The 72,089-nt window shown below is 35.9% G+C and overlaps 3 protein-coding genes across 3 annotated transcripts; 2 read left to right on the plus strand and 1 right to left on the minus strand.

The window, feature by feature from the left end:
• The first annotated feature begins 18,239 nt into the window (after window positions 1-18,239).
• Window positions 18,240-19,439, plus strand: LOC132565684 (isonocardicin synthase-like). The gene has a single exon (XM_060230380.1). It carries the CDS (start codon window positions 18,240-18,242, stop codon window positions 19,437-19,439), a length of 1,200 nt encoding a protein of 399 aa, XP_060086363.1.
• A 6,308-nt stretch (window positions 19,440-25,747) lies between these two features.
• On the plus strand, window positions 25,748-27,622 carry LOC132565732 (flavin-containing monooxygenase 5-like). The gene is made up of 2 exons (XM_060230470.1): window positions 25,748-26,374; window positions 26,612-27,622. Exons 1-2 carry the CDS (start codon window positions 25,748-25,750, stop codon window positions 27,620-27,622), a joined length of 1,638 nt encoding a protein of 545 aa, XP_060086453.1.
• A 12,467-nt stretch (window positions 27,623-40,089) lies between these two features.
• Window positions 40,090-46,217, minus strand: LOC132565641 (uncharacterized). The gene is made up of 2 exons (XM_060230335.1): window positions 44,522-46,217; window positions 40,090-41,144 (listed from the first exon to the last, which is right to left on the minus strand). Exons 1-2 carry the CDS (start codon window positions 46,215-46,217, stop codon window positions 40,090-40,092), a joined length of 2,751 nt encoding a protein of 916 aa, XP_060086318.1.
• Between the last annotated feature and the right edge of the window lie 25,872 nt (window positions 46,218-72,089).

Here is a 72,089-nt window from a genome sequence, read left to right on the forward strand (position 1 = left end):
AAAACAACACATGCCCAATCATAGAAATTAACAGAAACAACACATGCCCAATAACAGCAATTAACAAAAACAACACATGCCCAATCACAGAAATTAACAGAAACAACACATGCCCAATCATAGAAATTAACAGAAACAACACATGCCCAATCATAGAAATGAACGGAAACAACACATGCCCAATTATAGAAATTAACAGAAACAACACATGCCCCATCACAGAAATTAACAGAAACAACACATGCCCAATCATAGAAATTAACAGAAACAACACATGCCCAATAACAGCAATTAACAAAAACAACACATGCCCAATCACAGCAATTAACAGAAACAACACATGCCCAATCATAGAAATTAACAAAAACAACACATGCCCAATCACAGCAATTAACAGAAACAACACATGCCCAATCATAGAAATTAACAGAAACAACACATGCCCAATCATAGAAATTAACAGAAACAACACATGCCCAATTATAGAAATTAACAGAAACAGCACATGCCCAATAACAGCAATTAACAAAAACAACACATGCCCAATCACAGCAATTAACAGAAACAACACATGCCCAATCATAGAAATTAACAAAAACAACACATGCCCAATCACAGCAATTAACAGAAACAACACATGCCCAATCATAGAAATTAACAGAAACAACACATGCCCAATCATAGAAATTAACAGAAACAACACATGCCCAATCACAGCAATTAACAGAAACAACACATGCCTAATCACAGAAATTAACAGAAACAACACATGCCCAATCATAGAAATTAACAGAAACAAAACATGCCCAATCATAGAAATTAACAGAAACAACACATGCCCAATCATAGAAATTAACAGAAACAACACATGCCCAATCATAGAAATTAACAGAAACAACACATGCCCAATCATAGAAATTAACAGAAACAACACATGCCCAATCATAGAAATTAACAGAAACAACACATGCCCAATCACAGAAATTAACAGAAACAACACATGCTCAATCATAGAAATTAACAGAAACAACACATGCCCAATAACAGCAATTAACAAAAACAACACATGCCCAATCACAGAAATTAACAGAAACAACACATGCCCAATCATAGAAATTAACAGAAACAACACATGCCCAATCATAGAAATTAACAGAAACAACACATGCCCAATCATAGAAATTAACAGAAACAACACATGCCCAATCATGCGGAAACAACACATGCCCAATTATAGAAATTAACAGAAACAACACATGCCCAATCACAGAAATTAACAGAAACAACACATGCCCAATCATAGAAATTAACAGAAACAACACATACCCAATAACAGCAATTAACAAAAACAACACATGCCCAATCACAGCAATTAACAGAAACAACACATGCCCAATCATAACAAAACAACACATGCCCAATCACAGCAATTAACAGAAACAACACATGCCCAATCATAGAAATTAACAGAAACAACACATGCCCAATCATAGAAATTAACAGAAACAACACATGCCCAATCACAGCAATTAACAGAAACAACACATGCCCAATCACAGAAATTAACAGAAACAACACATGCCCAATCATAGAAATTAACAGAAACAACACATGCCCAATCATAGAAATTAACAGAAACAACACATGCCCAATCATAGAAATTAACAGAAACAACACATGCCCAATCATAGAAATTAACAGAAACAACACATGCCTAATCACAGAAATTAACAGAAACAACACATGCCCAATCATAGAAATTAACAGAAACACACGCCCAGTCATAGACCTTAACAGAAATAAACATATTAAGTACCCTAGAGATCTTTGACTATAGAATCCATGTCCAATACTTGACAAAAACTGAAATAAACACTCAATTATACAGATATCGACGTGACATCTGGTTGGTAGTTTGTGTACGCAAAATATAGTCTTGTCCAATATACAGCCTCGTTCAACCTGGTGAAATTTTTATCTCATACATTAATGAATTACTTATTAGTTACTGATACGTGACGCTCTAAACATATCCATTTCCTTGACCATGTTATCACCACTTCTTTGACGAGCCCTAGAAAGACCAGCATTTGACCCCAATATTTCTAAGTTTGTATTAAAGGGCACTCTTTCCTTGTGTGTTTCCTCATCTGGACAGACTTGTTAACGGAAATTGCAGTAAGATATGTTCTCTTATTCTTTGTGTGGCTTTACTGCATCCAACTTTAAATTTATATTAAAAGGTGTTAATCACTCGAGGCTGTTGTACAATCTATGAGATTGCAGATGGAAGGTATATGGTTTCTCAATAAAACTTCTGACGAGTTTGTTAAAACAGAAGGTGAAAAGACCAGTTGTCGATTGAGTTTCTTTCGTATTATTTAAAAAAAATCAAATAACACTACTTACAATTACATGGCATAGTAATATATTACCTACGTTTGTTAACTACGGGAAAACAAAAATTATATAATTATACTTCTTCTGTGATATATACATCTAGTCATTTATTGTTATTTTTTTAGATATTTTATTTTATTCACTAAATACATATGATAAAATTCCTACCTTCTACCGCTCTTGTCTAGCACGTATCCTGTAACATGCACTGCGAACTGGTGTCACGACATATTTACCAAATATGAACACCATATCAAATATTTAAATTCTGGTGCAGCCTTCACATTTGTAAATATGTTTTAAATTGATCCCCTAAATATACATATAAACACAAGGAGACGGTGTTCTATTTGGAGAAATCTTGAATTAGTGATTGTTGAATTCTGAGTCATGTGAGATACATCATCATCAGGAAACGTGTGAGTATACATGTGTATAATTCAGAGAACATCTTTCTATTTGGACATGAGAGTATGGAGTATGTATTGTAATAAGTATAATTGTTGTCAGTATCATACAAATCTTAATGGTCAATGTACGCATAGCTACACTTTTGTGTATAGTGGATTCCGTGTGATACGAACGTGATCACCAGATGTAAAAACATCAATGTGATGTAGTATAAATATCGGACACCTTATTATGATATAACATCAATGTGATGTAGTATAAATATCGGACACCTTATTATGATATAACATCAATGTGATGTAGTATAAATATCGGACACCTTATTATGATATAACATCAATGTGATGTACTATTAATATCGGACACCTTATTATGATATAACATCAATGTGATGTACTATAAATATCGGACACCTTATTATGATATAACATCAATGTGATGTAGTATAAATATCGGACACCTTATTATGATATAACATCAATGTGATGTAGTATAAATATCGGACACCTTATTATGATATAACATCAATGTGATGTAGTATAAATATCGGACACCTTATTATGATATAACATCAATGTGATGTGATGATATAACATCAATGTGATGTAGTATAAATATCGGACACCTTATTATGATATAACATCAATGTGATGTAGTATAAATATCGGACACTTATTATGATATAACATCTTATTATTATGATATAACATCAATGTGATGTAGTATAAATATCGGACACCTTATTATGATATAACATCAATGTGATGTAGTATAAATATCGGACACCTTATTATGATATAACATCAATGTGATGTAGTATAAATATCGGACACCTTATTATGATATAACATCAATGTGATGTAGTATAAATATCGGACACCTTATTATGATATAACATCAATGTGATGTAGTATAAATATCGGACACCTTATTATGATATAACATCAATGTGATGTAGTATAAATATCGGACACCTTATTATTATATAACATCAATGTGATGTAGTGTAACAGTTGATATGAAATATAGTAGTTACACATTCCGAATACAGCCAACATCTTCCCAGCATACTACGTAATAGTTTTTATCGTTGTCTTATGTTATGAAGATTATTGTCTTTGCCTCAAGTACCAATTCATTCTGTAATGGCATTAGAAAATGACAATTTAAGACTAAGGTTAACAACGGTAATAAGAAAATATCAGATAAGGCAAGCAGAGGCGGTTACCATAGCACTCAATTGTATCTCGCATAACGGAGGGTGTTACCATAGCACTCAATTGTATCTCGCAAAACGGAGGGTGTTACCATAGCACTCACCTGTATTTCACAGAACGGAGGGGGTTACCATAGCACTCACCTGTATTTCACAGAACGGAGGGGGTTACCATAGCACTCACCTGTATTTCACAGAACGGAGGGGGTTACCATAGCACTCAATTGTATCTCGCAGGATGAGATATCAGAGCTGGATGAAATACATGATGTTGATATCCTGTTACGAAAACAAGCAGCCATAGTATATTAGTTAACGTGGTTGTCACACATACCGTTTCACGATAGTTTTTCTCACGATCATCTTCGTTAACTAGTTTTCCGGCATACGAGGTCTGATTGACAAGTTGTAAGCGTTTTACTTTTGGCGGACATATTGCTTATTTTTCAACATAATCCCCTTCAGTATCAAAATACTTCACCTTTTCTTGACCATTCAGAAAGCCCTCCACTACATATATGACGTCATCATCTGTCCGAAAGTGGGTTCCAGAAATGACCTTTTTTCAAATTTGGGAATAGATGAAATATTAATGGAGCGAGCTTAGGCGAAAAAGGCGGATGCTCTAACAAAGGTCGCAATGCTTTTACTGACGAGTCCTGCAGTTCTAAAGGACAGACTGTCCTTTACTGATGAGTCCTAACTGTTGAGTCCTAAAGGAAGAAAGGACTTTACTGATGAGTCCCAAAGGGTGTAAGGCCTTTACTGATGAGTCCTAGAGAGTCCTAGAGGAAGAAAGGACTTTACTGATGAGTCCTGCAGTTCTAAAGGACGGACTTTACTGATGAGTCCTAAATGACAAAATGCCCTTACTGTGAGTCCCAAAGGGCGGAAGTCCTTTATTGATGAATCCCAAAGGGCGGAATTCCTTTACTGATGAGACCCAAAAGGTGTAAGGCCTTTACTTATGAGTTCCAAAGGGCGTAAGGCCTTTACTGATGAGTTCCAAAGGGCGTAACGCCTTTACTGATGAGTCCTAAAGGACGGGAGGTCCTTAGCGATGAGTCCTAGAATTCTAAAGGACTTTTAACAAATATGTTCAACAAGTCATCATTTCTCTTTATTGAGTCAGTTTTTGTGTTTGAGCGCTTCGGTTCACTGAGTAAATGTCTTTAATTATTTCGATTCAATGAGTCAGTGTCTATATTTTGTGTGTTAGCCCCCTCAGCTGTCCAAGTCAATTTTGGGAGTTAGGTCCACCATTCCCTGTGTGAAAGCTTCTTGTGCATATTTTTGTCTTAATATTATATTATTATCATATTAGACAAATTAAACGCTATATAATGCATGTCACTACAAGAAAGAACTTGTGATACCGGACCCTGAATTCTGCAACATTGATATACACCATGGGTATCTACAGTACTTACATATAATACATATCTGATGTATATGAAGACATCCCATTACAACACAAGTCCTACAGGGTTCTATAAAAAGTAAACCGTTTGCATGCTGTTCCATAAAGTATATGTCTTTCTCATTATACACAACAAAAACAGTATTCTTTTGTTATAATATGACATACCGAAACAGAGGATTGGGAATGAAACAAGAGTGTTGTGTATCTATTAAAATTTCACTTGTGAATAAAGTAAATAAAAAGTAGGTGTCAAGCCGTATTGATAACAATTCAAATTTGATTTAAGTATTGATTGGTTTTATGTCATATTTTCGTCTGTGTTACTAGCTTTCTGTAATACCGAACCTAGATCATACAAAACCAGCCTTAGCGATTGTACCTGAGCATCTGGTCCAGTATAATACCAACGGAACTATGTGGCTCCTATCTTCAGTGCTTGAATTCACCTCTGACTTTTTCTCCATTGATAAACGTTCACTTTGGAGACCAAGTTATGAAGGGTCTATCTTTTACCTGTACGTTCCCCTGTTCACGTTTAATGTCTGGCCTGATCCTCTGTAAACACAATAACGTATCTCTCTAACATTCACTGTCTAGCTCCATCAGTGGAGGTCTTATTGCGTGGCCATTCTTACACTCTTTGTACATGTCTCGACAGCGCAGCAGATAATTAGTCACAAAGTCATTGTAGTTATCTCGTCACTTGTCATTGTGATTTACTCAAAATTATAGTCACAGAGAATACTAGTCACACAGAGAATACTTGTCATACAGAATACTAGTCACACAGAATACTAGTCACAGTTATTCAAAGATATCCAGTAACTAGTCACTGTGCCTTACAGATATTCAGTAACTAGTCACTGTGCCTTACATATATCCAGTAACTAGTCACTGTGCCTTACAGATATCCAGTAACTAGTCACTGTGCCACACAGATATCCAGTAACTAGTCACTGTGCCACACAGATATCCAGTAACTAGTCACTGTGCCACACAGATATCCAGTAACTAGTCACTATGCCACACAGATATCCAGTAACTTATCACTGTGCCACACAGATATCCAGTAACTTATCACTGTGCCACACAGATATCCAGTAACTAGTCACTGTACCACACAGATATCTAGTAACTAGTCACTGTACCTCACAGATATCCAGTAACTAGTCACTGTTCCTCACAGATATCCAGTAACTTATCACTGTGCCACACAGATATCCAGTAACTAGTCACTGTACCACACAGATATCTAGTTACTACCCACTGTGCCACACAGATATCCAGTAACTAGTCACTGTACCATACAGATATCCAGTAACTAGTCACTGTGCCACACAGATATTAAGTAACTAGTCACTGTGCCTCACAGATATTAAGTAACTAGTCAGTGTAATTAACACAAATTATCTAGAGTCAGCATTATCATCAAGATATCTAACCAACTATAGGGTCATTTTAGTCACCAAAGTTTACCCTAACTTTCAGGCCATCTTTTAATTCGTTCTTTCTTGATGTTCTGTGATTGATAATTATGAAATTTCTTTGGTTTTAGGCAACCTTTATTTTGATATTTGATTTTGATCATTTCTGATGGTCGTCTCCTAGATTTCAAGTCCTTAGGCCCAAGCATTACGGTCTACTTTCGGAGGAAACCACTCTATGGTGCTTTTTAATACTTTGACTGCTGTTACTCTAAAATTTGTATTGCACAGGGTTCTAACTTGTGCACCGTAGAACAGATATCCTTCTGTAGTATTCAGTGTACTTGTATCTATCTATCTATCTATCTATTTATCTTTCTAGTCATTGTAACCAGTTAACTTTCGTCAATATACTTTCACATGTACTCATACAGTGTTACAACACACACTGTAATTTTGTCTACAAGTATGTGGATTACACGTGAGAAACAGGACGTCTATATGTAGCTTTTATTTGATGTGTTTTATCTTCCCTTCATCCCGCTCAAACAGCTTGTCCAAGATGAAAGTCTCATTTAATGCAGTCCACGGTTTAAAGTAATCCGAGCGTAAAATATCTCGAGTGAAATGTAAACGACAATTTAATATCATCACCGTTTTAGATTTATTGAACAAACGGCACAGACATACGGGTCATGTGCGACATATCAGAATAAAAGTTATCAGTCAAAGTTTGGAGTGACAATATTAATTGTTTAGATTCTGTAGCGAAAGGCACACGAAATTCCAAGTACGCGTACCTATCGGGTTTTATGGCAGTGTAGCAGTCTCGAAAATGATAAAAGAAAAAAATTTAGACCCTAAAGTGTGTTTGCATGCCTGTAATTTGAATTGAATAAATCCTATCAGCTAATGCAAGGGTTTGTAGACACTTTAATAGGCTATGAAGACATTCTTTGATCGTCAATGTCCCAGAAACTGTCGACCATGACATTCAACCGTATCACCTTCTTCTGGCCAGGAAAACCATGGCGGCGGTCAAATGATAACCTGAAAATATCTGTGTGGGTAATCTTTGACAAGGTTTCTGTTGCCAGGGTGATACAAGGAACATCTTCAGGAGTTATCTAACCTGAAGATAAATACTCTGGCAGTGTGAATATTTCTTGATCACATCCACGTTCAACTTTTCCTGTTTCTACTGGATTTCTCTTACTATCGACTTAGTGATTATGGATACAGTCGTTGTGTATAACTATTTATCACAGACTTGTCATTTTCTACAAGACACATAAATAATAACAATAAAAACAAAGACAAGAATGCTGAATGTTTCACTATGCCAATGAAACACAGATAGGATGTGGACAGAGTCGGCGGAACAAAAACGATGTCAGTTCTTCTTCAGTTCTCAAGTTCATATGATATTTAAAACCCTAAAAAACAAAAGAACATATACACAACCAGTGACATACATTAGCATAGTAACACATATCAACAAAACAGTTAACGGACATCACGATATAAACTTAATATCATATTATTTAGAAAAACATTACATTATACTTGATACAATGTGAATCGTACATAAAGCTGATATTGGCAACATCATCTCGAGGCGTATTACATTTCATGTCACATACAAACTACATCATACAGTGGCGTATTACATTTCATGTCACATATAAACTACATCATCTCGAGGCGTATTACATTTCATGTCACATACAAACTACATCATACAGAGGCGTTTTACATTTCATGTCACATACAAACTACATCATACAGTGGCGTTTTACATTTCATGTCACATACAAACTACATCATACAGTGGCGTATTACATTTCATGTCACATACAAACTACATCATACAGTGGCGTTTTACATTTCATGTCACATACAAACTACATCATACAGTGGCGTTTTACATTTCATGTCACATACAAACTACATCATCTCGAGGCGTATTACATTTCATGTCACATACAAACTACATCATACAGTGGCGTATTACATTTCATGTCACATACAAACTACATCATACAGTGGCGTTTTACATTTCATGTCACATACAAACTACATCATACAGTGGCGTTTTACATTTCATGTCACATACAAACTACATCATCTCGAGGCGTATTATATTTCATGTCACATACAAACTACATCATACAGTGGCGTATTACATTTCATGTCACATACAAACTACATCATCTCGAGGCGTTTTACATTTCATGTCACATATAAACTACATCATCTCGAGGCGTTTTACATTTCATGGCACATATAAACTACATCATCTCGAGGCGTATTACATTTCATGTCACATACAAACTACATCATCTCGAGGCGTATCACATTTCATGTCACATACAAACTACATCATCTCGAGGCGTATTATATTTCATGTCACATACAAACTACATCATCTCGAGGCGAATTACATTTCATGTCACATACAAACTACATCATCTCGAGGCGTATTATATTTCATGTCACATACAAACTACATCATATCGAGGCGTATTACATTTCAGGTCACATACAAACTACATCATCTCGAGGCGTATTATATTTCATGTCACATACAAACTACATCATCTCGAGGCGTATTACATTTCATGTCACATACAAACTACATCATCTCGAGGCGTATTATATTTCATGTCACATACAAACTACATCATCTCGAGGCGAATTACATTTCATGTCACATACAAACTACATCATATCGAGGCGTATTACATTTCATGTCACATACAAACTACATCATATCGAGGCGTATTACATTTCATGTCACATACAAACTACATCATCTCGAGGCGAATTACATTTCATGTCACATACAAACTACATCATATCGAGGCGTTTTACATTTCATGTCACACATAAACTACATCATCTCGAGGCGAATTACATTTCATGTCACATACAAACTACATCATCTCGAGGCGTATTACATTTCAGGTCACATACAAACTACATCATATCGAGGCGTTTTACATTTCATGTCACACATAAACTACATCATCTCGAGGCGTTTTACATTTCATGGCCCTCACAAACTACATCATCTCGAGGCGTATTACATTTCATGTCACATACAAACTACATCATCTCGAGGCGTATTACATTTCAGGTCACATTACATTTCATGTCACATGTCACACATAAACTACATCATCTCGAGGCGTATTACATTTCATGTCACACATAAACTACATCATCTCGAGGCGTTTTACATTTCATGTCACATACAAACTACATCATATCGAGGCGTATTACATTTCATGTCACATACAAACTACATCATCTCGAGGCGTATTACATTTCATGTCACATACAAACTACATCATCTCGAGGCGTATTACATTTCATGTCACATACAAACTACATCATCTCGAGGCGTATTACATTTCATGTCACATACAAACTACATCATCTCGAGGCGTATTACATTTCATGTCACATACAAACTACATCATATCGAGGTGTATTACATTTCATGTCACATACAAACTACATCATATCGAGGCGTATTACATTTCATGTCACATACAAACTACATCATCTAGAGGCGTATTACATTTCATGTCACATACAAACTACATCATCCAGATAGTTTATGTAACTTTGATATTAACGGAGGAACCGGAATAAATGAAGAAGACGCAATTATATGTACTCTTAATTACGATAAAATAAAGCCACAATTATTTCACCACAAGGTTGATATACAGTACCTGCAGGTCAAAATGTCCTGAACCTACTTACCTGCAGTGACAGCTCTGGCCCAGCCCTGTGTGTACAGGTTGTAAGATATGGGGCAGCATGAGGAGAGGTCACATGACCTCTGTACAAGTGAAAGTGCTTGGGTTAGAGGCTACAAAACCAAACATAACCACTTGAATACAGAACTACACACACCGAGACATCATCTAAACCCTGTCACCAACCAACCAACTACACACCTGACACAACGGACAGTATTTGAAATTGCATTTACTTACTATACATATCTCTCTCAGAATTGAGTAATAGAAGTTATAATGGACAATTACACATACTTATGAATAGAGGACATACGTTACCATCAATTATGATTTTATATTTCCAAGAACCAAGCAAAATAAAACACAAAAAAAATCTGCTTTAGTTTAATTATTCTGACAAAGATCTTTTCCAAGAAATATTATGGTTAACAAAAGATCGGTTCTTTTCGTGAAAAACACTAAAATAAAGCTAATACTGAAGATGGTTTTGATAATTTCTTTATTACGGTTTGTGATTTTCGAGGATTATGTTGTGAAAACGATTTAAAAGACCAAACAGTAAAGATGGTTGTGAGAATCCTACTTGACAAAACCTTTATGAAGGTCTGTAGTAGATTTCTAGTGTAACCGTCCGATGAAAAGTAAAAAGGCCTGAAATAAAACGATGGCCGTAAAAAGAACGTAAAACCTGTTAAATACATATTTCAATTGGACAGTTGATATGCCCAAATGTTACCTCCCTTTAACAGAGGAGGGAGCCGTCACCTGTTACCTCCCTTTGATGTAGGGACGAGAAGTCCGCTGTTACCTCCCTTTAACAGAGAAGGGAGGAGTTAGCTGTTACCTCCATTTAACAGAGGAAGGAGGAGTTCGTTGTTACCTCTCGTTAACAGAGGAAGGGGAAGGAGGAGTTCGCTGTTACCTCTTGTTAACAGAGGAATGAGGAGTTCGCTGTTACCTCCCGTTAACAGAGGAAGGAGGAGTCCGCTGTTGCCTCCCTTTAACAGATGGAGGAGTCCGCTGTTACCTCCCTTTAAATGAGGAGGGAGGAATCCGCTGATACCTCCCTTTAACAGATGGAGGAGTCCGCTGTTACCTCCCTTTAACGAAGGAGGGAGAAATCCGTTGTTACTTTCCTTAATAATGATGGAAAGAGTCAGCTATGATTTCCATTTAACAGAGTTGTAAAGGAATCTGCTGTTATCTCCCTTGAGTAGTTTAGGAAGGTGTCCACTGTTACCTCCCTTTATAAGAGATAGAAGGTGACAGTTGTAACCTCCCTTTAATAGAAATGGGAGGTGTCCGTTGTATCTCCCATTAACAGAGATGGGAGAGTCTACAGTGACGCCCACTCCCTTTACACTATTATAAAACTACCTAGTTCTCAATTGTGTAGACATTTTAGGAAGAGCTGAAAATTTCATTACATAAATCACGAGAGAGGTTCTCTCGTCAACAAGTAATCATTCTAGAAAAAAGGTTACCCTATGTAGGTCAATAGAAATGGAGAAAAACGGTTGAGTTGATATTCTGTACCCTGTGGGGACACTTATCGTCGCAATCCCTTTTCTACTGGTGTTAATACAGTAAAACTGGAACCTATTCAGTAACTATCTAATATGTATGTAAAGGTATATCAATACTTTTATACTGAATTATAAAATCTAGTTTAATTAATTCTGGTATACTTCTGGTATGACAATGGATAGCACCGAAGGTGACACCATGTATTACCAATGAATTAAGAAAATAACATCTTTGCCAAATCATGACACATAGGATTTACATTATATACGGAATTGTACTAAAACCAGCTTAGATGTGCATCTCTCAATACAAATTTAGAATTAGATACAGTAGAACAAACCAACGCATTATACTGCATCATACAGCTGTTTCTATCTCGGATAAACAATGATTTACAACAATCGAATGAAGTAGACTAGGAACAAATATTTAAATAATAAAAACAGACCCATTATTTTATGGACTATGTGATACAGTACTTACAAGTTGTGCTCTCAGTGTTTCTATATTAAACATGTCCCCCTTTATTATAACCAGATGTCGCTGTATAATAAAAAGTACAGGTCATTGATGGTTATCACACTGAGAACTGTTAAAAATATATCTAACAAAATAATTTATAGACGTCCAGACAGACAAGAGGAATAGTGGGGTTGACTGCGTATATGGCCTTATATCTAAGGTAAGATTTTTGTGGAACAAAGAATCTTATTTCATTCCTACATATAGTAGATATAGTGGTAACTCATTAAGCATTTATCGTTGATTATAAAGGGCGATTTTAATTCGACAGTGATTGAGATACTTAAGTCAACTAATCTTTAGTGTAGCGATGGGAAAGTCAGTACATATTTAGTGTAGCGATGAGAAAGTCAGCACATATTTTGTATAGCGATGAGAAAGTCAGTACATATTTTGTATAGCGATGAGAAAGTCAGCACATATTTTGTATAGCGATGAGAAAGTCAGTACATATTTTGTATAGCGATGAGAAAGTTAACTATGATTTAAAACAGCAATGGAAAAAGTTAACTCGCATGTAGTAAAACAATAGAAAACTCAAATTTGTAGCAGTTGAGAGTATGTGATTAGTTATGATAAAATACATATGATTCACAACCAATGTCATTACACAGCCTCGATTTCAATACATTTCAAACAGTCGTCAGTATTATTTTAAAATTTCCTTTTCATGAAAATGTCAACCATTTTTTTTTTTTTTTTTAGAAAATAATGCTGTACTGAAAATACCTCGTGTATAAAACGATTATAGTATCCTGAGTCTTAAAACAATGGTAATCCTGACCAGAATGTACAAGTTACTGTTGTTTTTTCCAGAACATATTTCCCCCTTGTATCCTTCTCTGATGCTGACCATTAACCAGGATCTATATTTTTTCATTCTCTTGAAATATTTTGTGTTGAAATATCAATGATATCTATATAAAAGTTTATTTGCTGATTTTAAGTTTTAAAAAATCCACAAATCATCTTCATAGGAAGATAATCCCTGTGTCTATTATATTGTAAGGGGATGACAAGGTGATCTGTTATCGGGTCCTCGTTTTATTTGTTCGATGTGAGAAGTATGCTGTAAGTCAGTTATCGCATCATTTCTCGTGTCTCGAGACTTATCAACACGACAGATAGCCAGGTGTACGAAAGCCTTTTAGGGTCATTTTCGTAGGGGAAAATATTTTTAAAATCGCGTTAGTTTCGCGAAACCATACTATATATATATGGGGTGTCGGCTAGTTTTAAATACAGATGTAGTATCATTATGAAGCACGACAACTTATTGGGATTTTACTTAGAACTTGGTCTATCCCAAGCTGATTTTCCGTCTTGTCACTATTCGTCGTCATGCTTGGTCTGTATGAAGAATATCTTTATACATTACGTATGTTGATATCTGATAATTGGTAAGTGTACCTACATTTGGTGATAATAAATAATGCCATTGATCAATTTTGTACCTTGTTTTTTCCTCTGGTGAAAGTGAAGGCAGTCGCGCAAGCCAAAAATATACTGTACGTCTTAACCGCTTTAGGCCTCCACTACTGGGTCGCGAGTTTGAGAGCCACATGGGACAGTTGCCATGTACTGACTGCAGGTTGGTGGTTCATATCCGGGTACTTCGGCTTACCTCCGCCGTCCAACCATGACACGTCCTAAATGACCCTGGCTGTTAACAGGACGTAAAACGAAAATAAACTGAACTAAAGCGCAAGACCCTCCCTACAAATATCTGTTAAATGCATAGAATGGATTTTTTTAAGGCCAAAAAAGAAATAAGATATTTTAAATTTACTCATTAACAAGTTTAGCTAACTCTGACTTAACCTACTCAAGAATCCAAGCACAATTAGAAAGAAATGTGACAGCCATGTTTTAGTTCATTTATCCATCGTACAACTGTGTTAAAAACTTGTTGTAAGTTCGATGGCAAACTTGATATAACAATTTTAAAAAATATATAGGCATAACCTGTAGTCACTACATTTCACGTAACATCATTCTTTTGTAATATTTGAGGATTATATTTGGAACAAACATTTGAGAAATAGCTAGCTTGAACACCTTTTGACAAATCAAAGAATAGCGTTGGAGATATTAATCGTTCCCCTTAGTTTAAAAAGACAATTTATAGGCAATCAAACCTAATTGCCAAATTAAAAGATGTTCATAACATAATTAAAATTGCATGCATTGCAATTGATTACCCGGAAAACCTCTCGATATTTTAACTGGAACCTTGTGTGAAACAATAGAAAGAGCATACAATGGAACAAGATGTGAATCAAATCCTCTTGGGGATAAAATTATCGTTTAGTTGTCTTATCGCTACTATGATAAAAATATAACGACAACATTGTTGTTTAAACTACCCCGACATTACCAATCATATGAAAAATGTATGTTTGATTATTATAACGAAACGTACAGTATGCTTAAAATCTATATATTCCACGATACTTTTTCAAGATGTTCTGGAACTTAGAACTATCACGTTTCCCGGTATCTACCTGATACATGTTTAGTTCACATTGGCATTAGCCTTACACCTATATGATATCCATTACCCAGATGTTGGCATTCAAACCTGAGGTAAACTCCCGCCAGAAATTGCCAAAAATCTTCACTGTCACCCTCCAATTTTAGTCAGTATCTGATACTCTGAAGCACTTACGCCGTATTATATAGCCAATAATTTCACGTAATAACCCCAATAGGCTTTCGTACAGGTGCAATTAATCACGTGTTACTCAAAATCATGCAATAATCTATACGTACAGCGATGGAAAAGTTGGTTAAATGGCTTATAGGATAGCTAAGATATGATCACCAAACGTGACAGATTGGACCACAATGAATCTTATATCATAGTCTTTGTCTATTTCTATAGATTTTTTCTGTAGTCATTTTGTTCTGTTGTCCTGCTTTGGTATAAACATTGAATTACATGAAATAGAAAGAAACCATCATTTCTGACCCATCTAAGATTTTTACCTTTTAGTTTGTTTGATGTTATTTCCTTTTTGTTTTTGTTTTACCGTTTGATGGCCCTAATGACCTTTTATGTGTTGACGGGCCGTTTAGAATGAAATAATAATAATAAACACTTCGCGCTACAGACCCGCATCGTCGCCTTTCTTATACCATGTAAATTCCTATCTGAAAGCCATGATTTTGACTGATATCTGGCATGGTCGGTTATATATGCAGGTCCACTGTAAACATTACTTTGTCTTGCCTCGTCAATTACAATGAATTTTATCCACAAATGTCGAAAGCGTTACTTAAAGTCAATCCATTATTCATTGTCTCTGTGAATAATAATCTTTTTGTGCTCCGACAGAGAAGGTATCAATTTAAATGCCATTTTTCAGAACTTGTCTTAGATATACAGATGAAGGGCAATGGTACTTTTGAACGTTATGGATTATCCTGCGGAAGATTAATTTTGAATAAACAGTCATTAACCGCCTTGTTTACATTTTGTACTTTCACTTTTCGACCACCGACGTGTTCTCTAGATACGAGATCATATAATGCGATATCAGTGATAACTGATGGTAAAATGGTGTGACAATGGTGTTTTTATGCTGGTCGATGACATGCAGAACAGTCTATAGCTGTATCATTCGTTGATATTGTCAAGATTACCGCCATAGTTTGCCAGTGGTCAAATTTTGACCTTGACTTCGAGGTCAACAAATCGTAGTCCCTGAGTCGTTTACAGATGTGAATTGTGAGTGTAACCCGACACTCCAAACGCATCATCTTATGTATCATCAACTCAGGATATCAACATCTCAAGGTCAGAGAATTCCAACCTTCCTCATGATATCTCCTGCAATGGAGGAACCACAACCCTCCACAAGACATGTCCTGCAATGGAGTAACCACAACCCTCCACAAGACATGTCCTGCAATGGAGTAACCACAACCTTCCACAAGATATCTCCTGCAATGGAGTAACCACAACCCTCCACAAGATATCTCCTGCAATGGAGGAAACACAACCCTCCACAAGATATCTCCTGCAATGGAGGAACCACAGCCCTCCACAAGACATCTCCTGCAATGGAGGAACCACAACCCTCCACAAGACATCTCCTGCAATGGAGGAAACACAACCCTCCACAAGACATGTCCTGCAATGGAGGAAACACAACCCTCCACAAGACATGTCCTGCAATGGAGGAAACACAACCCTCCACAAGACATGTCCTGCAATGGAGGAAACACAACCCTCCACAAGACATGTCCTACAATGGAGGAACCACAACCCTCCACAAGACATCTCCTGCAATGGAGGAAACACAACCCTCCACAAGACATTTCCTGTGATTGAAGTATCTTAATCAAGAGATAGTAGAATTATATCTTTTGAGATAACTTTCTAGAAATGTTCAGACTGAGAGGTCTGACCGTTCTCTATCGCATATTATTCTCTCTCTGGCAGCCATCAAGAACGATGCATCATGGGAGGAAAAATAGACATGAAAGTCTTCACATCTGACACTATTTTTCTGTTATTGAGTGGTAATTACGAAAAGACGCAGTTAATACACCGACAGTTCAGACAGGTGTGCTTTTACTCTTAAAATACAATAAAACAACAAGGCACTAATTGTATGTTTGAATTATTTAACTTTTATATAATATTGCTACGTCTTTAATTCTTATTAATACAACAATAATGTTTCATTATCCATAATTACCATACTTCATTAAATGAATATATGGTATGCTATCTCTTTCTGGTGCCGTTAATATTCCTGGAAGGAGGTGAATGATAATGTATTCCTAATGGTAAGTAGGTGTTTCTTATGATCAAATGTTCCTTTCTCTGTTTAAAGTTATGTTCTAATTCAAATCAAAATTTCTCAAAAATTATACCATTCGTACTATCTTTCTGGATTTGATGCGAAGACCTTTTTAAGGTTATTTTATTTTAACTTTTGTGGCCAATCTTAAAAAAAATCATCGGAGTATGAACATTTTTTGTAAACTTTATGAACCTGGACTTTCATCAATCAAAGCTAAGGGTTTGCTTTGAAAATAAAGACAAATATTGCCCAATGAAATAGCAAACAGTCTCGATAAATACCACTGATTTCTACAATGTTATATGTATGTAATTAAATCAGGATAAAATAATACAAATTATACATAAACGTATCTTTCAATTCAAATCTATTGAAAAAAAAATATGTACAGCATGTTACATGTATGTGTAGGTTCTTTCATTATTACATAGTTTGATCATTTGCGTCCAATTCCATTGTATATCTAATACAAATATGATATGTTTAAACGAATGTTAAGGCTTTCATGCTATATAGAAAGTTTTAGATACACTGAACAATAAATTTCACCTTCATTTTATTATTATTATTTTTTTAAAATCATTGTCCTTTCCTTTTGATTATTTATGCCGTTGTATCTTAAGACGGTCGGCCCGGTCTGTGAGAACGTTCAGGTGTTCCACTCTGCCGTCAACGACACTAAGATAACCATTACTGCAGTACAGACACATTATTTTGTTCACCATCATCATGGCCGACGGCCCGGATCTCCGAACGAACGCCATTACAAGTTACGACGGTATCTTCAAGAGCATTCACGACCCAGAAATCCGGAAAGACTTTCTCAAAGTGAGGAAACTCCTATCATCTGGTAAATGGGGTGTTGGGAAAATTCTTCTCCAAGACACGTTGATTAAATCTTCATTCAAACCATTTGACAGGAAATGTCTGACTTTAATTCTAAACGAACTCCAAAGATACGAGGACAACAAAATTTCGCCCAATACTGCTCCAGCCAGGATGATTGCTTGGGACACTGTCGTGGAGAGAGACTTAACTCGTATCATAGAAAGGTTCTGTGAATTTCCTCAAAGTGTGTTTTTCCTTGACGTTGGGAGATCTGGTTTATCGAGTTCGCGGAGATTAGTTGGAAGGAAAATTCTGTCGGATTATTGGATTGCCGGGAAGATTCCAGAACTCCATTGCAGTTTGGTGACTGCAGATATGCTGCTAGGTCTATACTGTGATGAACGCATTACAGAAAACGAAGTACATGTTCATTATTACCCTTTAAATAATGCAGAGAAACTGAAACTGTTTTCTGATATCATGGCAGGCGATTCTTCTTATGTTGAGATAATCTGTCCATTTCCACTCCTCAGGGAATCCGATAGCAAGGAACTATGTTCTCCCGCAGAGGGATGGGAGGTTGATGACGCGTATGATGTCATGCTCAGCTGTGGGGAGGAACGACTCAAGCAGTACACTATTCAATTCCTAGAGACTATTGACATGACAACAGGAAGGTTCTATGACCCGGCATGCTCCACGGGGATGTTCCTTTCCACTCTGAAGGAAGCATTCCCGGAAAGTTATACAATTGGCCAGGATCTTAGTCAACAAATGGCTGACTTCTCTAAAGAAAGGGTTGATGAAGTGTATTGTGGAAACGCCATGCTCCCTAAAATACTAACCGGAACTGCTGATGCTTGTTTCATCCGTTTCCTGAACTCGGAAGTCGTCACTTCCGCTGAAGCAGAGGTCTTACTGTCCGCGTTACTTCCGACAGTACGTGAGAAAGGCTTCATCGTCATTTTTGGCCACACTCCTGTTCTCCTCTCATCGTCGAACTTTAGAAGGTTGTCGAACTTTAGATTGATACAGTCGGTAGGTGTCTCCACCGATAAAACAGGCATATTTCAGTATTACATCATTCAACGCGATATTTGAACTGATAAAGTTTAATAAATTGCGTAAATATATTTCAAGGACGATTATTGTTCTTCTGACGACTTTACTGCAGAATCCACGTTACATGTAATGTCCAAACTCTCATCTGCTGATGGCAGAATGGAAAATATTTCGTTCTATTTTGTGGATTGTGTCGTGGTATCTGATTTAAGTAATGTTTAGTTGGTCATAAAATATCTGTATTGGTCAATAGGTACAATGAACACGATGGCCATCATAGAATGAATTACGAATGTTGAAATCTGTGTACTTCTTGTCCCAGCTGTTTAAAGTTAGATGACAGTTACTGCCAAATACGTGGTATTATCAACGTGTATTTGATCAGAAAAAGACGAAACCAGTAAAAAGAATAAGAGAATGTTTGAGAGTATGTTGTTCAGGGATTCTTGTATGGAGATACATATTACAACAAAGATGAGGGCTTTTCAGCCAAAATTTGACCGTAATGTAGGCGTAATAAGTAAACTTGGTAAAAACATCGCTGATAATTGACCAAACGTGACAAGCTGACGTGCTTGTATATGGATGACATATAGGGGCTGTTGGAAATGAAATACTTTTGACCCTTTAATGTACGTGTCAATAACAGAAGCTTGCGGATACTGATGACTACATATCATATGACGGATCGATGTGGTACGAAGATAAATATTTTATCTGAATAAACACAGAAATTTCGATAGATAAATCTTTTTCACGACCAGTTTAGATTTTTCTTAGTCTAAGTTAGAATGGAACTGAACTGTCAGAGTGTTTCATCTGACCGTCTTTATTATTAGCCCTCTACCTATGGGTCGCGTGTCGGGTCGCTAGTCTGAGGCCTACGTTGGTCGATTTCATTTCTCCGGAAATTCCAGCTTTCCTCCACTTCCCAAACCTGACACACGTAAAACAACAACAAACAACAAACGCCCCTAGCCTTCAAAAGTTTGGTTTAAGTTTTACTAATTACCTCTCCATACTGATTCTAAGTTTTATTAAAGTGTACTATTAATATGTGTGTCTTTGTATTGTCTTCTGGTACTACATATTAAGTATTCTCTTGTATAACGTAGATCAAACAGACCTAGTCTGACCTTCTGATCTGATTGTTATGAAACAATGATATATAACTCAACACGATCTAAACATCATGTGCGTGATATCTTATCTATTTCGTTATGGACAGGTCAAGAGTGGTCAATATCAGATATATGGACACTAAATATAGAACATCACCCATGACCCCATTTGTACCATGTCCTAATACGTCTGTATACATGTTCACTTCCATCGCTTCCTCCTAACAACAATATATATATTAATTCAAACATGTTTAAGAAATATAAAACGAGAAAAAAAGACGGAGGTCGAAAGAATTAATTTCCTTCTAGCGAAATATAGGTCCAAGATCCCTTATGTGATACAGTTAACAGAGATAATGGCTGTGTACAGACTCCGATACAGTATGTTTACGGTAGGATAATGGCTGTGTAGAGCCTCAGATACAGTATGTTTACGGTAGGATAATGGCTGTGTAGAGCCTCAGATACAGCATGTTTACGGTAGGATAATGGTGGTGTACAGCCTCAGATACAGTATGTTTACGGTAGGATAATGGTTGTGTACAGCCTCAGATACAGCATGTTTATAGAGATACGGGCTGTATACAGCCTCAAATACAGCATGTTTACGGTAGGATAACGGCTGTGTACAGCCTCAGATACAGCATGTTTACGGTAGGATAATGGCTGTGTACAACCTCAGATACAGCATGTTTCCAATAGGATAATGGTTGTGTACAGCCTCCGATACAGCATGTTTACGGTAGGATATTGGTGGTGTACAGCCTCAGATACAGCATGTTTACGGTAGGATATTGGTGGTTAAGGCCTCAGATACAGCATGTTTACGGTAGGATATTGGCTGTGTACAGCCTCAGATACAGCATGTTTACGGTAGGATAATGGCTGTGTACAACCTCAGATACAGCAAGTTTACGGTAGGATAATGGTTTTGTACAGCCTCAGATACAGCATGTTTCCAATAGGATAATGGTTGTGTACAGCCTCCGATACAGCATGTTTACGGTAGGATATTGGTGGTGTACAGTCTCAGATACAGCATGTTTACGGTAGGATATTGGTGGTGTACAGTCTCAGATACAGCATGTTTACGGTAGGATAATGGCTGTGTACAGCCTCAGATACAGCATGTTTACGGTAGGATAATGGTTGTGTACAGCCTCAGATACAGCATGTTTATAGAGATACGGGCTGTGTACAGTCTCATATACAGCATGTTTACGGTAGGATATTGGTGGTGTACAGCCTCAGATACAGCATGTTTACGATAGGATATTGGTGGTTAAGGCCTCAGATACAGCATGTTTACGGTAGGATAACGGTTGTGTACAGCCTCAGATACAGCATGTTTACGGTAGGATAATGGCTGTGTACAGCCTCCGATACAGCATGTTTACGGTAGGATAATGGCTGTGTACAGCCTCAGATACAGTATGTTTCCAATAGGATAATGGTTGTGTACAGCCTCCGATACAACATGTTTCCAATAGGATAATGGTGGTGTACAGCCTCAGATACAGCATGTTTACGGTAGGATATTGGTGGTTAAGGCCTCAGATACAGCATGTTTACGATAGGATATTGGTGGTGTACAGCCTCAGATACAGCATGTTTACAGCAGGATATTGGTGGTGTACAGCCTCCGATACAGCATGTTTACGGTAGGATAATGGCTGTGTACAGCCTCAGATACAGTATGTTTACGGTAGGATAATGGCTGTGTACAGCCTCAGATACAGCATGTTTACGGTAGGATAATGGTTGTGTACAGCCTCAGATACAGCATGTTTACGGTAGGATAATGGTTGTGTACAGCCTCAGATACAGCATGTTTACGGTAGGATATTGGTGGTTTTACGATAGGATATTGGTGGTTAAGGCCTCAGATACAGCATGTTTACGGTAGGATAACGGTTGTGTACAGCGTCAGATACAGCATGTTTACGGTAGGATAATGGCTGTGTACAGCCTCAGATACAGCATGTTTATAGAGATAATGGCTGTGTACAGTCTCAGATACAGCAAGTTTACGGTAGGATAATGGTTTTGTACAGCCTCAGATACAGCATGTTTACGGTAGGATAATGGTTGTGTACAGTCTCAGATACAGCATGTTTACGGTAGGATAATGGCTGTGTACAGCCTCAGATACAGCATGTTTACGGTAGGATAATGGCTGTGTACAGCCTCAGATACAGCATGTTTACGGTAGGATAATGGCTGTGTACAGCCTCAGATACAGCATGTTTACGGTAGGATAATGGTTGTGTACAGCCTCAGATACAGCATGTTTACGGTAGGATATAGGTGGTGTACAGTCTCAGATACAGCATGTTTACGGTAGGATATTGGTGGTGTACAGTCTCAGATACAGCATGTTTACGGTAGGATAACGGTTGTGTACAGCCTCAGATACAGCATGTTTACGGTAGGATATTGGTGGTGTACAGTCTCAGATACAGCATGTTTACGGTAGGATAATGGTTGTGTACAGCCTCAGATACAGCATGTTTACGGTAGGATAATGGTGGTGTACAGTCTCAGATACAGCATGTTTACGGTAGGATAATGGTGGTGTACAGTCTCAGATACAGCATGTTTACGGTAGAATATTGGTGGTGTACAGTCTCATATACAGCATGTTTACGGTACGATAATGGTTTTGTACAGCCTCAGATACAGCATGTTTACGGTAGGATAATGGTTGTGTACAGCCTCAGATACAGCATGTTTACGGTAGGATAATGGTTGTGTACAGCCTCAGATACAGCATGTTTACGGTAGGATATAGGTGTGTACAGCCTCAGATACAGCATGTTTACGGTAGGATAATGGCTGTGTACAGCCTCAGATACAGCATGTTTACGGTAGGATAATGGTGGTGTACAGCCTCAGATACAGTATGTTTACGTTAGGATAATGGTTGTGTACAGCCTCAGATACAGCATGTTTACGGTAGGATAATGGCTGTGTACAGCCTCCGATACAGCATGTTTACGGTAGGATAATGGTTGTGTACAGCCTCAGATACAGCATGTTTACGGTAGGATAATGGCTGTGTACAGCCTCAGATACAGTATGTTTCCAATAGGATAATGGTTGTGTACAGCCTCCGATACAGCATGTTTACGGTAGGATAATGGCTGTGTACAGCCTCCGATACAGCATGTTTACGGAAGGATAATGGTTGTGTACAGCCTCAGATACAGCATGTTTATAGAGATACGGGCTGTGTACAGTCTCAGATACAGCATGTTTATAGAGATACGGGCTGTGTACAGTCTCAGATACAGCATGTTTACGGTAGGATAATGGTTGTGTACAGCCTCAGATACAGCATGTTTACAATAGGATAATGGTTGTGTACAGCCTCAGATACAGCATGTTTACGGTAGGATAATAGCGGCTTACAACCTCAGATACTGCATTAGAAATATGTTGTGTACTACAGAATGAACCGATGAAAATATGTTTTTGTTAGTCCTGTTTATGACAAAATTCTACAACATTTATACCATTTTGTAAGTAACCAGTAATTTCAACTTTGACCTCTGTGTTCGTATCAGGGTATATGAACGAGATAAAACCTGTTTGACCAGATGTTACCTGTATACAGGTACGTGACTGGCGTAAACACGGACCTAATACACGGATTGGAAGATATTTGAAGGTATGCATTTTAAACGTAATCCCGTACTTTTTTTTGATTTCTGCTAAATAATCATGCTTTATATCGATTCATGTTTGTATTTTAATAAGTTCTTTTTTTTAAGTTTCCAAACACGGGAGAGGAACATCAAAAAGGCAGTAAATCCAAGATATTAGTCAAAACATCATTTTTTTGTTATCGTCTGTTGTTCATAGCAACAACGAATTAAAGATTGCAGAGCTATGTTTTATGTTTCTTACTTTTTTTATAATTTAAAACTTTTGATGAAAACTACTAAATTTAGCATTTAGTGAAAACGTAAAAATCCGGTGTATTTATTGAGGAATGTCACTAACATTCCACTTAGCAACATGATTCCAACAACATGTCCGTGTTATTCGTGGTTAATTGAATGCCATATGAATTGTATTTAGTAGCTGTTAAGACATATTCTAGCCAGCAGGAAAACTGAATAGAGGACTAGAACTTGCCATTATGGTTGTTAAATGCATTTCGTTATGTACCTTGACATTCAAATCACAGGAAATTATGTTTGATCTCTCTGTTTTTATCGATGGAAACAGAAATGGACTATAACACTTTGGGAAACAAATACTCGGAACAGTGAAACGGGAAAATATTAAAAGTTCCGATTAATATGCCAAAATTCTTATTTTGTTAAGTATACGAGAGTGAAGGCAGATGCATCCCCTTCCACTTTAAATCTATAAATTTCGGTGATAAAGTACACACCCAGTCGATTTAATCAAGGAGTACCATCCGAATTCAAGCCAGTTAATATCAGTGTTCCACAGGGCCCAATACTTGTGTATATAATATATTTATCAATGCTGTAACTTGTTATAATTTCCGTGTATATATTGAAAAAAAAACCATATACATTTCTATGTACAACAATATTGTATATACTCATATATACAATATATATTCATGTCATGCAATTAGACAATTTGCCACAATGATCATATCGAGAAAATTAACATATAAATAAATAGGAAGGAACTTCTTCGTAGGCTTCATAAGTCCCAATGTACATAAAGAGGATAACCTTGGACAGCGTGCCGTACAATCCCTCGGTGTCAATGACATTGCTATATCACACACATCGCCTTCACCTAATTCCATGGCCATAGGGATCCAATATGTTAAAACACTTAAGAATCTCCTCGAAATTCAGAAGACCCGGGCATCTGATGTATTAGCAATCTAGTTCCTGACATAGTAATATAATGTAATAGCTCGGCTGTCTTGATATGGCAATTATAGCCAATATAATTGACAAAATCTCGGCTAATGTATTGCATCATCTTTACATCTCTTTCTGATAAGCAAATTATTACATCCATTTCCAGTTATCAATATGTTTATGAAACTCGACACATGTCTTCTTTCAGTTTAACTCGCAAAGTAAAGAGAGAGAAACACTGATTCCTTGAGTCATTATATTAAGATAGTCAATATATCAATTATCCCTTTTAATTTCATATTTCTTAAAAATTCAACTTACCAGTTGCCCAATAGGTAATGCTACGTTCGGGCTTATTTTTATTTAGATGACGAAGACGGTGCTTGTGATAGGGGCTGGTGTGTCTGGACTGGCATCTGTCAAACACTGCCTGGACGAAGGAATGGAACCGATATGCTTCGAAAAGGATACAGACATTGGCGGACTGTGGAATTATCACGACTGGTCCAAAGAGGGCGACCCAAGCCTCTACAACTCATGCAGCATCAACACCAGTAAGGAGATGACCTGTTATAGTGACTTCCCGATTCCTAAGGAGTTCCCAAACTTCATGGGACACAAACACTTCAAAAAATACCTCAATCTTTACGCAGACAATTTCAGTTTGAGGAAGTACATAAACTTTAACCATAGCGTAGAAAACGTTAAAAAAGCAGAAGATTTTGAAAACACTGGGAGCTGGATAACGTTAGTCAAGAACTTAAATACAGGAACGACTCGAAAAGTGAAGACCGACTTCGTTATCGTCTGTAATGGACATCTTCACACACCACACATGCCAACATTCGCCGGACTAGACAAGTTCAAGGGCAAGGTCATACACACCCACGACTACAAAGACTTCCGGGGTTATGAAGGAAAGCGAATCCTCGTGGTGGGGATTGGAAATTCTGGGTCGGACGTCGCCTGTGAGTTGAGTCGACATGCCGAACACGTAAGCATCGCAAAACGTCGTTATTGTAGTCGTTTATTGTAATTACAAACTCATTATCTTTATGTACATATTGAAAATTAAAAAAATAAAAATAAATATTCTTATGAAAGAAATATTACGTATGATTATGATTCAAAATGGACTTAATACGGTGAATACGTTGATGAATACAAATCTAGACATTCGGGTTGTTGAAATTGCCTATCTAAGATTTGAATTCCGGTTTGGTTTGCACAGGTTTACATGTCAAGTCGTCGCGGAACATACGTGATCCAGAGAGCTGCTGACCACGGAGTGCCATTTGACCATCTCGCCCTCAACCGGTTTTCCATGAAACTACCATGGAGCCTTATGCGGCCAATGTTTTTCAATCGCCTAAATCGGCGCTACAACCATGCAAACTACGGTCTCTCGCCTAACAAACGCTTCGACGGAAGCGTCTTGACTATCAGCGACGATCTCCCAAACAGGATCTTACTGGGTACTATTAACATCAAGTGTAATGTGAAGGAGTTCACACCAGATGGCGCCATATTTGAGGACGGTTCAGATCTAAAGAACATTGACGTAGTCGTCCTTGCTACCGGATTTATCTACGACTTTCCATTTCTGGATGATGGTATAATCAGAGTTGACGGTCATTTCCCGTACCTGTACGAACTTGTGTTCCCTACAAATCTAAGTCCATGCACACTTGCTGTTGTAGGTCTGGTTCAACCATTTGGTGCTCTACCACCAATATTAGAAATGCAGGCCAGATGTATTACAAGGGTATTTGCTGGGAAGTGTGATCTACCGAGTGCATCCAAGCGCCTTGAGGTTGTAGAGAAACGCAAAGCGTTCATCACCCGTAACTTCACCAACTCACCCAGATACAGTCTTCAGATATTTCCCATCCTTTACATGGACAGGCTTGCCACGATGATCGGCTGTAAACCAAATTTCTGGAAACATTTCTTCTCGGATCTAAGATTGTGGTACAAGATCTATTTTGGTCCAGCTACTCCCGTTCAGTGGCGCTTAAATGGCCCGGGCGCTTGGAAAGGCGCGAAAGGTGCTATTGAAAAGGTTCAAGAGCATACATACTTCCCGATGAAAACCAGAATGTCAGGCGAAGGGGAGAAAGACGGGCTGTACGAAGGCTGGATTCAGCTTTTCAAGAAAATTTGTTACATAATCCTCATTCTCCTTTTTGTTAGATACTTGGTTGTGAATGGATTCATGGCAAGTTTCGTGAAATCTGTGTAATCTTTTTTGGCGTCACGACTTGAAGGAAACAATCTTCCATTGTTAAAATATTCTCGACATAAGTAGGAACGAAAAAGCCCCCGGTAGAACAACTTGTGAAATATCCTTCACGACAACCTACCTTAAAATAAAAGGCCTAGCCTGACGATGTCATTGCCTCCCAAAAATTTGACCTGATTAAGCTAATCCAGACTGTTTTAATCATTTCAAGGAGACTTAAGGTTTCGCCAAATTGTTATTATTAAAAGAGGTAAAGCAATTGTGATGATGGAAGAAAATATCTCCTTGTGGCATTTTGACATCGATATGAATTTCATGTACAAGAGGATAATTGCAAGATTTCGTTCAAATGATGCCAGGAACTGATGCGGGCTATCTCCCACTCGAAAGAGACCAATGACAACGGAAGTGACGTCAGACAGGCTTTCCTTTATATTGATATAAAGTTCTGTACAGACATTTTCAACGATCATAAGTTATTAATTGCATAAGAATTATGCATTTCTTTTTTTTGTCGCGTACATTTCCAAATTTCCCCAAGTGGTTTTTCAGTTGTTTCAGTTTCAGGAAATGGCCAGTGCAGTACATCACAAAGAGGTAATGGGGTTATCACGAGATTTCTACTGTCTGAATTATTCAGTGTCAATGTGTGTACTTATTCAGAAATGTCATTGATATGAAGGATAAAAAGTCAGTTTGTCTGTTTATGTAATAATGAATGCAGGATTAAAGGGAAACCATCATCACTTTGTCATTAACAAGTGTACAATGGTATCCAGAATACCTTAGTTTCTGTTCCATTAACATCACAATTTCCGACACGACGTAGTATTTAGAGCCAAAACGCAAAGTTCTTATACCTCATGTGTTTTCTGTCCAATTAAAGATACTTCACGAGTTTTCTGTCTAATTAAAAGATACTTCATAATGTTTTGTCCAATCAAAGATACTTCAGGATTTTTCGGTCCAATTAAAGATATTTCATGATTTTTCCTGTCCAATTAAAGATATTTCATGATTTTTCTGTTCAATAAAAGATTCTTCGTGTTTTTTCAGTCCAATTGAAGATACTCCATTATTTTTCAGTCCAATCAGTGATACTACATGATTTTTCTGTCCAATCAGTGATACTACATGATTTTTCTGTCCAATCAGTGATACTACATGATTTTTCTGTCCAATCAGTGATACTACATGATTTTTCTGTCCAATCAGTGATACTATATGATTTTTCTGTCCAATCAGTGATACTGCATGATTTTCCTGTCCAATTAAACATACTTCATGTTTTTACAGTCCAACTGAAAATATTCTATTATTTTTCTGTCCAATCAGTGACATTGCACGATTTTTTTGTCCAATCAGAGATACTACATGATTTTTTGTCCAATTAAACATACTTAAGGTTTTTTCTGTCCAATTAAAGATACAATTACAGAGAAAGATTCAAATGACTGGTTTCTTACTTCATAACAAGATAATGTAGATCACACACAGATCTTTCTAAGCCAAACTTGAAGGGAAAATACTAAAATAACGCCAAATATCTTAATTATTGCTTTATTTTAGTTTGCTAGCTACAATAAGTAGACTTCTAAAACAATGGACATGCGCATTCATTTCGCAATAACATACAAAACCACAGTAAGCACTCTAATGACACAATATATCTAACACTACCAATGTTTACAGGACAAAAATACTTCGCTGGGCTGAGTCTTTTGTAGTGGACATGTACAAACTAGTCACTTTTTGTTTTGTAAGTGACCTGTTAGTTTTATAATATTGTAAAAAATAAAGAAATGCTGTTGAACACTATAAAAATGAAAACATAATTGAACTAAGGTAAGGCAGTAGCTTGGCAAAGTAGCTCGACTCTGCACATTTTACCTACCACATGCAACTGAGGTAGAAGCGACAACAAAAATTTGTTTTACACAAATTATATTTAAGTGAGCACAATAAACATAATAAACATAGAATATTTTGAAACAATATTTTGCATTTTTTTTTCTTTCTCTTAAAATGGAAGCTTTTCATTTTTCAAAAAATTATCTTTTCTCCTTCTGGAGCACACTTAGCACGAAGGGGGACAACTCCTACATTGTTTGGTAATAAGAAAAAAATAAATTAATAAAACTGGATAAACAGAATCTTGGTTTCAGTATGGAATCTTTGTTAAAATACGTTACAGAAAATGAATTGAACCCCCTTCTTTCTCATCAAATGAATATGGCACTTATTCCAAGCAACAGACTATGCCACCTTAGCAACAGTGGCTCTCCACTTAGCAACAGTGGCTCTCAACAGTACACGATATGTTACATCAACATATATAATCTGATAACAAATTCTCAAAAATACTATAACTTTATACATATGTATGGAATGTATTGGAGATGGACACAAGTTCCTCTTAGAGATAATAAATAGAACACCAATTATACGCCAAAACATGTATGGAAAGAGAGAATCATTCTAAGGCAATATAAGATTACTGTACTTTGGTCCCGTGGACTGCCACTAACAACACGTTTGCATATACTAAACATCCAGACAGGGGGTTCATCGCATAGTTCAATAAATCAGCTTTCTTATGCTAATAGTTCAGGCACCAAATACACAACATCACTTAAATTTTGCACATTCGAATCCTTATCATCTGTCCAACAAAACCAGCCATGATAATTTCTGTTTGTTAAACTTTTGGACAAAGTATAAATCAATATAAATTACTTCTAATGAAAATATATATATTTCTTTTGTTATTTTTACCTTGAATTAAATTTTTTAAATTTTCTTTCATTAAAAAAATTCTTAACAGTTTATGTAAAAATGTCTCAAGATGATTTCATGGCCAAATATCTGATAATTTTAATGTCAGATGTAGAATATACACATCAGTGTTTATTTCTGGTAACAGTTACTTACAATAAACTACCTAGTTTTATATGCATTTCATAAACAAACTGCAAGATTTGTTGCATAACAACAGAATTGCAAAACAAGTTGGAAGAACACAGGAATGCCAGAAAAAAAGGTTTCCTTGCTGGTAAGACAAGAACAGGATAAATATCCCAGAGTAAATTAAAAAAAAAAAAAGTTCTCATAAAAAAGCCAGCAGAAAGCAAAAAAAAAAAAAAATTGTATCTGGAGACTGAACACATACATAAATGGCAGTAAAATACATATTTGTGGCCAAAGTTTGGCCAAATTAAAAAAAAAAAGAAAAGCTCAGCAAATATATAGTAGCTGAACACATACATGGGCTGTCTAACAAAGTGTCACTACCCCACGACCGATAAAATGGCCGCTGCAATATAATAACAAGTTTTGTTGTCCTAAGTAAAGCAGGTAGCACGACACATAACATAAGTAGGAGACGGTGGGAAGACAATTTACAATTATAACTGGTACTAGGGTATAAATCCTAGTATTTCTTTGGTTTAAGTTCATCAATTTTAGTTTAAACACATATTTAAAAAGTATTTTAATAATAAATAGTTGGAATCAAGACATCATACCTATGTATACAAAATACACGGTCACTGGGAAGCTCTATATGCTACATACACAAAAGGCCAAGTGTCAGAGAACCTGTTTTTCTTCTCTCAAAATCTTGTAAGCTGGCAATCTCTTACATCAACTAACCACTGAAAGATGTTTTAACAAAATGTCATATGTTCTGTAGTTTATTGATCAATTTTCAGCATGTGAGCAAATTGAATTCCAAATTATTGATTCTAGATATGTCAATTATATTTATATAATTAAATGGATGAAATGGACACAGATTTTAATACCATTTTTTTTTCAAGAGCACTGTTGAGAAAAGAGAATCAAGTTCTTTAGTATGTTTGACACTCATGGATGTTTATATAAGGGCCATAATTACATACAGTCATACATAATATATATATTTATATATAATTAAAAAATATGCCATATTAGTAATAGCACTTATACCATATTAAGTATATACACAACACCATCTGTTTGCAATTAAATCACAAAACCATTTCATCATTTCATTCACACATCCAATTATATATACAAAGAGTACTCTCCCTTATTCAGTGTTACTAGCTGGGTAGAATGGCATTTTATACTAGGTCTGGAAGAACCTCAGAGACGCCATCAAGTATGTGTTTCTTTTGGCGACTGTTTGAGAAGTAAAAGAAGATGCAGAATTTCTTGACAATTTCTGCACATGAAAATTAATAGTGCTTTGCAGAATTTAATCGCCAGACTTACGAACGGGATATCCTTTTTTTCAAATCCATTTCTAATATTCTAGAACCAGGCTTGTCTTCAGGAGATATGTGTCAACCTTGAGTATAGAGCAGACAGAATGACTAGGCAGTTATAGTTGTAAGAATAGAGTAGGCCCATGCCTGTTGTACACTCTTTACAAGAGAATGAAATTTCCCATCTCTAATGAGATTCTGAACACAAAGAAAGCCTATATATTCAGAAGATCGGTAAAATAAATTTGTTCTGGATCCAACAGATCAACAAGATTTGATCTTAGCATTGTTCTGAATTCCTTGTCCTATTACAATTTTCATATTTTTATTTCTTAAATGTTATATCTATCATTCTACTAGTTCCAAGATCACTATCTATAAAAGAAAATTAAAAAATATATCTAGTATGGTAGGTGATCTGGATCGCAGAAGTATGTTTGGAGAGAGAGATTAGTATAAAGTATAAACCAGGACAGGGAAGTTTATAAAGAAGTCCTACAAACAATTCTACAAATTTGTCTACTAGACACTACAGCCTTTTGAAGGCAAAAGTTTAAAGAGTATTTCTATACAGGGACGGGAGAGAGTTGCTGCATGGTGTCGAGTTTTAATAGCTTAGTGAAAGTAAGCTAAGGGGACGATAAAGGAATAAACAGCACTTAGAAAATATAAAAAGATCTACAGCATACACATAATGCTGGTCATTAGTAAAACTCAAAACAGATTTTTTCTGTATTTGGAAACATTTTTTCTATCATAGAGAAGACACAACAACCAAATTGTCAATATCCACTGTGCATACGACATAACATACACGGCTGCCAAGAGTACCATCTGCACCTATTCGTGCAGGAAACTTTAAAAAAAGATTCCGTAAGAAATGAAAGAATAAGAATAGGAAAAACAAATATTTCACTATAAATAATAGCACTTTACATGTGTTAAATGTATGTGATTATATGGGTTACTTCCCTTAGAGTCCTAGTCCAAGCTTTAACGGTTGACTAGATAATGGCACCTCACACTACCATATATGGTAGGTGAGGAGATTACTATGGATACATGGAGACAGATACTGTCTTATAATTAATTAGTTGCCTTAGTGAAATGAATACTACAGCCACTGATGATATGATGGATGGTAATAAGGAGAAATAAAGATGTTACAGCTGGATATTCCAACATCATTTTGAATTAAAGTTTTAATGTATTAAGATGGGTTGATCTCAGGTCTGATATAGTTTCATGAAATGAATTAAATTTTCAAAAAGTATGATTTTGTTTAATGATGAAAGTGCAACACATACTTAAAATGAATATTTGATAAATGACAAGAAATCCAGTAAGTTATACTGAGCATCTTGAATCAGAAAGTTTGGAAACATCATAAGTAATAAATGAGATTAAATAACAAAAGTAGAACTAATATGTTCACAAGGACAATCTATCCCTACCTACATAACCTCTCTACATGGGGGCTCATAACTCTTGATTTGGTGGGAACATCTGATCTAATAATAGACTTTCAAAATGCAATGTCAATGGATCTTCTGATGTTATTTTTCAAAATATAGCAATATATAACACTTTCTATTTCAAACAGCGTTTCCTATAATATTAAATTTTTTATAGAAAAACTTCTCAAAAAATTTCCAACTTACTAAGCTGAAATAGAAATGAAATTACGACCCCTAAGCAGATATTAGAACACATGTATATCTCATTTTCAACCTTTTGAACACATTTGGTTATAGAATAACAAAAACAACTGACAAAGTATGTACACAGAACACAACCGGAGTAAAACAGAATCAAAAAAAAAAATTTGTTAAAAAAATTAAAAGTAACAAAATAGACATCAACAAGGATAAAAATGGTCACCCTCCACAACAAAACAACGGCAGTTGAAGATAAGATGTTCTTAATTATGGGACTAGAGAACATCGCTTATGAACACCTACAGAACACATTATTGAGAACACTGGGGGAAGTTGGGAACACATATCATTATCAAGTAGGATGATTACAATCTATATAGGAGGAGAAAATTGAAAATCTCCGTGGGAAAATGCACCTCAGACCAAGGTCGAAAATGCAAGTGGATAAAAAAAAAGATCTCGAAAAAGATCCATTAGATTGAGTGAACAAAGGGAGAGAAATGTTGATGATGAAACTCGCAAGCATCATAAAGTGAATTAATACTGTTTTGATACACATCATCAGCAGCTTACATACTAGAGTGCCTGAGGCACTGCCCCAAACACAGGTGGAACACACACAAAATAGTGCACAATATCATCAACAATCATAAATGCATATCATTTCTGGCAGGCTTTTTTCTCTTCATCATAGTAAAATATTTATACATATGTAAATGTATCCCTCACTACAAGTTTCCCTGACAACTAAAGATCAATATCTCAAAGACCTAGTTCATGTTTCAAGTAGAAAACATCGTAAAATCAATGAATAGAATTTTAAATATAATGTTGTTTAACATTGAAAATGAAATGTCTCTTCACAAGCAGACATTTTTCATCCTATTTATTATGAAAATTATCCAATACTTAAATTTTTTTATCAATGAGAACATTCATTATATATCATATCAAGTTGCATGCTGCCTTTTACTGAACAGGAGTCAGATACTGTGTAAATGTGACAAGGTCATCCAAATATATCAAGGTCATTCAGTCATCAGGGAAACTGAAAGGACAGCCTTCATTCACTAAAATAGTTGTACTAAAATCTAAAAGGTCTAATGACCTTCACAAATATGTAATATTATCTTAAAGAAAACTGTTAAAACTGATACAGATGTTACAACCCTATCAAGACATTGTATATCTTCAAAATAGCTGAAATCAGAATTTTAGAAGAAAAAACTCTTTGCTGAAAAATGTGGAAGGATAAAATCCTTATAGACACTGGATCTCATGTTAATTTGCGGTCTTTCATTTGCATAAAAACAGAAACTTACATATGTATAGCACCGTAAACAGGGAAAGGAATGTGTTTATGTTCTTAAGAAAAAACAAGGGGAAACAACTCTTTGTATAAAGCACCTAGATAATGGTCAGGATCCGCTTGCTGCCTATTCTTATGTTTGAAGATCAAATGTTAAATAACCAAAAAACATGTCACAAAATATACAGGTAACACAACGTCCAACACAGTAAAATATCTCCACACCCTTGAAATGGAATGATGATAATATTGTATATTAGTAGTAATAATAATAAGGCAAACATCTTATATCTGTCAAATACTTACATGAATTGGAGCAAAGAGTGCAAGATTGATCTTAAAAACAGAATCATCAGAAAGTCTTAACTGTTATTGCAAAACCTGTCTTTCTGGTTCACTGTTATACAGTGGATGGGTAGGAAAGGTTATGTTAACAAACACAGGGATTCATCAAAATGAAAAATTATATAATACTTTTTCTGGGACAATTTTTTTTATCCTCTTAAATTTTGATAAGCAACTGATTTTATCCAATGTGTAGACAATGAAACATTTTGTAAAATGTTGATGCCACGTTAATGCAGACGGAGGTACTTGCTGCAGTTAATACAAATCATTATCTATTGACAATCACACTCAATCTGGTGATTGCAAGAAAAAGGAACCAAGAATTTATACAATGAACATTTCATGCCTATTACGGATGCTTGGGAAAGAATATGGACAAATTCAAGTAATAATCAGATCATTCAATGAGAGCATTTTATGCAAGAAAGAAATCTGTGGTGAAATATGTAAGAAATTTGCATCTTTTAATCTAATTTCATTCGAGAGAAGGTTAGTCACTTGCAAAGTGTGTCAAGTGACAGTTGCTTGTTCAGGAGAAATGTCACTGTAGACAGTATCAGTCACCTGTAGACAGTATCAGTCACCTGTAGACAGTATCAGTCACCTGTAGACAGTATCAGTCACCTGTAGAGGATCAGTCACCTGTAGACAGTATCAGTCACCTGTAGAGGATCAGTCACCTGTAGACAGTATCAGTCACTTGTAGACAGTATCAGTCACCTGTAGACAGTATCAGTCACCTGTAGAGGATCAGTCACCTGTAGACAGTATCAGTCACCTGTAGACAGTATCAGTCACCTGTAGACAGTATCAGTCACCTGTAGACAGTATCAGTCACCTGTAGACAGTATCAGTCACCTGTAGAGGATCAGTCACCTGTAGACAGTATCAGTCACCTGTAGACAGTATCAGTCACCTGTAGACAGTATCAGTCACATGTAGAGGATCAGTCACATGTAGAGGATCAGTCACCTGTAGACAGTATCAGTCACCTGTAGACAGTATCAGTCACCTGTAGACAGTATCAGTCACCTGTAGACAGTATCAGTCACATGTAGAGGATCAGTCACCTGTAGACAGTATCAGTCACCTGTAGACAGTATCAGTCACCTGTAGACAGTATCAGTCACCTGTAGACAGTATCAGTCACATGTAGAGGATCAGTCACCTGTAGACAGTATCAGTCACCTGTAGACAGTATCAGTCACCTGTAGACAGTATCAGTCACATGTAGAGGATCAGTCACATGTAGAGGATCAGTCACCTGTAGACAGTATCAGTCACCTGTAGACAGTATCAGTCACCTGTAGACAGTATCAGTCACCTGTAGACAGTATCAGTCACATGTAGAGGATCAGTCACCTGTAGACAGTATCAGTCACCTGTAGACAGTATCAGTCACCTGTAGACAGTATCAGTCACCTGTAGACAGTATCAGTCACCTGTAGACAGTATCAGTCACCTGTAGACAGTATCAGTCACCTGTAGACAGTATCAGTCACTTGTAGACAGTATCAGTCACCTGTAGACAGTATCAGTCACCTGTAGACAGTATCAGTCACCTGTAGACAGTATCAGTCACATGTAGAGGATCAGTCACCTGTAGACAGTATCAGTCACCTGTAGACAGTATCAGTCACTTGTAGACAGTATCAGTCACCTGTAGACAGTATCAGTCACCTGTAGAGGATCAGTCACCTGTAGACAGTATCAGTCACCTGTAGACAGTATCAGTCACCTGTACAGAAGTTCAGTCACCTGCCCAGAAGTTCAGTCACCTGTACTGAAATTCAGTCACCTCTAGACATCATCTGTCACCTGTACAAAATGTCAGTGTCCTGTACATAGATTCAGTCACCTGTACAGAAGTTCAGTCACCTGTACAGAAGATCAGTCACATGGATACATTAAAAGGAAGTAAGATATGGCAAGTCCAAGTTTTGCAATAACAGATAGTGATTTGATATTAAATTATTTTGAAAATAAAGTCTAGAAAATGGATACAGCAGTATTATATTACTGATATCAATGATCAGCAGTGATAAGACATATGATACACTGTGGAACAGATGATCACTCTACAAAAAACATGTAATGCAGTTCTGCATGGAATGTATCATTTAAACATCAGTAACACATTTTAACATTTGATTATGTTAAACTTCAATACTTTTTTTTTTGGAATTTTTTTTCTATTTACCTCTCTCACTCCCTTTTCTCTTCTAACAAATACAAAAAATAACATATTTTTTGCATTTTTAACTTTTTTTTGTAAAATCTACATATATTTTGACAAGAGCTCAATTAATTTGTGTTAGTTTACAAAATATACATAGATGACACAGAGTAACCAATACACATATACAACACTGGAGATCTAAACATATGCCCTCAAAGGGGCCTAATACCTAACACAGACTCACAGGTATACAACTTATGAACAACATTAGCACTAGCAATCTTTTGGAAGCAAACAGATTTTGCACTTTGCAAAAAACATTCTTAAATAACAACAATCATTACATGTAAACTAAAAGTTCGCCATTTTATTCTACAGTTTGGCATGCGAGACATTTTTATTTTGATATGGTACAAAAATTAACAGATTAAAATATTTCTCATTTCTATTCTTTAACAAAAATGCTTGCACCGTCATCTAAAAAAAAAAAAAAAAAAAAGTGAGATCAAAAATGATATACATAGGACTCAATAAAATGGATTTGATCAAAGCAACACTGGAGTGTTGACTGTTTAGTGATAATTTGTTGTAGAACTCACAGGGAAGTAAATAATACAGCAATTTATCACAGCAAACAAATGGAAGGTAAGACAAAGTCTTGGTGGGATGCTACTCAACAAAATGGAAGAGTTATCTTTCTTGAATCATTCAAAACAACAAATATAACAATTTTCTATCAATAATAATATACTGTCAGTGCAGAAACCTTTATAATTCCTGAACAAAACACTTGAAAATTCTTCTAAAATTAGCCTTTGGCAATGTTATCCAGGAAATTTGAATCATCAATTACTTGGTAACCACCAGCCAAACATGATCCAGAGCAAGGCCGTGTCAAGTATGTAACCATATTTCCAATTATATTTCATAGGTTGGTAAAATCTTGTTTGAATTTTCCTGTATCAATTGACAATTTCATACTTCTTATTCTCTCTTTAGAAAATGAACAGGATTTAAGAATTAGTAGTTACTTGTTATGGGTACATCTTCAAAAAAATATTCTTACACTTTGATAGAATAGGCACGTTCTACAGACAAAACCTGAAATACTTGGCATGGCCCTGTGGACTTGTATCAGATAAAACAATTTCATCAAAGCTTGTAAATGTCTTTAACAGCATTCAATTTTCAATTTTAAGTGCAAAATCTGTTTTGTTCTCCAATAACCATGGCTATTTCAATTTTCCACCTTGTTGCTGAAAGGTATTAATAATCAAAACATGTTCAGAAAGTCCCTACCACAGAGATTCAACTTAATATTATAAGGATAAAAAAAAAGACATTTTAACATTAGTGTAAAATTTGCAGCACAAAGCTGCTGAGGACCCATTGTTCAATATATAGGTATATATGACGGGCCTTAAACACAGTGCTGAGAGCCATAGTATATAATATACATAGGGAGGGCCTTCTACACATTTAAATACATGCATAAACTACACTTATCACAACCAGGTAATGTGATGGAATTTTCCTCAAAAACAAAAAAATCCATTCCTTGTACAGAAGGTAACATTCCACTGGTGACCTCCAAGTGACCTCTGTGACATCAGATAAACTGCCATCAGAGAGGGTCGCAGCTCTGCACACAAACCTTACACACCATACGCAATGGTACAGCAAGTTTCCTTCATGGTAACGCTGCAATGCAAGTGTTTGTTACCATTGTCTGCATCAAAGTCGTCCAAGAATTGGTCCATATCAATTGTCATCATTATATGCCAACAAAAATAGAATCAACATCTGTGGTACCACGCACCAGCAATATATTGTATAATATATAAATGTTTATTTCACACAAAAAATGTGAAAAGTAGAATATAATGAATAGGAATGGTAGAGTGGTCTTGGACCAGATGCGAGTAGACAACAAACACAGAACGTCACTGCCGCAGTTCCTGCAGGCTGTTATGAGAAATGCTGGTGTCAGGTGGTTTGACAAAACATGATACTAGTAAAAAGTTGATTTGTGAACCATTTAAAGTCTTTGGAAAAGGCATATATTTGTTTTTGAACACTTTGTGCTCTTTGGGACAACATTGGCATTGTTTCAGTGACTGGATGTGAAATGATCTTTAATAAGGATAAATGATGAAATGAAACAGCTATTTAAGAGTTACGAAATCTAAGTAACATAAACCATGACATGCAGAAAAAAGTGCAATTTTGGCGATAATGTTTGTGACGTAAGAATCAAATATATATAGGATTCAAATAAAGGCTAGAAAATGCATGTGTTGGTTTTAATTCCCATAGAGAAAGTGTCAGTAAAACAACACCAGAGTTGACCCATTGCATTCTTGGTTTGTAATGAAGAGATGATAAGCTTTCAGGCAGGTTGATATGTTTGACATATGTAGATGATTCTGCCAATCATCATCATCATCATTTGATAATCACTTATTATATTTAATTGTGGTGTAATCAATTCGGCTTCAGAACACCTTTGCCTGTGACATTTTTAACCCCTCGCTATTTTTGTGACTTTAGTAATCATCCTATGATTGTTTTAAGTAGTTTACCATCCACGGGGTGGTCACATATTAAAGGTGCATGAGTAGTCCGATGGCACATCCACACTGAGACAGACTGATAAAACATCCTCCCAAAATGGCTGACAAGGACTTCAAATGTCCATTCGCTTCTTAATATTTGTGACCTTGACTTCACTCACTCATCTCCTCCTCTTGCATATTGCTTTCTATGACATCATGCAAGAGTTCATCCACCGAGTCCCCATCAGCGCTGATTCCCTTCTCTTCGAAATTCAGATTTGGAACCAGAATACTAAGCATACGGACCACATTCAGTCTTAGTGTACGGAGTTTGGACTCATGCACACAATTAGCACATTCTCCAGTGCCCTTCTCTGAGCACTTATGATCCTTTTCTGGGCGTTCTCCTAGTCCCGACATCTCTAGAGCCTTTAGAGCCTCAAGGTGACCGTTGTCACGGAGAGTGTGACTTGGCATGGCCTTCTTGCTCAGATCAATAGCACCATGGTTGTTGATGCCACTCTCCTCCATCTGATTGTTGCGAATTTCCTGTAGTGGCATCTGAGACTTGGTGGTACTGTTTGTGACCAGAGGCAGTGGCTGCTCCTCCACCGGGGCTGGTTGTTGATGCACCTTAAACTGTGGTGGGAAGTTACTCTGAACAAAATTGGGTGAAGGAAACCCATTGGCATAGTAGTTGGGACTAGATTTTTGCTGCATATTGTGAGGATGTGACTGTGGATTCCGTTCCCCTCCAATGTGGGTGGGGCGATTCTCCTGCTGAAGATGGCTTCCCATTTGCTGCTGCTGTTGTTGTTGCTGCTGCTGTTGTTGTTGTTGGGGAGACATCATCATCTTCTGCATGGGAGAAGTCATTGGTTGACCTTGACCCTGGTGATTTGGAGAGGTCATGACCTGTGGATGCATTGAAGTCATAGCATGTGGATGTGGTGGCATTGGAATATTGTGTTGTGGCATCAAGAGTGACTGTTGTTGATTTCCATGGTTATTGTGAACATTGTGTGGCATCATTGATTGCTGTGGTGAGATCTTGTACATGTCTGGTATGACCTGGGTCAAATAGCCCATGCCACGAGGAGAACGGTTTCGCTTCTCCTTGATGTAGTAGGACATGATACCATCGTGTTTGTTGATGATATGACTCTTTAGACTGTGACTTTGGCTGTACTGGACTCCGCAGGCACCACAGATATATGGTCGCTCCCCTGTAACAGAGAGGTACACAAAACTATCAAGTCTGAATGTATGAATGTCACTTATTAAAACTCATAGTAACAGGAACATCCAACATAGTGCTGTATTTGTCCTGAAATAAGTCCAGGAGGTCAAAATATTATCAACTCAAAGTAGAGGCCTATCATAGTCAACAAGAGGCTCAATGGACCTTGTATGTATATATACCAGCCAAATATCAAAACATTCGGGCCAGTGTGGGAAAAAAATACCTTTGGTTTACTATTGATTTCTTCATGCCCACTAAGTTTGATCAAGTTTGTGATAATATCCTTGATGTTCAAATCATGATTGGGACATACCATGATGACAAAACTTAAATATGAAAAAATCAGGAAATATTTGTAATAAAATTTTGAATGAAAAGCAACTTATACAAAAGCTCATCAACAATTCAAAGCAAAGAAAACAAAGTTTATTCCACTGAAATATTCTTTAACATATCCTCATTTTTCTAAAAACGTTTTAATTAGAGTATGCAAATATTTTAGATTTACATTTTAGCTTTAAACAACAATGGTACTTATAAGTATCTTTTGGACAGTGAGAAATACTACAGCGTAAACTCTCCATGGTAAAAAAGCATGAATTTAAAAAGTACAAACAAACCAATTTCAGGTCCCATACTCCTCCATTAAGGAAACAAAATGCTTTAAAATCTAACAAAAATGTGTTATCACATCAGTGTATTAGCACATTTCACTGTACTGTTTGGAGGCTCTGATGGGAAATAACAGTTCACAGAAAAAAGGAAGTGGATGTCAAATTACCTGACCCGATCCCCCAGTGGAAATTTAAAGGGTACTCGATTTTTCAGGACGCACTATCTCCGTAAGTGCAAATTAACCACCAGGAGATACAGAGGTTCTAAGAAGCCAACTTAAGATTGACATGTTTTAATGAAAACCTGCTAGTGATGCACACCGAGCTTGCAGTAACTGCAGCAGCAGAGTAAAAACAATAGAACAAGGCTGCAATCCGCTCTAGCTCCATTGTCAAACCTACAAACAATAGTTTCCCTGCACATAAACCCAGCAGAGGAGCACCAAGAGCATTAGGGTTACTAGGGGTGATGGATTCTTGGCTTTTAGTTAGGGTCTCTTCCTCGGGCACATAATCAATCTTAGTGACATCAAACACTGCAAGCAGTTTAATTACTTTACTTACTGAGGGTGTCTTAGCATGTCTAACAAATGAAATGGCCATATTTCAAGATCCCTGTTTCAATCAAAAGACATGGCGCTAAGACCATGAATACCATCCACCTCTAAACCTTCTTTGCTAAACACAACTCTTATCAAACACAGAGAAATGCACCATTGTAATTAAAATATTTTAGAGTAGCTGCAGAGTTTGAGAAAAACATGCTTGGCAATCTTCCAAACTCGAGAGCAATTAAAGTCTGTCACATTTCCCTTCGATTGAATTTCAGAATAGTGTAATTACTGAATAATAAGCCAAGAGATCTAACAAGCAAGAGTTGTCTTTCCTTACACTTGTACCAACAGTGATGAAACGTGCATCATGAAATAAAATGAAAACAATACTGGTTTCACTTGTTAACTTTTTGCCACCATTAAATTCCTGCAATCTTACGTTAACCAGAAACATCAGATCAAAATACCTCTCTGCAAGTTTTATAAAATGGAGAAACCCAGTTTTTCAATTACATTTCTTAGACAACTAGATTATCCAATCTGTTTTCTGGAAACATATCATGATTTAAATTAATTTCAAAATCAATCAAGTATTTCAGATGTTAATAAATGGTTAAAATTGTAAGGAATAGAAATTTGAATCATAATGCTACTCTTCTCAGATAACTTTTTAAATGTTAAAGATTTTGTTTGAAATTTTGTTTGGTTTTCGAGAGAATAAATCAAATATTTTCACAACAACAAAATAATCAATGAGATGGTCATTACAACAACGTTATAATAAATGGGGTTTAATTATGAACTGAAAAGCCAGTGGAAGGAAACACCAGTTTCATATCCATTTCTAAAGAACCATTATTAATTTCAAACCACACAGCTTTTATTGAACAAAATGAGAACGAAAAGAAAACACTGGCCAACAAAATCCACACAAGATTTTCTTTTGATTACCAAACCAATTTATCATTGTTTTAAACAATTGAGTGTCTTTTTAAAATTCTTTTTAACACCTTTGTAACAAATAAATGGCCAACTTAAACCTTGATACAGACAAACAGATCTAAGATTATTGAAACATCCAGTATCACACCTTTTATCATAATCTTTGGTTTGAAGCCATTAAAACAGGTGTCAACAACAAATATTGGAATCCCTTGACAAAAGTTTAGACAAGAAATCTGGGAAATGGTGTTGTTATATTCCATATGGAATATCATTGATAAACTGATTCAACAACTATACATCAGAATTTGTTTAATGGCTTATCATCCTGTGAACAGCGAGGGCCCTATTTAGGTAGTTATCTTGCAGTAGTTGGTGCTACCTCACTGAACAACATACAGGAGGCCCTCACATGCCGTCCTGAACAGTCAGGGTAGTGTCTTCCCCAATACACAACCATGACAGCATAGACTGGTCCACTTCTCAGCTTCCTGAGAAACATAGACAGCAATGGGTAGGGTTTATCAAACCACATATCCCAAATCTTCCCCTGAGGTTATGACGGCTAACGTTGAGCTATCCTTACCCCTCAGAATCTCATAATTAACAACCAGACTATAGAAAATCCTAGGAAATTAGGACTTCTTACCAACCTTCAAACCATTATTCAACAATAAAACCACCTAAACCAGCACTTAAGCAATGAAGACAATTATGAAGTATCATTCTTTTGTGTCCTACTCATGACATTTCAGGAAAGCCACACTATAATCATAACATTTCAGGAAAGCCACACTATAATCATAACATTTCAGGAAAGCCACACTATAATCATAACATTTCAGGAAAGCCACACTATAATCATAACATTTCAGGAAAGCCACACTATAATCATGACATTTCAGGAAAGCCACACTATAATCATAACATTTCAGGAAAGCCACACTATAATTACATAGTCCCTGCACTGACCTATCACCTGTAGATAACCTTTATGAAAAGATCTTAGCTGTAGCTGGGATAGACAATGAACTTGTGTTAGATTAATGACTTTGACAATTCCAAGAAATTTATGAACAAAACAAGTCTGAAATAAACGAACTTGACAATTTTTGGAAGTTAATCACCTTGACAACTACTTGATGCTATTCAGCTTAACAATTCTAAAAAAGGACAAAGAACCAAAAATCATTGAAGGCGTTTGTTCAAAAGCATCTCGATTGTCATTGCATTGACCAGTGTGCACTTACCGGTATGAATGCGAAGATGGACGTACAGGTTGCTCTGGTGCTTGGTGGTATAGGGACAATGTGTGCACTTGAAATACATGTCATTGCTATCTGATGATTTTCTCCTCGCTGTGCTCTTTCCATGGTGGGTGTTCTCGATATGGTTTTCTAAATTCTTTTGGCGTCGGAATGTCCTTTCACAGAACTGGCATTTGAGATAATCCTTCTCCACCTCTTGTGATGTGGGAAATTTGCCATCAAACATCGGAAGAAAGTTTGGATTTAGATGATGTTCCAGAGGACTTGGAGGAAACGGAAACAAGGGAAGACTATTGAATGCTCCATGAAACCAATTACCGTTCTGTTTTGGAGTATTGAAGTCTTGTGATTTGTTCCCTCCTGTGATCTCGGCTACCTTGTCCATGATAGCATTGATCTGCTGTCTCTCAGGGGACATATCTTTATTTTCACAACCATCTTTGCTGTCTTTGCCATTTTCTATTTGTCGCATTTGGTCTGGTTGGATGTTCTCTGTATCTAAGGAAATGCTGCCATTTTTATAGGACATACCATCCAGACCGTTCATGTTCCCATTAGTTGTGGGACCACTACTAATACTAGGTTGCCTGTCATTGTCGCTGGCCTTCAGGCCTGATATCTGCATAGGAGCGCCATCCACTTCATCCTGCCCACACCTCATACCACACATACCATCCCCAAGTTTTGGGTCACCATTGTGCATGTCCATGGAGATGGATCCATTGAGGGTGTCCTCTCCATCATCTTCTTCCTCTTCTTCACTATCACTATAGTAACCATTTTCCGATCCTTTCATGCGTCGCACAATGTCTTCGATTGTCTGTTTACGTCGGGATCGATGTTTCTCTGGAGTCTGACAAGGGGACTGGTCTGATCCACTATTTTGATCCATGCTATCGAAATCCATTTGCTTTGGACCACAGTCAAACCTTCCATGGTCCAAATCGAGCTGTTTTGGAGACAGCTGTGGTGGGCTGTTTTTTGGGGTGTTCATGCCTTTGAATGATAATACCTCATTTTGAGGAATATCAGAGTGGTCAATGGAGGGTGGGTTATCAGGACTAGGTGTCATCATGCCCTCTGGTGGCAAAAGACGATAGTCATGAGATGAAGTACGTAGTGATAGATTACGATTATGCTCATAGTCGAGTGAGCCTCCTTTTGGGGAGAACTGATCCTGTTGCTGCTGCTGACGTTTGTTACACTCGCCCAAATTTGACCTTGGAGAGATGTCCTGGGGGCATGGTTTGTAGGAATCATTTGACCTTGGTGAAACATCTGTCAACAATGGCTTGGTATAGTCATGTGATGCAGAACGGGGTGATATGTCTTGCTGCAAAAGTTTGTAGTCGTGCGAGGCAGTGCGCGGAGACACTTCCTGGGGAAGCAGCTTATAGTCATGTGGGGATGACTGAACAGATGGATCTGCAGTAACCACACAAGGGTTCTGAGACTGGAGGTCCACCACCATGCTTGGTGTGGAGAATCGCGGACTAGATTGTGGTGGACGAGAGGGGCTGGGCTCGGATCTCACAGGCACACAAGGTATCGAAAACGTTTCTGGAGGGCTTCGTATGTAGGAAAACTTCTCCAAGTCACTCTGGGTTCTGATGCACGAAAATGTCTCTAAATCACCTTTTGCAGGACTTCTGATATAGGAGAACGGCTCAATTTCCATTATAATGAGACATAGTCAACAAGTTGTGGTCCTCCGCGTTCATTCATTTCTGTAAAGATACAATGGGAAATTCCATGTAAGGTATAGCATTTAGACAAAATACAAAACATCGTGTTTAATTAGACAATATCAGTATTCTTTCATATAAAATTGTTCAGTATTTCATATAAAATTGTATCAATTCCATATGGAAGATTTTAAGGAATTAATAACTCTGGGAAAAACATACGCAGGAAAATAATTTTTACAGCATATTTATTGAAACGTAAGAAATAATTTACATGTACTTCAAAATCAAAATTTAATAAATACCTTTATAAACTATAAAATAAACTTTGATAGCATTAGACTTCAAAAACATTACAATTTAAAACTTTCCCATAATCAGAAGTCAAATAATTGTGTCACAAGATTGAAAGTTAATTGATTCCAGAGAAGCCAGTGGGGTACTTGTATGAAAATCAAATACATGTAAATGACTCCATATAACAACTACAGTGTCAGTTCAGTCACTTTCAATTTTGTTAAAATATTCATGAAGACCGTTCACTAATGAAGCCATGAGAACAACTACAAAATACAGCAACATCCATGGCTTGAAAATCCACGAATTAACAAAATAGAAACAAAAAAATATCATTTCAAGGCAAGCTAATTGAAATCCAAGCTTATTAAGGTTGGAATGTTGTTTTTACAAGGACTTTTAAATATGGTCAGGTTTTCCAAAACTTGAAAGTAAATATAAAATATTAGATGTCAAGTGAATCAACAGCAATATATGTGATGGAAAAATGAACATGAAAATGTAAGATTTTACTTACAATATGTCAAAACAATCCAAAAGAATTTAGTAATCCAACCTGATGAGAAAATTTGTAGCGAATACGCCAGAATCTTCAAACTGATACTACAGTGATGTAATATGAAGAATGATCTTCAGAACTAAGTAGTGTATTGTAAGGCACCATGGAATCTTGTTAGTAAAGATGACCATATATAGAAGTGATCTGTAAGTGACTAGTTTCCAACTCATACTAATGATTCATGTAGATTGGGTACGTGTGATTCACTTTTTTTACAACAAAGCCTGCACCACCAGTAATTTTCTATGTATCAATGTGTCATTTATACACAATGTTGTTCTGAGTTGGCTGCTGGGACAGATCTTTTGTCATCACCATATATATATAGACCAAAATCATTTAATGCAATATTTTACTGAAGCTAAATCCACAAATACCAAAATCATTACAAACCAATACAAACAGTGGAGACAATGAAGATAAATATTACACAACACATGTATTGCATAATGATTAAACATATTTATATAATACAATGTGAACATTCTATATCAGTGCTTTTTTATTATCGAACACCAATATTTTATTTACCTAGTATCAATAGCGCTATCATCTGCTATTGCAGGCAACACACATCTAACAGATATATATTTAATGCGTGAGACTTAGTCAGGTTTCCTCCGAGACTGGTCTATTAACCTCTAGGGACACGACTAGCCACGATTTGTTACCACTGAACGCACAGAGCCTTCATCTGGTCCTAACCCTGGCACAATACATACATGTGGGTGACTTCAGTTAAAAACAACGTCATTACATTGTTGATGCATATACAGTCATTTCAAGTATGACTGTGGATGAATCACGTATACCTAACAAAAAGATCAATGGAGAAGTTATACTTTCCTATAAGCAGTAGATCAACACCTTAAAAACTCCAATCTATCTGTGTGTCAAATCCATTAATAATTTACAAATCAAGTTTACAAGGAGCATTTGAATAATATCAATATTATATATAATATATGTAAATAAATATACAGCATTAATTACATTCATTTTATAGAATGGTAAATAATTTTCCAATATCAAAACACTAAACTGAAATTAAGATAAAAGTAAATATGACAATGGGTTAATAAAAGGCTTTGTCTCTTTACCTTGAGTGACAACGTTGTGTTTATATATCATCCTTCAGGTTTAAAACCCGAGTTTTTTATGAGCAGATTTGTGTCATTGTTTGGTTTCCTAGTAACACAAAGTGGAATAAGGTGCAAAAGTATATTACCTTAGGCTGCATTGTGTGTATAGTGTGGAAAAGCCATATGTCGGCCTAGCCTGCCTCAACCAATACAAACAACTCAGTTCTCCCCATCTACCTATACATAGCCAGCCCTTATCCAGCAGACCGATATGACATCATGCTTGTCTCTTTGTTTGAATTTATTGGTAAGTATGTAAACATGGACATCTGTCATATTCTCTAGACAATTTCTGAAGTATATTTAACCTGAAGATTATGGCTTATAGGTAGGAACGACTGCCGTTAAATGAGTATTCAATGCCGCACCTATCTCAGAACTGGTTGTCTCGGAAACGAAGCCAACCAAAAGATTATATTTAGCGTCAAGTATCATGTATTTGAATCTTTCTTCAAACATTTGATTTTAAACATGGCTAGGCCTAAGAAAACAAAGCCATTGTGCTTACAGAGGAGGTTAGGGACGACAAAGCAGTCCCACTGTGTACAATGGTATATAGGGAGGCTACACTCAACACTATAGCCTGTCCAATACCGCCAGACACAAAGGAATCTTGGCCAGCAGCCACAGCCTGGGTCTACCAAGACTACAGTCTATCCTTGTCTTTACATCTAATATTACCCTCATTTTCATTTCATCTGTTCATTCCCCACAACTAAAATGGAACTTTGTCAATCCTCCGGATTTTTGTCATTTTAATCTCACCTACACTATCTCAACATCATCTTATATCAGTAATATCTCTCCCTAATCATGTCAATGAATTCTTTTTGTTTTTTATCTACTGTAACCTTCTGTTGTCACACTGCAATAACCTTAACATCCTAGCTATCATCCCTGTCTATAGCCCCATCACTGTAACATCCCCAGCATCGCATCACTATAACATCCCTGACATCACTATAACATCCCTAACATCACTATAACATCCCTGACATCACTGTAACATCCCTGACATCCCATCACTATAACATCCCTGACATCCCATCACTATGACATCCCTGACATCACTGTAACATCCCTGACATCACTATAACATCCCTGACATCACTGTAACATCCCCAGCATCCCATCACTATAACATCCCTGACATCCCATCACTATAACATCCCTGACATCATCATCCCTGACATCACTATAACATCCCTGACATCACTGTAACATCCCCAGCATCCCATCACTATAACATCCCTGACATCACTATGACATCCCCAGCATCCCATCATTATGATATCCCTGACATCACAATAACATCCCTGACATCCCATCACTATGACATCCCTGACATCACTGTAACATCCCTGACATCACTATAACATCCCTGACATCACTGTAACATCCCCAGCATCCCATCACTATAACATCCCTGACATCCCATCACTATAACATCCCTGACATCACTGTAACATCCCTGACATCACTATAACATCCCTGACATCACTGTAACATCCCCAGCATCCCATCACTATAACATCCCTGACATCCCATCACTATAACATCCCTGACATCCCATCACTATGACATCCCTGACATCACTATGACATCCCCAGCATCCCATCATTATGATATCCCTGACATCACAATAACATCCCCAGCATCCCATCACTATGACATCCCTTTTATCTCATCATTATAACTTCATCATCTTTCTGATCATTATAATAATTCAAAGAATTTTAAATGTTTATGAATTACTTGTTACTTTTAGAGTTTAGTTAAAGGAAAAGATGTATTTTTCATCTCATCTGAACAATTCAGATCCAGCGGTAACAAAATACATTTGTGAACACTGCTGAACTAATTTTCACTTTTCAATAAACAGTATTTGAATAAATCTGAATACATTTGTTTAGTTATGATTGTACATAAGATTTATCCAGTTACCACAGAAACCTAAAGTTAAGGCAAACAGCATATGAAAAAGAATCACTCGTGTGTCTCATGGTTGACCTATCAAAGAACTTATTCAAATAGTGTCAACATTATCTATTTAAAAGGATTCTTGCTGTTACATATACAACCTATATGGAACATAAAATTTGAAGAGTTATTTTGAATATAGGCGTCCTTTTAAATTCAAATCCATCTCTCTATTATGGCCATAACAAAAGAATTGAAAAGACAACATTTCTAAATGGGCCATAATTTGCAGAGTTACTACTATACAATTTTTATGTGTCATTTAACGGAGCCCACCTGGCAGAAATAGCCATTGATGATTGGTTTAAAACATTTCCTGTGCACTCTATGTATTGTTTCCATGGCCACCACTTAGACTTTATACATACCCTTTGTTAACAAGGGTACATGTAACACTACACGTCCACACAGACGACGCGCAAGAGAAGCCACTATCTAAGTACACAGCTAGTGGGACACTACGACCAATGGTGCCATAGGCAGACATTTCTATCCTCTCTGTCAATACTCAGAAACCTCCATCACATCTGCTTCCTCATGGCCAATAAATAAAATCTCTCTTTTAAGCTACATTGTCATTTTTTTAATTAAATCAACACATTTTGAAACTATAATGATTACAAAAGTTATACATAATTTGAAGTGCTATTCATCCCAGAATACGTTGAGTCAATCCTTAACTAAAGAAGATCAATACTGCTGTGTAATCAAGATACAAATCATGTAAATTTTCCAAAACCATAAAAAGGGTCAAAATTTCATGTACCAATTGTCAAAGGAAGAAATTTGTGTAGAAAATGAAGCTGAAAACCTCAATAAAATTTTTCTCGACATCACAATTCTCTCAACAGCAATAACTTGTCTTTTATATCTTACAAGCGTGACAAAGTTAAAAAGAAAGCAGTTCTTACAAGAGATTTCTATCTCCTCCAAGCTTTATTTTACAGTATCATCACCCTACTAGAAATCAACTCCCCAAGGAAGGCTGTATGAAGACCCTTGGTAACAACAGTACAGTTCCACAGACAGTCTGTCAGTGAATGCTAAGCATAGCTACAACAGTTGTTACAACATCCTGAGGTTACCACTGACCTAAATGCTGGAAGATGCTGACAAAACAACGTTAAGGATTTTAGTTTAACTACCTAGATTTTGACCCTTTTTCTATAGCTTTGAATTTTCTTAAGTTGCTTCCTAGGTTTCCAAACTGAGGCGCTAAGCATCACTGACGAGCCCTAGAAAGACGAAACAGTGAAATGATGCAGTTTAATTCATTAATTGGTTCTACTGTGTCCAACTCTAAATTTATATTAATAGATGCTATTCACGTTTGTGTCTTCTTTTTATCAATGATATTATCATGTTTAAAGTAATAAGCAAATGATGAAAACCTATTTCCTTAATGAAAAACATTTTCACTTTTACTAATTCAGAAGTTGATTTGAAGTATCTTTTATGTACCATTTACAAAGTCCCCCATATATATGTTAATAAACTGATGATTAGAATAATAATCAATAGACAACGGAGTAATTTAGGAACAAATCTCTGTGGATTTTTGATACGCTGTTTGTAGATCAGTAAAGGGATATATGTGTCAGTTCATGTTACATTTATCCATATCTATCTAATTCCTCTAAGAGAGGATCTTACGCCAAGCTCATTCCCATACAAAGGAGATGAAATCTGTAATTAAACATAGGATTATTCAAACAAAACATTTGACTTAAAATATCATTAATGTATTTGGGGACCAGTTACCTCTGGGACCAGAACAACTCAATATCAAGACTTTCAACTTCACTTCAAACAAGCTTCATTTGACAGGAGAACTGATGAAGAAGTATTTAGTGGATTTAGAGAACAATTAGCAAGCGATAGATTCATCTTCAGAATTCACCAAACCTCAAAATGACAGCTAGTTTTACTGACAGATATTCAGAATTTTGTCTAGAAATTCTTGATCCTGATCAAAACAATAAATACTTAATGAGATGATTTTAAACGTATAAAGGAGACTTATTAAGTAACTATTCAATTAAATGGCTAGGTAATAAAGCTTCATATGTCTACATATATTATTAAATCATATTCAATTTTGGTTATACCCAGCTGTGTAAGTCATTACAGGAAATCTGATTCAATTTCATCCAAATATCATTTTCCAATAAATTGTAGTAATCTTGTTCATTCATAAATGACAATGATTGAATTGACAGACAGGTACAGTATTGGCCAGAGGTTAAATCTGCTAAGACCTACCGCCATCAATAATTGCTGAGCTGCAACTGATGCAGCGTACAAAATACCCGGGATGTTGGGGTATTACGACAGACCAATACAGAGTATGCTGACACACACTAATCAATGTTTAATTATGGTTAGGATTAAAAATCAAATTTAAATACCCACTATGTAGAACAATACGCTACAAACACCAATTAAATGTATTGAAAGCACCCTGATACAGAAACCAATCACTTCTTTGTTACACACCCAAGCAGAAAGGCCCCTTGTTACCCGCTGAAATGGAGAGAAACTGTGACTTGGTATTGTAACCATGGTTTTCTTACATCAGAAGAAGGATGGTTGTGTTATTATTCATTTACATACATGTTAAGTGTTTTTCATTGTGAGCAGGTGCCCTAACTCATAAAGCCTAATTGACAACTCCACGAAAAATATTGTTTAACACTGGATGTATTTATCCTACAACAATTGTTATGGGATGTTATCCCTAAGTTAGAAACACACATATCTCTTCATTAAGATGTGCCTATATAAAATGGTTTTTATCTAACTATCAATCCTGGGCCGATCGAGAGATCAATTTCGTCATCACAATGGGGATATGAATGCAGCAGTAAAATTGATTTATATAAGCGAACACCTGCCGCTTCAGTGCTGAGGTCATTATCATCGTATGAATCTCATTAATTGTTCGATGACTCATTTCTTCTCTACAATAGAAAATCATCTTACTACAACAGTTCACAATAAGCATTTGGAGTGAAAGGAGGTATACCATAAGCGTGGCTTTCCAATGGGTTTTGTGCTATAAAAACAAAATTGAATTGAACAGTTGGACCAGCACAACGCTACAACAAAGAAACTACACTGGGGAGGAAAAAGATACGGAAAAGTAAACATACTCACTTGGAAATTACACAAAGGGGGACTATAAATTTTATCTCTTTTGAGAAAGTAACTTCTGCTTGGGGATACTTATTGGTGGAAAATGCACAGAAATTAAGTGCAAACCGAGGCCCTCATAACAGAAATAATTGTTGACACATAGCATTTACATTTCAATCACGTTACTATGGCAATAAACGCTGACAGTAAAATGCATGTTACTATAAACCAATAAATACTTCACAAATTTAATTTGATCCCATGCTCAACCCTGTGCATGTTAAGTACATCACAATTTGCACATCTTTTGCAAATGGAAAATGCAAATTGTGATGAAGCAGCTTCATCTTTATGACAGTTTTGTTGGGCCAGTTGAAGACAATCTTGAGAGACATTCCGATTTGTGCTGCTGTATCAGCTTCATTCCTAAATGCCATGGTCACAAATATAACAAACATCCTACTCTTAGAATTAAAAAAAAAAAACAAAAAAAAACCACATCACTCTTTTTTATTTCACGAAGACATGACATTATACAAAATCTTAGCAACATGTGCAAATACCGGATTATCAACATCTCCTAGTTTGAAATTTATTAATGCACCGGATATCGGAAGAATTACCATTGCAGCAAGGACAGTGAATTAGTTAAGCTGAAAGTGCTATATAATGTTCCTTTGTTCTGAACAGTCAGTGAGGCAGTGATTCAAATTTACATCTCATTTACCAAGCAATGCACAAATTCCTAATATCTATTGGTGTTTGTATATAGATGTGTGTGCAGTGCTATAAGATAGCCTCTGGTGATGGATTGTATAAAGGACATTTCATAAGGCTGATTTGTAAGGCACATCCATGTGAAATTAAATTATTCTGAAGCATTTTCTAAATTGACTGAAATTAACATCATATTTTGAAAAATGACATCGATAAATATATCTGAGACATACTGCACCAGCATGTAAACTAATTATCAATTCGCGTCTATATCCCTAACATTGTCACATACTCTAACAAAGCACTGATTGGTCAACTACGGTTACAAACCAGAGACCAAACTAAAGAATATGGAAAAGACAATTTGAAAATACTGAGAATATGAAAAATACCATTAAGAATATCAATTATTGTAGGAAACTATTGATCCAATTGAATAACTTTTCCCCCCTCTTCTTCAATACACTGTATTTCAAACCAAAAACATGTTCAGATTCTTGTACCACCAACAATTTATAGGCAATTTTTTTTTATGTCGCTGACAAGTTTTACTTCAATGTCGCTGAAGATTTAAGCTATTTTTACTGTCATGTCACTGGTGATTCAAAGATATTTTTACTACATTATCACAGACAATTCTGAGAGATTTTTACTTTCATGCCACTGATGATTCTAAAAGCTTTTTACTCTCTATAGTTTAGCCTATCATATTGTTTTTTTAATATCCAAAATTACTTCAAATTGGTCTGATACTAGGAAGAAAACTGTACAAACAATGCCCCATGCCTCAGATTTTCAGTCCCATCAAAACTGTTCACATAAGGAGCTTATTACTCCCATTAATTTTAAGGACATAAACAAATTGTTCAAACTACAAATTTTCTATTTTGTCAAACTGAATTAGTTACATTATGAAGTTTGGTAGACAGAGATAGTACTACGAATGGGCTAATATTTGAAATCAGCATCAATTTTGTTGCATGCATTTGATTGGTTTCTACAGATTTTGAATCCTTTGGAAATGATTGGTTGAAACACAAAACCTGTAGTAAGGAATTATCTAAAAGCAATCCAAATGCAGAGGCTGTGTTCTTGTGCATCAGTTAAAATCCCCAAGATTTAGCGACGTTACACCTGGGGGGATACACGGTACTAAAATTTAAATACCGCTCCTAGATGCCCTTTAGATGCCTGTTGTGTGTTGCAACACATATATATCACATATCGCTCTACAAACCATTTCAAATAGATGTAAAATAATAACATCTAAATTTGAATTGATACCAGAAACATCAGCCTTCCGGGAGATTTGAACAATTAATTGATATTTCAGTCTTCATTCCTTCCAGCTCTCCTTATCAAATATACTTCCCTGCTTTTATGACTGCTGGGTTTAAATTCTGCCTTTTTTTATTATAGTATGTTTCTATATTGAGTGTCCCAGCACACAAACGAAGGTCAAACTGAATGATGCAAATTTGTGCAATAAAATCTTTATGGCCTTTGTATGAAATATATCCCTTGCCACACAGAAGTTTTATTGAACAAGTTAACTATTCTTTACATCTATGTATATACATGCAAAGTGATAGAAAGGCGCATAGTTTTATCCATTGAAAATGTGATATCTATCATTTAGAAATAATATTTTTTTTATTATAAAATTGCCAACTTGGGAATAGTGTGTCCCTAAACTTCCACATCTGATAAACAATATGCAGGATTATATTAAATTGAAAGGCTACAAGAAAAATCTTCCTTTATGGAATAATGTATATACAGTCATATAACTAACAATACAAGATTTAGTAGTGTTTCAGAACTAAATACACAAGAATAAAATATCTATAGCGTTTATATATCTGATGTTCCCAGGGGACAAGGTAGGCAAACTACACCAGGGTGTTTCAGTCTTCCTGACCTTGCACCAACCACACATTTATCATTGCATTCCTTACTCTCTCAGAGACCGTTATCATTTCAAAGAGCCATCTCAAATCGATTATCGTCAGATTTATCATTTGCAGTGCAAGATTAATGTTCATTGTTGCCTGTTCTTTTTGCATTTTCTTCAAAATTTCTCTTCTGTTCCAATCACTTAAATGAAGCTGATGCGAGTACTTTTAAAATGTAGTAAAAGTGCAGAGAAATATCTAAAATCAAAAAGTGGGCAGTATAAATTACACTGACTACATCTGCTCAGGATTTATTTCTTATAATAAACACCATTAACATGACAACCTGGTTAGAACAAACAGGGATCCATCCTCAGTCAATAGTCCAGAACCTACACACAGTCAGCACAACTGACCCCTCCTCTGGCTAATACACAGCATTCTTTTCTTAAAAAACCACAAAAAAGGATTAAGAACATTGATCTTTAGGGGTCAGGTGGGAACAGCCTTGACCTTTGTTTCATTGATCAACATTCAATGACAGTTCATCTTGTTCACATTGGTTTGCATCCTACGATTAGTTCTGATGTCATGGAGCAAAAACCAAGTCTATTTATAGCAATTGACTGAATCAATATGGTTAATTAATTCTCAAAGTGAATCCTTAGTTCAAACTCCACCTTACAACTCATTTTTGTTTTAAAATCAGCATAAAATCAATTAATATCTATTAAAGTCATGTTGTAAATCTATAATATGGAAATTTCTTTTTAATTAAAGCTAATATTGTTTGGAAACTATTGATGTTTATGATATTTTAATTTTGCTTGTGCCAGAATCAACTCAAGTGAAAAATATCTTCAACCAATAGTTAGCCTCTATTAAGACATACATTTTGTTACGTCAGTACACAAAAGCAATCTCTAGTGATATAGAAAAAGTATCCTATGAGATATATATATATATAAAACAGAATATCAAAGACAGTAAACAAGGCAGTGCCCATCCTCCAGCAAACAAAACACTATATGATCTTTATTAGAAATATTTAGTTAAATTTTTAACCTCACACTACACATTTATACTCAAAACATGTAATCCTACATACCAGCATGGTTACTACTAATGAAACAATCATTAGCCGTTTGTGCACAGCTCTGTCTTACAAGAGTAGTGGCAACCTAAAAACCTATTCCTCTACTATTCCTCGGCACCCTTCCGTCCCCAACTCCTCGTCAAAGCAGACTGGCATCATTCTCAATCCCCTTCCACTCTCAGACACCATCTTTGGACCCATAGTTCCCACCAAAGGTGACAGGTATCCTATTAAATCCCCCACCATAACCTAAGACACCTTTCCTCACCCTGGGTCTCCACCAGAGCCAGCTGGCAACTCCCTCAATGCCTTACCAATTCTAGGCACCTTTTGCCAAAATTCTTCATTTGAGTAGACTTACACTTTTCTCCATTACTTGAAGAGAAGTTTAAACAATGTTTTGAAATCTATGAGGAATGGCACCCTAACTACGTAATTTTCAGGTGATATTTATGAATACGACCAGGAATACCATTCTTTAGTATTCACAACGACATCCTTGGGACATAGCTGTGCAGTGGTGAAGCCCCTAACACCGCAGCACGAGCACTTCCAAGCTTTTTATTGATGTGCAGGAGATGCACATGTTAATGGTAAGCATCCTCCTAAACAACCATTGATGATGTAACCAAGGCAATAATACAACGTCTCTAGGTTTATAAATCTTGCCAAAAATGATTGCACAAAGTGATTGTTATAGTGAATACCAAATTTCCATACACTCCAATCTGTCAATAGATTTGTCCATGAAATCACTGTTAATTACCAGACAAGTACTGTGCTGTTTCGATCGGACCTGTACTCACTTTGGTGTAAAAAAAAATGTCCTTGATAAACCAATTTACCGGGTAAATATTTCTATTGTGGGGCTTAATTGTAGCATTCGGGGGTGTACCGGCATGGGGTTATATGTGGTAAAGCTGGCAAGTGTCACAGATCCAATGAAAGTCTTAGCCCTATCGACAGCCGTCCTCTACATCAGATTTTACATCAACTCTCACACACATTAAAACACTGCAATGATGCAATACAGGCTTGTTTTATTATCACTCTCTCAATTGTCTTAGAAAAAACATTACAGAAGATATTGGGGAGTATGATAGTACAACATTGGAGGGTCTATTATTTCTCCCCTAAATGATCCCGCCCAGCTGGCAGCCACTTATGCACAGCTACCATGGTAACCAATTTTAAACCAAGTGTGAAGTGACTGTGGTTATTGCTGCCATGGCAACTGCATGTTAAGGGTTTTAGGTAACGTTGCATGTGCATACGTCATCAACCCACTCCTCAACAATTATGACAGTTGATGATTCCAAGTTTATAATTATATAATGTATGGCCAGCCAAATCTGTCTTAGAATCAAATTCCATCTTAAATCATGTGCGCATTGTCATGGAAACATCTACATTATTCTGACAGCCATAATTACTGATGTCACATTAAATGCCATAGCAACCACTAGAACCTATGTTTATAAATCTTAGTCCACAAGAAGGGCTACTTAAAGCCAACTCATCTTGTAATTAAAAAAAGATTTTCAAGTGATATTTTCAATGACTTTAAATTTCTATTTTTTTTCTTTCATTTTCTAGATCTAGTTTGATCATGACTCTGGCATAAAGCAGCTAAATATGTTGAAACATAGTATTTCCTAGAAGAGTTCGAAAAGAAATCCAACCCATTTACAAATTTGAATCATGAATCACGGAAAGCATATCAGAAAATAAGCAGCAGTGATTCTTGAATTCAAATGTATACACCAAGTTTCTTGTAAATCACAGAAAACATTATCAGAAAATTAAATTCAAATTTACAGAGGCAATCCACACGATAACTGACCCACAATACAAGCTCAAAATGTGTGGGTCATCATATGAAGGATACACATTGAGCTAGTGAATGGCATTCTCAAAGACACACACATGGATAAATCATAACTTGCATGCTTAACCTCATATTACGTGAAAGCATCTCAAATCTAAATATTTCGTGTTGAGGAGTTTTTGCTTGGAAGAGCTCAATTCAAATACACATAATTTTACGCAAAGGTTATAATAAATTTGTAGAGAGGGAGAGAAAAAATATGCAATCTTTAAATGTGTGAGATTTTTAACATTATGAATGTCGTTAGTAACACATGAAATTATGTAATATTTCATAATTTCATTTCTGACCAACCTGTTCCCTAACAATAATAAATGCAGCAGCATCCAAAGAGAAAAGAGAAAAAATTGAAAAATTATGATGCAATTTCTGGAAGCAGTTCCTGTAACCTATCAATGAACATGCAAGGAAAGATATTCTGTAGAAAAGGTTATTTTTTAAAGCTTTTTAATCACAACAAATACTTTTTAATTAGAAATGCAAGCAAAGAATTAGAATATTTAGAAGAATAATTGGTTGCATTTTCAATTCTCCTTTTTCCTAGTTTGCAACTGTTTTGATGAAAATATTGATTTTCAGTCTCTGATGTTAAGTTTCTAATTTTCCATTTCAGAAGAAAGTAACTCAACTATGGTAAGATAAATTTTAATCACTTTTCCTATTTGTAACTGCTACAAAGTATTCTGCTAATATCAATTAGTCCTGAACTATAATGCTTTATTTCGTACTAAAATACAATACTTTATATCACATTATCGTTGCTGGATAACTGCCCATCTGTGAGGTATTTCAGAATGTAAATTTAAATGAGGCTATTTTTCAAAGCATTTGAAACTGTAAAGGAAAGGTCTCTATTCAGCTATTGGACAGCTTAATCTTCATTTTTCTAACAGACCAATCTCATTACGCCCTTAGGAGACTCTATAGAAGTCGGTGACTGTAACAAATTTGTTGGAATTTATTTTCTAAAAGCAGTATGAAACAGAGTTCTAATTACCATATATATGTCCAGCGGCCTCTCTCACAACTTGACCACAAGTAAGCTTAAAAAGTCAACTAGAAGGTAATGAACTTTAGACATTGTCCAGTAACCCCGCACTGACCAGCTGTGACAACAGAGTGACCAGGAGTGACCATCACAACACCAGTGTCCAGAGCGATTACACAATTTTCATAACAAGAGGATGTCCATTGTAAGAGGACAGCTCTGTCTGTCTTCTTGTCTGCTGACCTTTAAGTTGACCTTTGGGTTGGAGGGGTCAGACTTCCAAAGAACACCTCCCCGCAGAGCAGAATGCAACAATGACTGACCATCTCACCCTCCCTACCATTCACCAATGGCATCTCGATTGTCAAGGACCTTTGTGCAGCTTTAACATTTAACCTTTTCAGGACCTTGGGAATAATCCAGAAGAGAATGGTCAGGGTAATTGAAGTTGATTTCTTGACTCTCACAATATATATACCATGACATACATGGCTAAAGTGCTTTGTTCTCTTCCGATGTGGGTTGCCGCGACAACGCATGGCCATTTTTCGGTCTTCAGGCTACACATTCTTGTCACATTTCAACGGAAACATATATAAGTATCTGTCTTCTTCACATATTTCTACTGCACTTGAATTTCTTCTCAAGTGAAACGTCTTTTGTTGTTTGAAATTTAATAGTACCTTAAAACCCTGCCTGGTTTGATGAATAAAATTCCCCAAACTCAGCTCAAACTCTATTGGTATTCATGAGTTTATCAGAGAAATGTTAAAACAGAATGAGTAAAGATGCACTTATCAGTTGCCTGGATTCTATTAGTTCTCATGAGTAATCTGTCCCATGACTACACATGACAATGGCACATCATCGCCGTAGGGACCCAACAAATACATGACAGATGACAACCAACAATGAAAATGATAGGTCAAATTGACCAAAACCATTTTGTAGATCCCAGGAGAAACTGATACACACCTAATATTTTTCCAACTATGCTACCTTTAACATCAGAACATCACTTACAATTTCACCTCAAGTTTTAAATGTCAAATGAAAACAGGAATTTGAAGTAAAACGTATTGCAACATGCTTTGTCCTTTACACATTGTAAATTTCAGAACTTCAGTAGAAATAAACCACAGTTAGTTAGTTCTCCCTGTCAGCATTAAAAATGTGTTTCTATAACAAAAAAAATTTACATCATGAAATTTCAAGATTGGTTTTAAATATTGAAAATCGAGAATATCTCAACAATCTTTAATCAACTGCACATAAACCAGCTTTCCTATTTCACTTCTGCCCAATGAATTTGACATGTATTTTAGGATATGAAAAAGTAAAATCTCTGGCACAAATCTCATCCAATAGAAATGTCAGTAGTTAAAGCTCAAAAGACTGATTTATCAATCATATGATCTTTCAAAAATTTTGAAATTTTTGCAATAAATGATAAACCTTGAAAATTTCAAGCATCAAAAATTTTGAAAACTATTTTATACACAAATGTTATGGAATATTTGAAACAGATGATATAAAAAAAGAAATGACAAGATAAATGAACACTGACACTATTCAGATTCAAAATTCATTCAAAATTTAAAATATCAAATTAAGAAATCCATAAGTTTATCTTCAGCTGAAAGTTGACAGCATTCTCCATAGAAATGTTCTAATGTAGACCTTTCAATCCTGAACAGATTTTATAAATTTTCACTTTGTTATTTTTCGAAAATGAAAGGGTACCTCAACCACAAAATGAGATAAATCAAACTTCCATATATTGAAGATATAAACATTGTTGTACGGTGTGTGTTAATTAACTCAAACATCAAAGAATGACATTTCTTCCCTATAAAACTGTATCCTGTACTATTTGTGTCCTGTCATACGGAATTGTAAATTCTTAAAGCAAAGATCAGATAATAGTTCAACAAATCTTCCAACTTGTTTCTAAATTTAAGACAAGCTAATGCTATTATTTTTTCTGAATCATAGCGTGACATTAAATATACGAAGTATATTTGTTGATGTGACAGACAATCATTGCTGGTACAGACTTGTGGCTAGATGGGTAACTACTACCCTGTATAAAACACTGTTCAATGAGTGATTTACTGTAATTAACGGTTTACCCGTCTTGACCAAGTAAAATCAATAGACATCAACTTCTGCTTCTTACCCCAATGCCTAAACCGTACACGAACCTCTGGTACCGTGGTAATCGCTATCCTTACATTACATCACGACAGTGCAATCAGCATCCCTCCATATCTCGTGTAAACCACCATGTCATCACTGTCCGTGTTCAACTTGCGTGACGCCCAATCACCATTACATCCCACTAATCACAAGAATGTAGAAACAAATGTCACACCTGAGCACAAACGATCACCTAGGTATCTACAAATTACAATAACAGCCTAGGTATATCCAAGATGATTACAGCTCAAGATTATCCACAAGTTACAATAGTAATCTGTTTGCGTAACATCACAAGTCCTTGGTACAATTATCCCAAGACATTGTTTTATAATGACTGTTAGAGAGATTCCCCTCCCTCAATCAGTATCCCTCAGATCAACATGTTACCGAACTTACCGCTGCTTTAGCCTCCTCCTGACGCATCTCCTTCCATCTGCTCCCTACAAGTACCAGCGCCGACCTCCTCATACATACAAGTCTATGGAACAACCCCTTATCACACAGCTCAACAGAAATCAATAATTTTTCAAAGTTTTGAAAACAGGCAAGTCCCGAAGCATAAATGTATAAATGTTTCGGTATTAGCTAACAAAGGCAAGTTGTTACTGCAGTATCAAGAGTTTCCACACTTGGGTCCATCACAATTCCCAAAACTTTGGTCTCTCAGTAACAAGTGTAAAGACCTGTTAATTACTTGTTCCTTCACTACTATTGCTACACATCTTGGACACTAACTCAGGTGTGTAAATGCTAATCTGACAATGAGGGTTATGCTGGCTCCAATTTTGTTGCATACACAAAATCATTCAACTTTCATTTTTATTCCAAAATAACATATTTTCTTTCAATTTTCAAATCTGTGGTCTTGCTGTTTTACATTAGTACTCTTCAGCTGATGAACATTAAGTCTATTTGGACTCATGGAAATTAAAAGAATCAACTAAGAGAGATTTTTTTTTGTCCTGAAAGTTATTCTGTAATCCAAATGGGAGAGATTTCTGAATGGTAAAAAGCTACTCTAACACACGTGATGGTGAGTCTGTAATGATGCAGTAGTACACACACAGTGTCAGCAGTATATACCCTAGTATATAGATACTTACCAGCACTGCAACAGCCTATAGAAGCATCATCGTGAATGGTGCTATCCGATAAGTGGCGTGCGCAACACCAACAGCCAATCAGGATATATCGAGTATAAATATTCATTACACAGATCTACCTATAAAGTGATACCTAGATGTAATTTGACTGATTTAAATGTGTCCTGCTTTATCTTACCTGACAACACGCTATATATATAGATCTATTTACCCTACTACTTCACCTATTGCCATTCCACTAGGTGCTTATCAGGGCTTTATTTAAAAGGATCGGTTGCCTTAGTTCTGCCTTTCTACCTTTATGTTACAATTGTCACCAAATGGTCACGTGCAATAGCTAAGTTTTCTCATTCTTTTATTATTTCTTTCATTCTTTCCAAGTCAATTGTTGATAATCTGCTTGTATTAACATATAGGAAAAGTATGTCAACCCTAACGCCAACATTTGAAATATGAATGTATTAACCACCGGATGTACATTGTATGTCAACACTTGAGTTCTGTTAGGCATATACACAGGAAATGAAAGACAATTATATACAATTATATACAGGTACGCCAAACGTCGGCTTACCTAGCCCTACCTGTGTGGGGCCCGTAAGGGAGTAAGGTCAATACAACGGCCTCACCTGTCTGATTGATGCCTAGGCAACCAATACTTAAGTCTTACCAACACTTAAAATTTATTTGTCAAAAGAAAACGTTTTCTGGTATATTTACACAGCGTCAATATCAATATAAGCAAAAATAGATTTGTCATGGTGATTATAAGTTCTACTCAATTCCGTTCACTATTACATAATTCCAATAAAACATTACATCATTGACTGGAATCTTTAATTTCATGTTCATCACCATAGTTTAAATTCACTTTGATTTCTTATTCTAGACTATGACCAATCCTACATTTATAGAATCTAATTTGTATACTTGGTACTAAAAAAATCTATAGATTTTCATTTATAAATTATTCAAGTTTATTACCGATTATATAAATTGACATTTTAGTATGATTTTCCACCTCTTATTTATGCAAATTTCTCCAACTCAATCAAGATTTATAAGGAGATACTCTTTTAAAGCATGTGAATTTCCTTATGATCTTATAACTGCTCTTGAAATATATATTTCCGAATATTTTTTGTCAATTTTGAAATTTGAATACTTCCCTGTACCTTTGAATCTTTTTTTTTTTAATATCTTATAATTGAGTAAGTGAAATTCATAAAGGGTACTTATAAATACCTACTTTAATCATGCAATATATTTTCAGTTTCACATTTACGTGACAAAAACTTCCCTGTTGAAAGAAGAGTATATCAGACTTAACAGCCAGTTAAAGACTGTCCCCGTGTATTTTCAATAGGTAGTCTGTATTGCCTATCCTACACCTATCAAAATTGACAGTTTAACCTCAATACAGATATCGTATTGCAGATGGAATCTGAAGAATCCATGATAAAACATACAATCACACACAGTCATCTTATCATTGTATCAACTTGAGAATCTAACGGAATACCTACCATGGCAAACTTTACATCTGGTGGGAATTTCGTGACAAATTAAAGGTAAACCTTAAGATTATCGAGGAACATGTACCTGAATACGTCGTCTTCCTCACTTGAGGTTTCCACAAAAGGCAACTGAATCATAATAAGAGCAGAGCACAGGCCTTACATTTTTATTTGGTTGCCATACCATTCACTGATAACATATTCTTTACAGTGCAAATGGCTATGTCAAGTGGAAAAGAGTTCAAATCCTGTTTGCAATATTTCAAAACAGTTGATTGGAAATGAAATACTCAACTAAATGGTTCATGTCAAATTTTTAAATGAAAAAAGTTTTACTTATCAAATCAATTAAAGAAAGGCAAATCATTGGAAATTTGAAATCATCTAATGAAATCCCCTTCCCTCTTTTCCAATGTTGTTTTAAACAAAATTAAAATCAAATTTTATACATTTCAAATTATAATACAGTATTTAAAAAAAAAAAACACATCTTAAATTTCTAAGAGCCGTATGAAAGGTAATTGCTGAAACAACATTTACTGAAATGTAAATTAACAATTTTAAGCATTTAAAGAACTTCAGCATCAAGAAAAGAAATAGGAAGAAAATCCAAATGACATTACAGCACTGCCAGCCTTGCGACAAAATCATGGATAGTTTTGTGTTGTGTTAATTTGTCACTTCTACCGAATCAACTTGTTAAGAGACCAAGAGTTCCCTCAATTTTCATTTCTGTGTCATTCAGCTAAATGGTGACAGAATAAAATGCAACATCTCTCTCCCATGACAGAATTGCATGTAACATATCTCTTTCCAGTGACAGAATTGCAAGTAACATATTTAGGTTCACAAGTTCAACAAATAATTTAGAGTGACAGGCATTAAACTGCGAAGAATATTTCAATTTATTTTGAAACTAGCATAAAACACTGCTGCTGCAACAAGGGACATCACTCCATTTGCAGGTCTCTTATGTTGACAATTTTTTGACTTAATACAAAATCAAAACAGTATCAATTCTCAATGCGACCGTGCATTAAATCTTGATTATAGCAAAAAGTTGAACAATCAAAGGATGCATTAAAATCATTATTATAAGGAAAAACTTAAGCGTAAAACTTCAAGTTTTACAGGTTAATGACAAGTTTGACAATCCCAGATGCCTATCACAAGGATGTCTAAAAGTTGTAGAATTATCCCAAGCTTACTATTGTAATTCTTTTATGCCATCCCAAGGGCTTCCCAAAGGGAGCCTCATTACACCTATGGATCAGATATCTAACGGATTTCATAAATAGACCTAGCACTATTAACGGCCAGGATATTGACAGATGGGGAACACAAAATCAATTTAGATTTGCTTACCGACAAATCAAATAGACAATAAAAAGGGGAAATTAAAATAAAATCTATACATTTTCCTGTATTCAATATTTGTTTTTGCTGCCATAGAATTGTGACTTATTGAATGATTGCTGACAACCAATGACAATTCAGGAGTTGTATACATATATATTTGTGCTGTTACCAAGAAATGAAACTTTTTTCCACCACAATAACAAATTAAGTCAACATCAGTCTCCGGAGGTCGGTGAAAAAATCCATAGTGGTAGCGTTATTGGATTAAACATCTATCATGCATCTATGTATTCAGAGCCCTGATTCAATATAAATTCTGCAATCTATATACACTCATTGTAATGGAACTATCCGTCTATCTACATAAACGATAGAAAAAAGCCATTTTTCCAGGATATGATATGATTGAATATCAGTCCTGTGGATATGATCGGCAATTATCCACGGAAGAGTTGACCTAGAGATAACCTTCCCTGGTCATACTTATCTATCTGTGCTCAGCTTGGCCTTCTCTACACAGTGTATACTTGAAATGTGAGGGGGCTGTCACTGTTTACTCAGGATGTTTGTGGAGGAAGCCAGCTTATCCTATTGACTTCTTTATGACTCTTCTGGACTAGATTTACTTGGCCAGATACAGCATCCACATCACTAGAGCAAATCAAAGCACCTATCTCCCAGGGGTTTAAAATATGAACTGTCAATTCTTATATACAATACAAAAACCAACTTATCATAATATTTCCTACATACGAAGCCAATACTGCCTCTGGCATTCAATATACCCATAGCCATATTTGATTTAATTTAAACATAGAAACTCATTGACGAGTGTGAGAGGCCACTGATCCAATACACATAAGTTTAGAATTTCAAATATGATGACAAACCATTTACAGTGTATTGTTTATAGAGTGATACCATGACAATTCCTGTGTAACCATGACACCCATAAACAAGTGTCACCCTGACACCAATGAGCAAATGTTAACCCCGACATCAATGAACAAATGTTACCCTGACATCAATGAACAAATGTTACCCTGACATCAATGAGCAAATGTTACCCTGACATCAATGAACAAATGTTAACCCCGACACCAATGAACAAATGTTAACCCTGACATCAATGAACAAATGTTACCCGACATCAATGAACAAATGTTACCCTGACATCAATGAACAAATGTTACCCTGACATCAATGAACAAATGTTAACCCTGACATCAATGAACAAATGTAATCCTGACATCAATGAACAAATGTTAACACTGACATCAATGAACAAATGTTAACCCTGACATCAATGAACAAATGTAACCCTGACATCAATGAACAAATGTAACTGTGACATCAATGAACAAATGTTTACCCTGACATCAATGAACAAATGGTTACCCTGACATCAATGAACAAATGTAATTCTGACATCCATGAACAAATGTAACCCTGACATCAATGGATAAAGGTAACCATGACAGCACAGTACATAGGTAATCAAGACACTAGTGTAAGATTTTTAACCTGAGGGATTTTTCTAGAGGCTCAATAGGGCCGAATATGGCCCCTAATACCAAAACATAGTTTACTCCTTAAAATTTCCTTCCCAACAGATCAATGTTATTCCTGAAATGAGACAAAAAGGCCCTACATAAATGAGCAGCTAAAAAAAACCCCTGGACTCTACCACCAACATATATGTATGAAAGATTTTTATTTCAACAAGTCACTGCATCACTCTGCAGTCTATTTTTTCTGTTAGAAAACAATGTATACCATCTTCATGCTATTCTGAGTATCTCTGCTTCCAGATAGCAATCTTCAAATTTAAAGCAATGCTGCCGATTTCTGGATTAATGGCTTGATATTTAACAACTGTTCAATATGGTTAAATTACACCCGTAAATCACTTATTTTCCCTACATTGCTTCGCTGCATTATTTATGAATGAATGGCATGCACTATGTTTCTTAAACTGTTCTACCAAACATAAACTCTTCTTTATGTTTGTAGCTAGAAATTCAAACTGCCAATAAAGGCATCCTGACATTGTTTTAACCCAAGTAAATTCTTATTTGAAATCCGCATGCTTGACCTATTTTCATGCTTGACCTATTCTGCTAAATTCTGAAGAATCCTCTGGTACAGAATACTTTGACCTTGATAAAGAACCTTCATTTTATTTAGAAACAAACTGTATCTTTTTGATTCCGAACATTCCAAAACCTCTTTCAAATTTTGTACAATTGATAAACATATTACGACTGATTTTATTTTCTTATTTCCTTTCCTTTATAAACAAAGAGAAAATCTTGAAATTAAAACTTAATATATTTCATATGGCACAGCTTCAATTCCTCAATTTCATCACATTCAAATGGTTTTCAATTTTCAAACTTTTTTTACTCCACAAGCTTGAATGACATCAAATATTACCTAATTTATTTTCTGTGTTTGTTCTATATCAACCATCTAGAGCATCATTCTGAAGTCATTTTCTTGGATTACAAAATTATGCCTCAGTATGACAATGAGAAATCTGTTGTTTTTCCCATACTGGAGTCCCTTTTGACAGTTGTCGGTGAACATCTTTGTTACAGGCCTGGCAGCAGTAAATCAGGACTAAGTAGTAATGGCAGCTACTTAGTAGTCATGAAAAACATAACTTGCTGATAAATAGTCACGAATGGTTAAATAGGGAATCATTCATTTAGAAGTCCTGTTCTTACTGATTTCCAACGCCATCACCTTAAACAAGAAAATCTTTACAGATTTCAACCCTCGTTAAAAATTCTGAGTTCAGATTTTTAACACAATGGAGAGAGGGAAAGCGAGAGAAAGGAAAAACTTGTCACTTAATTTGTACCATGTATAATTGACTAGAAGCTGGAGTAAGGCAGTACAGCTCTGGTGCAAAAGCATTTTGCATGTGCATAATACACACATGCGCAAACGAGTATGCTGTTCACTGGCTGCACACTGGGGCAGCGCACACCAACCCTGTATTGCCGAATGCACCAGGGGAACAAGGCATACAACCATCACTAAGCTTCACTAATTTATGCATTATCTAACTGTTCAACATTGCCAAGCAAAGAAAACTGTCAATCTTTTTATTTCTAATTTGATTGCAGAGCTTTGGATTTGAATATGAAATATTCATCTGCTACAGGAGTAGGGATGTAGTAATTATTTAAGGCACTACAGGGTGAAACTTTCTTCTCAATGTTTACTCGGCTATCCTAAATGTACGTCACTGATTACGATTCTGAAAGGGATCCCTACAAATCCATTAGGCCAACAAAAATCAATATGTGCATGATATATTTCATATATTGCCAGCTTTCTGCAAAGCCTGTTGTCCAATCACGCGCACACACTAAATGAATAACATAGACAGTGTTTATATGTGTAAAGGATCTATCTATAATTGACTCCTGCCAAACATCAGTTTTATTACATGTTTGGAACGATAAATAAAATAATTGCAACGAGGAAACGATTGGACATTTAATGAAAATCGATGAAGGAACAATGGCCATTGTTGGCCTCGCGTACCTAGGTGTACCACGGTACCTATAAATTGGAAATGAAAAATTTTATTGTATAAGGTCATTCTACATTTCCATGTAATTGACGTTCATCTCGTCCATCATGTATGCAGATTTCATTCCAATTCCAGTATTATATCAATCAATTGTGAAAATTTTTCATATAAAATGGTAATTCAATAATGGTTCTCTTATAGCTTATACAAACCAATGGCTTCCTGCCTTTTTAATCAACTTAAAACGGCCCCATACAGACTATGTAGATTAGGATTACAAGTAAATATCCCAGCATTTCCATTTCTCTATCCACTAGTCTATGTATTTATTGAAAATACAGTAAATATCCGTCAATTTCAATTACCAAAATTAACAACTATATCCCAGATTTCTGTTTCTGACCATGAAAGCCAATTACTTATATCAGGCATCAAGAAATTCCTTAGGTAAAACATTCTTCACCTATTTTGCGTTTTTCTTTCTTTTTTCTAATTTTCTCTTTTATGGACAAATGATCATGAAACTGATGCCCCAACAATATTTACCGTATATGATTAATGCTTGTAGACTCCATGGTCGGTAGAGCAGTAAACACATTTAACATCTCCATACCAACCGCAGTGTAATGTTTGAATAATCCAAACATTGGTCTACATATTTGTTACAACAATATGACATCTCAGGAAATTGAACCACTTCGTCTCTATTTTATCCATATTGTTTCATCCAGTATGCTTTAGCTACATTAGAGAGTATAATGGGACCTATAAACAGTTATAGCTATTGTTATAGTATTGGAAGAATAGTACTGAAGTAGTTTTTACTACCCACTACATCAAAACATTGAAATAGATTCAAAACGATATGATTTACTAGATATTCCAAAAATCTTTACATTTCCAAAGATTTGTCTCTAATGCTATCAGGATATAATAAATCTGCCAAACATTATTTGATAGAACTACCGAGAAGATAGGTTTATTTGAATTGACAAACAGCTATGTACATGGTTACAATTCTCCCGTTCATCAATACCAATTTAAACAATGATCCGACTTTCCTAAACAAACGCTGGCTTCATTCCTCACAATGGTCAAGCATCGACTATTTTTGTCATGATAAATTAATTTAAGACAATAAACAAGGAGCTATCTTTGCGCTGTGTAGACCAGAACTGATAATTTCAATTCAAAGGCTTGGCAAGCTCAATTTCCTAATCAAAGAAACTAAGAATTGGTTTTTATCTTTAATCCTAGCAAGCAAGTAGATACAGCATTATGAGACTTCTAAGAGTTTGTGGTTTGGAAACAAAATATATAATTTTATGAATTTTATCTGTTACATCAGGCAGAAATTGATTGAACAAAGTGTATGGATTAAGCACACAATGCCTGTATCCCGTTACTTTGGACAATAGACCAAACAGCTATTTCTACTTGAGCCTTCCAGAGCCAAACCATCATGGTAACAATGAAATCGGTGGAGAAATCTAGGCCTTAATGAGATTGTGTTATTCTGGTTGCCTGCTGTCCAACAAAAGTATGCAAATATTTACTTAGGATGCTGGACCATATTTCTCTGATGAATACACCATACTTACACATACAATCTTGGTCATTCTGTCGACTACAGATGACAAAATTGTTGTCGCACGACACAACATGGTGGCTGAGTACGTGTAGAATTACAGGTGTTTAATGTCTCTATGGCAAGTTCTTTCCTGTTCACTTTATCAAGCATCACAGTTTACCATTCCTAAAATTAATTGGACAATTAAAATGTCCATTTCAATAAAACATTAGTATTGAAGTTGTTTTTTTTAAGAAGTTAAATTTTCCATCACATTTAGGAAATATTAAACAAAAATTATTTAAGATTTATAACTCCATTTACAAAAATAATTACCTCTGATTTCATTTAAAACTTTTTATCTTTTCTAAGAAACCTTTCAAACAATTTCCTAAGATAGTAAAACAATTTTTCGACATACTAAATGTAAAGGGACTAATCTAGATTATATTTTACGAGCCAATGTGCCGTTGGACCTGGTTCTACAGCAGCTAACACAAGTTTGATTGGCCATTTTAAGTCAAGTGATTCCCAAACAGCCAATGACTGCCACTTTAGCAGACGACAATCGACAGGTAACAAATTGGGTGTCAATTAACTTAAATTTTGTCAAAAGGAAAAACAAATCAGAGCTAATTAAAGGGCATGATGAAGATATACCTGCAGGGACAATGACATAATATGTAACGTGATGGCTCAAGGACATTCTTCTCATATAAGAGGTGTTAGCACCATTTATGGTAAGTGACTGAACACTGTTATATCCAACCCTTGTACTGCTACTGGAGCAGAGTTAGTTCTGATGTCAATAGCCATCATGTAATTTTAGCTTACAAACAGCTACAGGTTTTGTTTGACACAAATAACTGT

Source organism: Ylistrum balloti, unplaced genomic scaffold (assembly GCF_031769215.1).
Source record: "Ylistrum balloti isolate Yb309-2 unplaced genomic scaffold, AGI_CSIRO_Ybal_v1 Utg369730, whole genome shotgun sequence".
NCBI classification, from domain to species: Eukaryota; Metazoa; Mollusca; class Bivalvia; order Pectinida; family Pectinidae; genus Ylistrum; species Ylistrum balloti.

Bases quoted from the DNA above. Each gene is read 5' to 3' on its own strand.
- LOC132565641 (XM_060230335.1), bottom strand. From the start codon at position 46,217: ATGGAAATTGAGCCGTTCTCCTATATCAGAAGTCCTGCAAAAGGTGAT. The intron at 41,145-44,521 runs GTAAGTGCACAC...TCTCTGTTACAG, and splicing joins CCATCTTCGCATTCATACCG to GGGAGCGACCATATATCTGT.
- LOC132565684 (XM_060230380.1), top strand. From the start codon at position 18,240: ATGGCCGACGGCCCGGATCTCCGAACGAACGCCATTACAAGTTACGAC.
- LOC132565732 (XM_060230470.1), top strand. From the start codon at position 25,748: ATGACGAAGACGGTGCTTGTGATAGGGGCTGGTGTGTCTGGACTGGCA. The intron at 26,375-26,611 runs GTAAGCATCGCA...TGGTTTGCACAG, and splicing joins TGAGTCGACATGCCGAACAC to GTTTACATGTCAAGTCGTCG.